Below are 72,089 nucleotides of genomic sequence, written 5' to 3' on the forward strand. Positions count from 1 at the left end.
TTTTTTAATTTTTAACTTTTACGATTTTAACTCATTGGCTGTAACCGGTCCTACTGTTGTGCAGAAGAGGATTTTGATCCGGTCGGCCGCAAGGGATGGAGAAATTAAAAAAAAAACATGTTAGGGCAAGTCTCAAATTTTAGTGGGCCTCAAATTTTTAGGCCCATAGGATATGGTAAAAAAAAAAAAAAATTTTTTTTTTTTTTGAGCTAGGGCAAGTTTTTCAGACTGCACAATCTGCTTCGACACTCCGCAGGACGCAGCCTCCGCTAGGTGACACCGTGACAAGATATGTTCATCCTCTCTCTCTCTTCTCTCTCCTTTTGCATGAATCGATCTTTTTGTTTTCCTCTCCCTAAGTCCACTCCAGTCTCACAACAGCAGCAACCATACCCCTTTTCCTCATAATTTTTTGCATTTTCACATTCAATCCTACGAAAATTAAGGATCCCTTCTGGGTTGACCTGAGGTAATAATTGACTTTTTCGATCTCTAAATTATGCTCATACTTTTGTTTTTTTATTTTATTTTTATATGAAGATACATGCCACCATTATTGATGTTATTTGAAGTTGGCTCAGCTAGAATTTCATTTAATAATACTGTCAAAGGCTCAAAGTACTTGCGCCATCAGAATGTACAAACACATGGAAAACAAGAGCGGGCTTTAACAAAACAAAAGTTCTATTAATTTGCACAGGTCTTCTGTAGCAATGATCAATCAATCACTGCTACTAAAGTTGATTCCTCATCCTGAAATCAAGAGAGGGGTAATTGGCTCCCAAAAAAGACACACAAAAATACACACAAAGCTCCCGTGAAAACTCCAGCCAGTAGATCATTCGACCAAACTGCTTGATTTTAGATTTTTTTAATATTATATTTATTGTATGATCGGCAATGCTTAGTTATTTCCGTTTGATTCTCCATCCGTTTTATGTTAATTGTGATTTATCAAAAAAAAAATAAAAAATGTGATATTCTTTCACGTGTTAGCAGGACACTCTTCTTAGCATCTCGTGAGGTTATTTGCCTTGAACATTTACTTTGATATAAAGTTGAATTTTGATTTTTCTGACTAAGTTGCGTTGAATATTTCCTTTTAATTTTTTGATGTAAATTGGATCATGCCCTTTTTAAAGCACCAAGACCGGGTTTTCTTTTGCGTGTTTTCAACATTAATATATTTTGTGTTCTTATCATCTCATATTAATTAAAATTTCGCATAACTTTTTTGTGCCTGTTAAAATTTTGCATAACTTTTTTGTGCCTGTTAAAATTTCGCACTCTTTAGTTGATAGATTTATTGTTATTAGTTACCTATCTTATGCACACTGTATAGGCTCACAGTTATTTATTGGCGGTGATGGATTTATAGTTATTAGTTAGTTGTATTATGTAAACTGCACAAGTGCACAATTATTTATTAGTGGTGATAAAAATTTATAGTTATATATAGGGCTGCAAATGAACCGAGCCGTTCATGAACAGCTTGGGTTCAGCTCGTTAAAAGCTCGGCTTGGGCTCGTTCATTTAGTAAACGAACCAAGCTTGAACAATGTTAAGCTCGTGAGCTCGTGAGTTGGCTCGTTTACATATATATATATATATATATATATATATGTTATATTTAAAAGTAGCCCATATATATAAATCTAGCCCAAATTCATAGATATTTTTATTGACTCAATTAGTATTTGGGCATTTGGAAGCCCATTTAATTAAGTAGCCCATTTAGATCTAAATTCAACTCAGCCATTAAGTAGCCCATTTAAATCTAAATTCATCTCAGCCATTGGATTCACCTTATAATATCTTAAGGGTAGATTAAAAAAAACCCTCAGAAATAGCCGCAACATGTTGAAACCATCTTCTCCAATCCCACTGACATATTGCAACGGAAATCCACCGTCCTACTTCGTCCTTCTACTTCTCAGGTGACTGTCTTATACTCCTAAGCAACATCAAGTTAGGTTTATCTATCTCTCTCCTCCCCCCCTCTCTCTAGCTTAATAATATTGTTATAGATCTGATAAATCATTTATGAAATTGAAGTTGGTGAAGGAGACTCAAGAATAGAGAAGAATGTTTAATATGTGAAGTACTGATGGTGGTGTTTTTCCAGATCCAAAAAGGTTCCCCGATTTGATAGATAGTATATACATATATGTATATATATTATATATACACAGCCACATACGAGCCCGAACCGAGCTGAGCTCAAGCTCGTCAAAAAATTACCGAGCAGAGCTCGAGCAACTCTCTGACTTAGACGAGCCGAGCCTGAGTAGCCCAAAGCTCGGCTCGGCTCATTTGCAACCCTAGTTATTAGTTAGTTGTCTTAAGCACACTGCACAGACGCACAATTATTTATTGGTGGTGATAGATTTATAGTCATTAGTTAGTTGTCTTATGCACACTCTATAGGCGCACAATTATTTGTTGGTGGTGATAAATTTATAGTTATTAGTTATTTGTCTTATGCATAATGCACAGACGCACAATTATATTAGCTAAAGAATTTGAAAATATCGTGTGAAAATTCCGCACTCATATAATTTTTTTTGCGCGTGTGAAACTTATGGGACTCACATTTGAAAGTTCGCCTAGGGCCTCTCAAAATATTTGAAATCTCAGGGCCGGCCCTGGATAGGGTTGTTAAAACCCTTATATATAACAATAATAGGGGGACGACTTCTCCACAAATAAACATACCTAAGACTCCTTTTCTGTCATGGAAACTTAGATATCAATTGTTAGAATTAAATCATACCAAATAAGTTGGAAAACCACAATCCAACGATATAAAACCATACTCCCAATTAGACAACCCACTCCATCAAGTATAAATAAACACATTGCAATTCTATTTTAGAAAACTTAATGCATAGGACCATAAAATAATTTTTATTATTTATATATAAAAATTTCCAACAATACTTTCTCAATTTTGTAAGGTGGTGAAATGAAAGAAGACAGGCATGTAGAGATGGGGAGATTAGTTTCGTCCATTTAAATGACCTAGAAAGATTAAAATAGTAAATTTATGATTCCAATAGGTTAATTTACAAGTCGGGTAATAAAGCCAATTTAAGCAGGTGATTGTAAGGGTGTCATTGTTAATTTTACCAAATCTGACGGCAATTGGACCGATTGGTTCACAAGCATCCAAATATAACTAGGTGTAATAGAGGAAAACCACAAGAAAGAAGTCAGCGTAATTTACTCAAATTATTTTTAAATAATAGGAGTAAAAGGAAAAAAATAATAGCATTAGTATAAAAACAAAAAAGAGAAAGGAATGAATAGTTTCACCTTTCATCTGATTCAATTGGTTGATTAATAAATAATAAAAAAAAAAGAGAAAGGAGGTTTACTGTGTTATTAAGTATTTTTTACTCAAGAAATAATTACATTATTATAAAGATAGAAAGAGAAAGGAATGAATAACATACTAATTATATTTTTTTATTTTTATACTAGTGTCATTATTACAATTGCGAGAAAATGAAGGACAAATTATTCTATTTTATAAGCAATAAAGGCATTTTGAAATATACTTATTATAAAAAATATTAAAAAAACACATAATTATTACACTTATTATTTCTTTCCTTTTGGTCCACTTTTATAAGGGTTAGAAAATGCAAAAGGCATTCCTTTCCTTTCCTCACATTTTTATGAAACAAACAGACCCTTTATTGACAACATTTCTTTCTTTTTCTTAAATTCTCTCTATGTACAGAGCAAATCAATGGCGATCAAGTCCTTCATTTACAACCCTGTCCAAACCCGCCACACTAGCATCGTTCTTCGATCAGCAATTGCGTCGAGACTCATCCTCATAACCCTAATCATCCTATGGAGGTCTCTCTTTAGCCCCTACGACACCTCCGCATCCATAAACCCTAATTGCCTATCTTCCAACACCACCACCAACCACCCCATTCGCTTCCCTCACATCGCCTCCTCAATCGAGGACGGTATCGTATGGGACAGTGTGTACTTTGTACGCATCGCACAATGTGGATATGAATACGAACGGTCTTACGCGTTCTTGCCTCTTCTTCCCATTTGCATTTCTTTGTTGTCTCGAACAGGTTGGTTAATTCACTTCTTTTAGCTATCAAGACTTAATATTTTGTTGTTAATTTGGTATTAATTGGTGGGTTTTGTAAAAAATTATGATTTTTGTTCCAGTTTTTGAGCCATTGATTCCACTTATTGGACATAGAGCTGTGCTGGGATTATCTGGCTATGTACTCAATAACACTGCGTTTGTTTTTGCTGCTCTTTGTCTTTACAGGTAAGTGTCTTGATAATTGTTTTCATATATATGTGTGTGTTTATGTATACACATGAACTTTGTTGGGAGCTCTGTAAAATTAAAGACTGAGTTATTGTTTCACTCAATAGTGAAGTAGAATGGCTTACAATGCAATAATACTGCAAATTTAGGAGAAAATTCAGATACGGGGACCCTATGATGAATGCATAAAGTATTTAACTCAACAAAGGCTTACTATTATGTTAGACCTTGTTTGACAATAATTTTTTTTGAAAGGTTGTTTAACAATAATTTGATTGCAATCTAAAATCAATTAAATATTATCAAGGCTGAAAATTTCATGAGGTAACTACTTGTTTTATAAATATGTATAGCAAAATCATAAACTCATGGAGGATATACTTTTACATGTTCATGTATATGTGTGTTTGTATATGGTGGTGGAGCCACCTTATGCCCAGTGGGGGCAGCTGCTCCTAGTCATTTTTTTTTTTTTTTATAAATTTTATATTCATATATTACTATAAATATAAAGTTGCTTCCATATATATATATTAGTTCCCTCGAAAGGAATGTGATATCACACTTCATTTTATTTTCTCATAAAATAAATGACACAATTACCTCTTAAAAGTGGAGCTTAACAACAGTATTCCTCAGGACAATGTGAACTACGAGAGTAGTTTTGAAGGACAATTGTTTCTTTCTAAAATGTAGTAATGCAAGAGTACTTTTGTGGAGTGAGAATATCATTTCCCCATCATAATATTTAAAGAATTTTAGTTTATTTTACTTTTGTTATAAATCAGCTCCCACTAGAATAAATTCCTAGTTCCTCCGTGTATATATGTTCACATGCTTTGAATTTCTAACTTCTTGTTTCTGACTCTCTCTCTTTTACAGGCTTTCGCTTATTATTTTGAAGGACCCAGATTCAGCCTTGCGAGCATCAATTTTATTTTGCTTCAATCCAGCTTCAACATTCTACTCATCAATGTATTCTTTACACCTCTCATTGCATTTTGTTGAATTGAAAAATGGTAATACTGAATATGAAATTCTTTTTTGAATATGCAGATATTCTGAGAGTCTGTATTCCCTGTTATCTATTGGAGGATTATATTATCTAATGTCTGGTAAAATTAATTTTGCAACTCTTTGTCTTGCTCTCTCTGGATCTGCAAGGTCAAATGGGGTGCTTAATGCGGGATATATTTGTTTTCAGACTATGCATCAGGCTTATGATGCTATCTTCCTCCAAAAGCATGCTTTTGTAAGTTTTTATTTTATTCAGTTAACAATGTTTTAATTACAAACTTACTTATCAAAAAAATGTTTTAATTACAAGCTTACAATTTATTATACTTTGTGTTTAACTGGAAACTATCCATTTCGAAGCCAAACAAGTGTTGCTATTCATCTCAGCAATAATCTGCAAATGCTTAATCTCATTTCTAAACACCTAGTGTGTGGCCTGCACAATATGCATGGAGGCTGAGATGTACATGATGGTTATGATACGGAACTGAATCTGGCCACTTACAAACTGAGAGTTCCACGTGGTTGGTATCCAGTAGCATCCCCTCTTCCCTTAGTTTGCCTTTTACTCCCATTAAATGTATAAGTTGGGGCAATTGATGTTAACTGAGATACTTTACCATTTTACATTAGAAATCATTATATATATTTTTTACAAGTAGAAATCATTATTTTTGCTTTATTGAAAGAAATCACTTTCCCTGCTTGATAATTTTTTCTACATCTACATTCACATGGAACTAGTATACTCGATTTTGAGGAGGCATTTAAAATTCGAGGAAGCGATATTATTTCGAATAAGTAAGATGCATGCAATCAGATGGCGAGAAGATGGGGATTTTGCGGGGATATAAAGATATGTATGCATTTTGGCACAAACTAATTATTGATACTTTTGAGAATTTAGATGTGATTGTTTCCTATCTAATACTCCCTCCGTCCCAATTCAGTTGTCCATCCTTCCTTTTTGGGTTGTCCCAAAGTACTTGTCCACTTGAAAAGTTCAAACAACACATTTCATATCTTTCCCTAAAATACCCTGGAAGTTTTAAAAAATTTCAAACTTGATTATATATATATATATATATATATATATATTCAATCTTAAAAGGAAAACTTAGTAATTCTACTCCCCAAAAGGGACATCTAATATGGGACAGAGGAAGTAGTAATTTAATTACATGTAGTAAGTTATACATGATAGTATATTATAGTAATTGTAGAAGAATCTTGTTGAAAAACAAAAGATTGAAGAGAGTATATAACATGGTTTGGCTATTGCAGCCTACATCTGCGGCACACAAAGCCCAAAGGGCTACATTTCTTTCATTTTATTCTCTCTTAATTTTGTTTACAATGATCACTTCTATTCATAGTTGAAAGAATACAAACATGTGATAAATATGAAAATTATATTGATAGAAATATGTTTTAAAATCAATCTCGTGAATCACTCCAATTAATATTCTATCAAAGGCTTAATCACTCCTATCAATATTCAATCAAGGGCTAAAATAGCTCCTATAACGAAGGATGCAGTCCCTGTTTGAACGCTTTTTATACAATCTTTACTTATCAAAAAAAAAAAAAAAAAAAAAAAAAAAAACTCCTATAATTACATTCTCCAATAAATCTATTAAGAGGCTAGAGCCCATTGATAGAAGATAATTAATTGAATACTACAAGTTTTTAGAATTTTTATGCAATCTTTACTTATCAAAAAAAAAAAACTCCTATAATTACATTCTCCAATAAATCTATTAGGAGGCTAGAGCCCATTGATAGAAGATAATTAATTGAATACTACAAGTTTTTAGAATTTTTTATTTTCTTAAGCGATGTAAAATTCACACTCAACTTTTTACCCTTATCCGCTTCGTTCATCTTCTTCTTTCTTACGGAATACCAAGTCTGGAGACAAAACATTTACTCCATGCCTCTCTCTCTCTTTGGTTCTATTAGAACTACATCCATATATCCAGTCTTAGTCAAAATCATCTTAAAACTTCTACAATTTGAAGAATATTTTGCAACGTCAAGTTTTCACCATTGCCAACACATGCATCCTTTAAAATTTTAGATATGGTATTCTTCTTCTTCTTCTTCTTCTTCTTCTTATTAATTTCCTTTGGCAGTTGGCAGTCAAGGTTCTTACTGCTGGAGCTTTGCGTTGTCTGTGTATTTTTGTTCCGTTTATTGCTTTTCAAGCATATGGATACTACAATATGTGTCTTGGACATTTTCCAGATGAACTGAGGGCTTGGTGCAAGGCAAGACTTCCTTTACTATACAACTATATTCAAAGTCATTATTGGTATGTTATTGGTAATTCTTTTATCAGTTAATTTCCTTTTTTAATCCGTTTCTATTATAAATACTGTGTTCTGATAGAGATATGATATTGTATTTGCAAATGTTCGTTCAATCTCAAGGTGGTTTAGATTAGTAGGAGATTGTGACGTCTGATATCCCGTGAATAATTACTCTGGGTCTACATTTGAGTATTACTTGCTTTGTTGACCTTGTTGAGTTTTTTTTATTAACTTTCACTGTTCATGGATGGAAAAGGGAACTAGATTCATGTACAAATCATGTTTTCTTCTAGTAGTTAGATTGTTTTATAAAAAATGAAAGTGTAGAAGATGTGGATTTGTTTTTCAAATATTGATAGTTTCTTTTTATTTCAGGGGAATGGGTTTATTGAGATATTTCCAACTAAAACAGTTGCCAAATTTCCTGCTCGCATCTCCCATACTGTCTTTAGTGCTTTGCTCAATCATCCATTATGTGAAGTTGCAGCCTGAAATTTTTTTCTCACTTGGTTTTCTAGCTTCTCCTGAGGATAAAACCTCTTCTGCTGTGCTTATTTCTTCGGGGGTGGATGCAAGATCAAACAGCACTTACTTTTCAGGGAAACTTTCTTCCAAAATACAGAGAGGTATGAATTTTGAACACAATTTGTCTTTTCACTTACCTGTTGATACTTATACACCCTGTTTGTCTGGAAGGCAAAAATATAATGTTGTACTGAAGCGCTTGGTGGGTAACCAATCATCACACTCTTCATTGATCGAACCACTTAGTTCATCATTTTTGCATGGATTTAATTCTTCACATTGCAAGTGGCTGAACTGTAAAGAATAATTTGGGCACTGGTTGAACTAGATTATTTTTATCCTGTACTTTTCAGTTTGTCATTTATTCCTTATAGTAGTGCATGTACCATGATGCTATCATGAATAACATTTTCATGTTGGAAGTATCCAAGTCTGCTGTCCATTATTTTATCACCTACTATAATGTTTCCTTTATTTTCTCCAGTGCAATCATTTCAATTTTCTTGATTTGAGATTACATACAAGAATACCATCTAAGAAATTAATTTTGTGGAAACATCAATTGATAGATATGAAAGTGACATTGAATTTGCTTAACTGGCGGATTCCCTGTGCAATGTTACTTCCGAGTTGTATCAGTTAGAATTCTTCTCTTCTGGTTTGATAGAAGATACTTGCGGATATTTTTATTTTCAGCGGTATATCTAATTTCAGGTTTGGGAGAAAATTTGATGGGTATGTAGGATCATGGCCTTTTTGTTTGATTTGGTATTTTATAAAGTGGTGAGTTTTTTAAATTTTGGAGCAATTCGGAGGGTCTATGTTGAAGTGGTTGATAGGTATCGACATAACATTATGTGTTTTTCCCCATACACCTAACCTATGTGATTTTTATTTCAGTCGAGTGCATGAGTTAGCTAGTGCCTATCCTTTCCTTTTTGTTTATAGTTTATTAGAGATGATAGGCAACACTAGGAAGTACAAAGTGTAAAACACCAATTAGTTGCCAAGAAAAACTTGGAATCTTATGACTGACTTTCTGATCGTATACCACCCTTCCCCTATCGACTTCCCCAAGCCAAATCTGTTATAATATGCCAAGTTTTCATTTATTTTAGGGTAAAATGCAATAAACCCCCCCGATTTATTGGCATTTTGCAACAACCCCACCCTGATTTATTGGCATTTTGCAACAAACCCTCTTGAACTACACCACCCCCACCCCAAACTATTAATTTGTTACAAGAAATCCCCTAAACTATTGATATGTTGCATTCTGGTAGGTGACTTGGTCAGAAATATTAAAAGATTAGTTTACCCTTAATTAAAACTACTTAGTTTTGAGAGTTATACCCTTAATTGATGACGTGGCAGTTGATAATTTCATAACCAATCAAAATGACAACAACCGCCAACTTTAATCTTCAAAAAAAAAAAAAAAAAACTTTTGGGAAAAGGATAACAGGCTTGTACACCCAAGCACAGCCTTATGCCCTCTGTCACTGTTCATCTTCTTCCATACACATAGTATCAGGGTGTGGTTGGGGTGTTTAAAAGGTGTTTGGGTTTAATAGTTACAATAAGGGGCATTAGTGTCTTTTCAAATTCACAAGGGTATTATGGTCATTAAAATTATAGTGTATGTCATGACTGTCACGTAGTCACTGTTCCGGCAAGATCCGACCGGAACAATAATGGACGGGGCTATCTGCAATAAAATGCATAGTTCAGGGGGTTAGTTGCAACTTTAGTAGTTCAAGGGGTTAGTTGCTGATTCCTCAATAGTTCAGGGTTTTTTATTTTTTTAACCCTTTATTTTATTCCAAGCTTTAAATATTTTTTTATTTATTATCTTGGAAATCAAATTAAGGACAAGAAAAAAAACCTGAAAACTATCTGCAAAGATGGAAGAAAAGGAAAAAGAAATGAAAACTAAGGAATCATAAGTTTTCTCTTTGATTCATACGCAAGGTTTGGGAATTGGAAGGCTTAGTTATTCAATGAAATGTCTTTAGGAAAGCTATGCCTTGGCATGATAAACTTTAGAGGAGGGTAGGGATCACAATATTTGGGGATTATAGGGATGACTGGACTTCTTTTCTGGAGTGGTGAACACTCCTTATGGAGCATTGTTTAAATGGAGAAAGCACAAGGCAAGGTGGAAAACATGAGGCACTGGATCATAAGCTTTTTAAGTTTTGAATTTTATATTTTTAAACATAGATTAATATATCAAAAAATAGTAAAAGCAGGGTAAAATAGCACATAAAAAGTAAGCACCAGAAAAGATATATCACGTGTAAATGTGCTCGGAAGATATTTAGGGCATTTTAGGTCTACTAAAATGGTTGATAAGAGAATAAGTGATAAACAAAAACCACATAACATGATATATAACTAATAACTACCCATAAAAGAAGTGATTGTGATACACAAAAACTATAACTTGTCCTCAACGGTTCATTACTTAAATTCAGAAAGACCTTTTTATAAAATTTACATAACAAGTTAACAACCTAACAAACTTAGCAAATAAGATCACTCTAAATCTTCCTTGTCTATATTGGCATCTTCCATCAACATATCTAGGAGAGGGTTGTTCCACCTTATAATCCCTCCACTTCCTGTAACTCCTCATCTTCTAGGATAGGGGATCATTCTAGCTTCCTTGCTATTGGCTTTACTTAATAAGTAAGGTTAAAACTCAAGGTTAGGAGGCAAATAAAAAATTAGTTTGGAGTCTGTAATTACTCCAGTTCCTCGATTAACAAGGACAATACTAGGTAATGACCCTTAAAAGTCTGTTATTATGCTTCTCTTTTAGTCAAGTGTCGCTCCATAGCAAACTAGAACATTCAATCATTGGTGGTCAAGCCTATTCCTCCTTTTTGTATAAAAATATAGATCTACCAATAACATAAAAAGATAATATATAAACATTACACATTGTTTACACATGCACATTGACACTCGTTTTAAAGAATTGGAGGACATAAGTAACTTATAACCGATACTATTACTGCCTAAAAGGTACTCCTGCTCCCTCGCAACAAGTAATACTACACACGAGACTGAGCACTCATATGGGAAACTTGATCAACTCTTGTCTTATCTTACCCTTAAGCACATCCACTAATCAGCTGAAAAAATAAAAAGAGCACATCCACTGATCAACTTTGTGCAGAAAAGGGGTGCCTGATCCCTTCCCATTTTGCAACTTAGTTCCCAAATGTAGATGTTTATATTAGCAAATAATGCACTTCTCTGGATGGAGTTGTTTTGTAATTTATGGTCTTTACATTGTGACTAGGATCAATGTCACGTGTTTTTCAATTATTCTTATTTCCTAGTTATTTGTATTTAGGACCAAAGACATGGAAGGACTTTGGGTTTGCTGATCTTTTAAAAAAATGGGATGGCATCCGACATCCGCACCTACATTTCTAGCAGGGTCATTCCCCCGTGAGAGTGCACTCCCTTGTGAGGATCAGGGCTTGCAGGACCCTGGTGGTCACGAACACTAACTCCAAGTTTAAGCTGTTCATATTTTGAAATGCATAATTCTTCCATTTTGTTTGGCTGCAACATACACAGAACAATCTCATTTGATTATTTGATTTGTAGCAGAAGATCAAGTTCTTAGACGGCGTAAAAAATCGACCAAAGGAGTGGATCCTATTACTTCTCCATTAGAAAATAATTCGTCATATAAGCCCAAGCACTCGTCAATTCTTCTTCTTCCATTTGTTCTGCACTTGGGATTCATGGCAGCCACAGCATTTTTTGTCATGCATGTGCAGGTACTTTCAGTTCACCATATTTTATGTTATGTAAAGCAGTTTGTGTGTAAAATTTGAATGGACTTCCTTAAATTGAAGTTGGAGTTCATTGAAATACACTAGTTTATGACACCGGATGGATTTGACAGGTTTCGACACGTTTCTTATCAGCCAGCCCTCCTCTCTATTGGTACGCGTCATACTTGGTGGTATCTCCTTGCAATGGCAAGAGATGGGGACATCTGATTTGGGCATACTGTGCTGCCTACATCCTTATAGGCAGTTTGCTCTTCTCAAACTTCTATCCTTTCACCTGAGATGCCTTTGGTAATATCTCTTTGCCGTTTTGCCTGAAAGTGCTTGTCAAATTCTTCACTCCGGTCCCTAGCAGCGGTTTTCAAACACTCACTTCTCCGTGCTGTTGGAACATTTTATGGTAGGTTGAGTTCACATGGCACTGGATGAGCACTAAAGTTCAACAAGATTTGGGATTTTTACCGCTAGAGATAGGAGTCTAGTTATTGCCCCAAAAATGTGCAGTTTTTTTTACGGGTGAGTAGCAAGAATTGCCATGCCCCTCCTATGTGAAGCACATAGCGCACTCCCCGCTTTTGTTGCTTGTCAATTTACAATTTCTGATGGATGTAGATTGTTTTTGTTTTTGCACTGCTGTCTGGTTTTATTTGTAAACTGCTTAGTGCTTATATAAAAATGGTTTTGGGTTGTCTGTGCAATTGACTTTTTTTTTTTTAGTTAGTTATTTATTTTTTTAAAAATTCGTTTTGAAACCTTGACATGTTGCTTGAAAGTTAAGACCAAAGTCACCAAGGCAATTTTTTTTATTTATTTATATTATTTTTCATTGTCAAGAAACTCTAGCACTCAAATCATTATGCATATGACAATGTAAAAATATAAGTGCTCAGACAAACGTATTTAAATAATAGCAAGAATTTAAAGGGTAAGGACATTTCCTTGTAATTTTGAGGTCACACAAGTTCTTCTGGTTAGCCAAAATGAAAGAAAAAAAACATTTGACTTTTTGAAGGCACTCGATTTTTTTTTTTTTTAAAAAGAAAATTTGAAGAAGCCACATGTAATTTTCTTTTTTCAAACTCATCATTAATAATTATGAAGAGGTATCCAGAACACAAGGCTTTCAAAAACATATTAGCGAAGCATTATTCAGTAGTCTAGTTGGTAGAACAACTTCTCGAATGGGTGAGTCCACGTTCGAGTCCTCCTTTCCCTAGTTTGCCAGGAAAAAAGAAATATATATATGAGAGGACTTAAAATTAGACTCATCTGAACTTTGCGAAAAATCAAGTTGGATTCAGATTCGCCGCGCAAATTACAATCAACTGACATAAACACTTGCCATTGGACTATTTAAAAGTGTTTTTATTTTAAAATGTTGCTTTTAAATGTGTTTGGTAACCATTACAAACATTGTTACTATTATCAATTTTAGCTCAGTAGAACCGCAAATTAGAGGATAATCTACAATAAACTCACATAATAGTAGGAGTGCGTCTGGGATTGCTATTAAATCATTTAAAAGCGCTTTTATTTTAAAATTTTGTTTCCAAATGTGTTTGATAACCATTAAAAACATTGTCACCTTTACCAATTTTACCTTAGTAGAACCTTTGGATGAAGCTAAATTTTTTTAGCTTTTAAAATTATGCTTTTAAGTATAGATTATATTTTGGGTAAGTGTTTTTCATCACATATGTTTTTCATTTCTTATAAAGACATTTCATTTTTTATAAAGACATTTCCATGCATTCTTTAATAAAATTATCTTATTAGTAAATATAGTAACATTTTATTGAAGGGCATTATTGCAAAATATATACCTATAAAGCGTAAGGTGCTTTTTCTTTTTCTAAACATTATTTATTTAATTTTTTAAATCATAATTTGATATTTAAAAATATATTTAATAGAGAATTTAAAGATGATATATCTGCATCTATATCTATATATTTTTAAAAGGGTTAAAATTATGAAACTCCCATGTACCATTCCAAAACAGCCTCGTAACCCCATACTAGAAAAACTATCTAAAAACTTCATTACTTTTTAAAAATCCATCATGTCACCCCCATTCCGTTTGTTTGCTGTTAAAAAGTAACTGAATGCCAACCTTTTAAATGATATATGATCAAAATGCCCTTTTAATCCCTTAATGACCAAGATGTTAGGGTTAAAATTATTAAACCCCCTTCTACTATCCAATTTGATCAATCACATAACCCGTGTGCTAACAAAAGTGGTGGTCATATTAACACCATCCTCAAACATTTTCTTAAAATGGTGTTTAAAAAAAAATATTTAGAATTATATATTAATCTCCATTGCTAAGTCTTGGGGTATTCAAAGGAATGAAAACTAAGACATTATGAGTGCGTGATGACAAGAATACCAACAACAATAATGATACTATATATGTTAATATTTTTAATTGTAAATGAAATTTTCAAAGATATTATATATGTTAATATTTTCAACTATAACTAAAAATTTTCATAACTACTATTTGTATAAAATACTAAAGTATTTCTTTATTTTAATCATTATTATCGTGTTTTGTTAAACTTTTTGAGATTTGTTTAAATAGATTTAAAAAAAAAAAAAAAAATCATCAAGGTAATAAAGAGATATCTTTATGAAAATCAAAATTCATGGCTCCACCCCTGAATGCAAAAGGTTTAATGGATTTGATTTGAAATTTAAAAGGGCATGTTGGTCATTAAGGGGTTAAATGGGCATTATGGTCATATATTATTTTCAAAGTTGGCACGTATTGGCAAACAAAAGGATTGGGGTTGATATGATGAATTTTTAAAAGGTAGTGGAGATTTTAAATATTTTTTTTAGTACATGGGGTTATATGACTGATTTTGGAAAAGTACAGTAGAGTTTTAACTCAATTTTGTCATTTCATAAATCAGTTAACAGTTCAGAATAGCGGTTGAAAAGCAAAAAACATCTGTTGATTCATTGTAATGGGAGATGCTACATTAGGCAAGTCAGAGAGGGAGGTTGACTGTATTCTTAAAGCTTGATGATCAGAATTTCACGGCGCCTTATTATCTATTAGAGAGCAGATTTCTTTGTCAACAACTGATCCTTGTCCATGGTTAAAGCCAACACCCAAGATCATGGTTCAAACTCAAAGGAGGGGATGACAGTTTTCTTACTCGAAGATAAGAGATGATCCTGGTTTATCAGGATCCATTTCAGCATGGGTGGAATTAATTATTACCAAGATCTTGCAGAGTCAGAGTAGCACAAATAATAATAAATCATTCAACTAAATGCATGCATGATTAATATTAGTGCTTCACAAAATCTCTCTAAGCATTTTGTGACAAAATCGAACAAATACTTGTCAAAGAAAATACTTAAGATCATAAAATTACAGGGGAAAAAAATTGGTTCATAAAGACCTAATTCTAAAAGGTTGTGGAATCAGACACAGCACATGGTGGAAATGAGAGCAAGTAAAAAGAACAGGGGATTTTCTACAATTGATATGTTCCCCCCTTACTTTTATAACCTTTGCCGTATAATTTTGAAAGGTCCAATTTTTCTTGGTATAGTTTCAACAACTGAGGAGCTTCCTCATAACAGGTCACAAACTTCTTGAGGAACAAACTCTCTATCGACACCAACAATGTATTTGTGCTAATGGGTTCCTTAACCAAACCTTTTGACAACAAAACTTGAAGTACCGAACACTGGGGAATTATCCTCTTACCCAAGCTGTATGACATTAATTTTGGACCACGGGCAATTAGGGAAGACTTCCAATCCATTGTGTTGACATAAAAATCCAGCACTGCCATTATCTTCTCCTCGGATACCATCATACACCACGGACATTCTGTAAAAGCCAAGATTGTTTCTTCCTCAGACCAACCCCACTTCTCATAAACCTCCATCTTCCTTTTCCATGTTGCTTTGCTCATTGAGGTCAATGCCTTAATGGCTATAACAAAATGGGCTTGTGAAGGGTAGAAACCCAATTTCTTAACATCCTCCACTACCTCATTCAATCTGTCAGGGTTTGTGTTGAGTGACATAAACGGAGTAGAAATTAAGTAGACAATGTTCGAATCTGTCACGCCGTGTTGCCTCAAAATTTCAATGTTAGAGAAAGTATTAGCACTGCTACTCTCTACAAGACTAGGATATCGTTTAAAGGCGGTGATAAACTTATGATGTGAATCAAATAAATTGATGAAGAAAGTGAAAGATGGGATGATATGGTTCGCCAAGATGAATGATATGACTTCACTTTCTATTTTAACCTAATACCAAATTTTAACACAAAATCAATGATTTGGGCTGGGCTTGACGTCTTTATGGACCAAACTGGACTAGTAGTTTAGGCCCACTGTCACTCATTTGGAATTGGGTGTACTTTATTGAGATGATACTTAATTTGATTTATTTTTATTGTTACTTCATTAGACCAAACTGGACTATTAGTTTAGGCCCAGCTAAGCATCTGCCAGGCCCAAGGCCTCGTTGTTGTACAACTTTCCAACTTTGTCTTGGTACATGCATACATATAGTCGTACGGCTAGAAATTAAATTTTCCATGTTGCTTTGTTCATTGAGGTCAATGCATTAATTGCTATAACAAACACGGCTTGTGAACTCACCTGATTGCTAATCTTGGGGTACTCTTGAACCACCATACACCACAATCTAATCCTTCTCTAGGGCTCGTGATGATGATGAGTTCACTTTGGCTGAAGCAAGCTCAAGGCAGTAGGGTTCTGGCTCCTATACTTTTCAACTTCTCATCAATCCAGTGCCAATTCTATTTGGCAACACTGACATCATTATGCGTATGACAATGTAAAATTGTAAGTGCTCAGACATATGTATTTAAATCATAACAAGAATTTGAAGCGTAAGGACATTTGTAGCAAGAATTTGAAGGGTAAGGACATTTCCTCGTAATTTTTTTCTGGTTGAACCAAAATGAGAAATGAGAAAGAAAAAAAAAAAAAACATATGACTTTTTCTGAAGTCACGCTATTTTTTTTTTTTTTTTTTTTGAAAAGAAAATTTCAAGAAGCCAAATGTAATTTTATTTTTTCAAACTCACCATTAATAATTATGAAGAGTCATAACACAAGGTTTTTCAAAAATATGTTAGAAGGGTATTATCCAGTAGTCTAGTTGGTATTCATAACACAAGGTTTTTCAAAAACATGTGAGAGAGGCATTATCCAGTAATCCAAATAGACCCTTAAAAAATTAAAAAAGACGAGATAGCCCTTCAAAAAAATATTAACTTTTATCCAAATAAAAAAAAAGAAAAAAGATTTAAAATCATAAAACCCTAGTATTTTCAAAATTTGATCATAAAACCCTGATATGTTTCAGAAAACCCCTATACTTTAAAAACCCCTATACTTTAAAAAAGTGATCACATTACCTCAATATCCATATCCGACCGGTTAACCGGGTTATGAAATTACTTATTTGACTTTACTATTTAATGTTATATTAAAAACTAATTTTTTTAAAATTACAAAAATACCCTTTAAAATAAAAAAAATTATGTTTGAGAGAGAGAGAGATTGGGGAGAGTTTTAGAGAGAGAAAGGGGGTGAAAAGAAGATTAAATGGTATTTTAATAATTTTTAAAAATAATTTTTTATTTTTAATTTAACATTAAATAGTAAGATTAAAGTTGTCATTTATAGCTCGATTAATGGATCAGACACGAGGGTCTGAATCATTAGCAGGGTTCTTACTCGAATTCGAGGTCATTCAAAGGCACTGAGGGCATTCTTGCAATCCCAATATAATTAATACATCATAGTGCATGTGGACATCATTAGATAGGTTGGGTTTGGACAAAATGGGAAATAAAAAGAAAATGAAAGAACAAGAGGAATCGGTTGATGTGTGTAGACCACACGTCGATCGGTTCCTGGGGCTTGAAAAAGTGAAAATGCCCTTTGCTCAAAATAAATGAGATACCGGTCAACATGAAATGCCCACGCGTCCACTGGTTCTGCCCAGTTTTGTGATTTTGGTTCCTTTAAGTGCCTTTGGCACTTGGCATCTGTGATACCCCCTAATTTCGGAACACGGGTTGGTCAAGTCCTTGCACAAAATCAGGGGACATCAAAACAATTAAAGTATTTCAAACAAGCATAGAGTACAAAATGAAATAAAAGAATAAATAATACGCTGAAGAAAAACTAATAAATAAAAATTAATTATTGATTCTCCAACAATTCAATCAATAATTAAGCACACACACAACAATCATCATATCAATCATTCACGAAATATAAATAAAATAAAACAATTAATCTAAGCACTCAATAAAACAAATCAATTAAAAATTAAAATAAACAAAATTAATTCAAATTAAATCAACTAAATCATTTAAAAATAAAATAAAAGTAATTAATTCCAATTAATAAATCCTATAAATCCTTTAAAATATCGGAGTATTACATTCTTCTCTTCTAACAAAAGGAATTCTATCCTCGGAATTCACGAATCCATGAAATGAAAACTTTGATTATTTAATTTCAAATTTCATTATTCCTTTTATCCGTGTGGAAATTAATCCATCCACACATATTCATAATTAGTAGACACATCTCGTAATTAGCTAATTCCATATTTATATAATTGATAAATATAAGTGAGGAGGCCTGAGATGACATGGGCCGGATATGACTTGCAAACGCGACATTCGGTCCGTACAGATGGGTCAGGCCCATAGAAAGACACTGCCATATGGGCCGAACACGAATAGCCCATCAAAGATAACCAGAACTCATAGAGGAATGGGCCTAGATCCAGCAGCCCATCAACATTTGTAAATATCTATAAATAGGAGAAGTAATGGATAGAGGAGAGGAGATATTTTTTGGTTGAAATGCAAGAATTCTAGAGAGAGAAAGAGAGGAGGAATTTCTTGCATCTTCAATTGGCGCCGTCTGTGGGAAAGCGGGAAGAGAAGGAGAAGCTGAAGCTGAAGCAGAAGCAGAGGCACCAGCTGCAACAGGCCCGGAGGTGGCAGGAGCTCTGACTGGGCGATGCAAGAGAGCACTCGGCCCAGAGACTCGGGTCCTTCTGATAAGAGGTTCCTCCTCAGGGTCAACTCCACCGTCAGGATGAGGCCTTTTGCCTCGTTCTTTGTCCCGAGCGCCCCCAGCGGCAGCAGGGGCAGTAGTGACTTGTGGAGACGCGCTCGGGTTGGTAGCAGGGATGCTGACAACAGGATCAATAGCCACTGTACTCGGGATGGTGTCAGAGATGGTGGCTGAGGAAGAGGCTGATGTAGGAGAGGAGGTTGCTCCAGCAGCAGAAGTGGCTGGGGGAGTATTTTTCCTCCTACCAAAGAATGGAATCTGAAGCCTGCTCATGGTATAGCCGAGGGATGAGAGCGCTAGAAGGTTGTCTGAAGTGAGGAGGTCTGAGCAAGAAGGAATATCGTTCAGAACGTATTTCTTCAAGTAATTACTCCTATCCCTGCAAACACTGTAGCTCAAGTCATCACAAGGTATACCTAAAGAGCGACATAAGAAAGTATAAAAGCGAGGAACGCATGTTTCGCAGGGACAATCATTTTTATGAGATTTGAATTTCTTATATGAGGAAACAGAACAGACGCCAAAGGCACTCGGGATTGGGTAATCCTCTGCAGCCGGCGAAGACCAGGCCCCACTGATGCCCACAATGTTATCCCTCCAACCCTTTTCAGATTTGATTGTATCCGTACATATGGACATCTTGTCGATCGGGTAGAGGTGGTAGAATGGCTCGTTAGTTCGGATCTTACTGACCTTATAACACAGAAGAAGATCTATGAGGTCAAGGTCCAGACTTCTGTCACGAATCAACAGTAGCATAACGGATATGATTCTAAAAAAATTGGGGTTTACCTGCAGGGGGGATATCCCCAGTCTATTGAAGACATAATTAAAGAAGGGGTGCAGAGAGAACCTAACGACATTCAGTTGAAGGTTTGAAAATAAAACTTCGCCGGGAAGAAGGCCGGCACCGGTCATAATATTAACATCCTTAGGGCAAACCCTAACTTGGATGTTGTCAGGAAGTCTAAGTCTCATACGAAGAACATCTAGATCTACAACCATGGTGGAAGTGATTGAAGGATCTAAAAGGGTAAAGAGAAGCCTGCCGAAAGTAAAAAAGAACAAAACTAACCTCTGAGGTAGAAAGCAACAAAGAGCACTGCAAGACCGCTAGAAGAATGACTCTTGAAGGATTTCACCTGGAGAAATTTAGTACTGTTCTAAAAAGACGAACGAGAGATTTGACTGATGATGAAGACGGTAAAAAGGCATGAAGTGGTATTCTAGAGCCTTATAAAGGCGAGGGGGACCCGAGGGCCGAAGCGTCAGGAAGGCGAGAAATTCATCGAGCCCCGGAACATTGATTCTGGATCTGACCGTCCGTTCCCCCATGTGGGTTTCTCGAGCCGTCAACGTCATGATGAGACGCCTTCAATAATTACCCCCTTATTAAACAAGGGGTAATTATGGGGGCAGTTGAGGAGGCCCGAGATGACATGGGCCGGATATGACTTGCAAACGCGACATCCGGTCCGTACAGATGGGTCAGGCCCATAGAAAGACACTGCCATATGGGCCGAACACGAATAACCCATCAAAGATGACCAGAACTCATAGAGGAATGGGCCTAGATCCAGCAGCCCATCAACATTTGTAAATATCTATAAATAGGAGAAGTAATGGATAGAGGAGAGGAGATATTTTTTGGTTGAAATGCAAGAATTCTAGAGAGAGAAAGAGAGGAGGAATTTCTTGCATCTTCAATAAGTACACGCTAGAAACTCTCACTGGACTAAAGCAGTCCCAACCGGATAGTGGGTATCTCATGTAAAACGCACACAAAGGTGGTCACGAGTCCTCCGTCTACCAGGGCCCACACATCCTTAAATCTAGCTACCCATCTTAATTGGCAATATACGCCTCCATCCTAACCACTGATCTGAGAGTCAAGCTCATATCGTAGTATATATCTATACATGTATAAAATCCATTCTATCCAACCATGTTATTTCAGTGGCATTCCATCCAACTATTCCGTTGACCTAACACGAATAAGTAGGACTTAACTCTATGGTTAATCCGTTCCCTTATAAATATATAGGTAGGACTTAACTTTTTCGGTTAATTCGTTCCTAGAATGCCACCGTCCCATACCGGTGCATTAAACCATACAATCCATAAATAAATAGGTAAGACTTAACTTTTTCATTAATCCGACCCTAAAATACCTCCATATTATATTAATGGTGCATAAATCTATAAAACCCACAATGCATACAACATATATAATTATACATCAAATAAACCAAAAGTAAGAATAATATAAATCCGATAAATACATGATTTTATTATATGCCAATACATGATTAAAATCACATAAATATAAATTGAAATTGCTTGAATAATATTAAGCAACTAAATCCTTCATCCACAACATGTAAGTTAATTAAAATTTCATATTTTTCAAGTCCTTAGCATATTAATATATATTATGCATTCTGAGATTTTAACCAGTCTATTTCAATCATTTAAATCACCTAATTTGATCTAAATAACCTTGGAACACCCCAATCCTCAAAACAGAACTTAAAAACCAATTCTGCAACTACATTCATCCTCCCTGAACAATACTGAGTGTAGAAGTAATAACTTCCCACTATTTAATTATCTACTCCATCTCGCAACTGTGTTTACTGTGTGAACGTAAACTATCAACTTTCGTAGTCTATGCCATTCAATCAGTTTTCTTAATAAAAATCGTTTCCTTATATACCGATTTAGCATACAATCCTGTCACCTTCCAAATCGGTGTCCTACCATTTGCTGACAAAACTAAATGATTTAACTATAGGACGCACTAACGGACCAAATTTAGAATACAAAAAATCCTAAACTGAAGCTCTAAGTAAATGAGTACATAATGCGGAAGTCACACAACGAAAAACATCCTAGGGATACTTGAACCTGGAGTGCTCTGATACCAACTGTGATACCCCTAATTTCGGAACACGGGTTGATCAAGTCCTTGCACAAAATCAGGGGACATCAAAACAATTAAAGTATTTCAAACAAGCATAGTGTACAAAATGAAATAAAAGAATAAATAATACGCTGAAGAAAAACTAATAAATAAAAATTAATTATTGATTCTCCAACAATTCAATCAATAATTAAGCACACACATAACAATCATCATATCAATAATTCACGAAATATAAATAAAATAAAACAATTAATCTAAGCACTCAATAAAACAAATCAATTAAAAATTAAAATAAACAAAATTAATTCAAATTAAATCAACTAAATCATTTAAAAATAAAATAAAAGTAATTAATTCCAATTAATAAATCCTATAAATCCTTTAAAATATCAGGGTATTACAGCATCCCTTTTTGGCTCATTTGTGACATTAAAAATGATTTTAAACCGGTTCTAAAACTTGTATACGGTGAGGAAAACGTCACATTCATGAAAACATGGATCATTTAATGAAAACGTCTCCCTTTTTAATTTGAAATTCCTTTGTCAACCAATTAATAATCATTCTTGAAAAAAAATCCTTTAAAGACGACCATCATCATGCATGCTCAAAATAATCACAAGTCGTTAGATTACATTACCAAAACAATAAATTTACATTCATATAAAAAGGATTACAAAAATATACGTGTTTATGCCCAAAACTTTACCAATATAACATCAGTTACAAAAGTTTATAAAAGATGATTCTAATGTCATCAACCACGCTTGTGAAGGTCCGTCATCAACCATGTTTTAGTCATGACCTGAAAAATATTAAAGGAAGGGGTGAGCAGAGAGGCTCGGTAGAAGTTGCTTAAGGCGTCAACTTTAGACTCCTTTCAGCCACATATCACATAAGGGAAATAAAAGATAGTCGAGATAATGTATTGGGGATTTTAAGGAATCTAAACCACGTTTCAATCCAATCAATGACATAAATACAACTTACACACAATGTATGCAAATGCAATGAAATGTGTAACCATTTCAAAGCTTGGTCTTGAACCGACCCCAATCCCCACCTACGCTAACCAACTTACCGAGTTGAGATTGACAAAATCCATGCGTCCCCTCTAGGTCGAGTTAGCATCAGGCTCACGATACCCGGTACATTTTGTAACTCAGTCCCCAAATGTAGATGTGTATATTAGCAAATAATGAACTTCTCTGGATGGAGTTGTTATGTAATTTATGGTCTTTACATTATGTAATACCCCTAATTTTAAAAAGGATATTCCTGATATTTAATGGTATTTAATTTATTATTTAAGTGCATTTTATTTGATTATGTATCATTATTTTTTTTTATTAGGTGCTTAATTGTTTTCTTTTGTGGTGATTTAATTTATTTAAATGATATTTATTTTTAGTTATTTGATTGGAATTACTTGTTAATGTTTTAATTATTTAATTGGCATAAATGGTTTAAGTGTAATTGGTTTAATTATTCTATGTGTGTCTTATTTGGTTTAATTGGGTTTATTAATTATTATTTTGTTCAATTAGATTATTTGTTAAGTATTTAATGGTGAATAGGGTAATTAGGTAAATACATCTATCTAGGGTTTTAATTACAGTATAAATTAGGGTTTTATATTATAGCCGTCGTAGGTTTCTACGTTAATTGGATGGGCCGGTTAGGATTGTGAGTTGGACTTAAATGAACCTAGGGTTTAGGAAAACTCTATAAGTATAAGGTAGACGTCTGTGTAGGGTTTTTTTAAACAAAGCACACGTTTTGTGGAAGTGGAGAAGGAAAAACGCAGTTTTTCACATTCTGCCAAGGTTTGATCAAAGCTCCGATCCTGCTTTGTCCGTGGTCCGATCGAGCTGAATTTTGGAAGAGAGGTTCACAACTCAGTGACGCACAATCTGAACGGTGCAGATCAGAGTTTGACCTTGGGAACAGTGATTCGTACTCGTGAACAGTAACTGGGTCGCACAGGTTTTTTCCATTCTGCCCAGATTTCATCAAACATCCGATTCTGCTTCGTCCGTGGTCCGATCGAGCTGAATTTTGGAGGAGAGGTTCACAACTCAGTGACGCACAATCTGAACGGTGGAGATCAGATTTTAAGTTCGGGAATAGTGTTTTGTACCCGTGAACAGTAACCGGGTTTTAGAAGTCGCACAGGTTTTTTTTTTTTCCATTCTGCCCAGATTTCATCAAACATCCGATCCTGCTTCGTCCGTGGTCCGATCGAGCTGAAATTTGGAGGATAGGTTCATGACTCAGTGCTACACAATCTGAACGGTGGAGATCAGATTTTGAGTTCGGGAATAGTGTTTCGTACCCATGAACAGTAACCGGGTTTTGGAACTCGCCGGGATTTTTTAAGAAGACGACGTTGAAACTTTGAACAAAAGTTTCTGAGGCAAGATTCTATCCTTACTCTTTCCTTTAGGCTTCATACTCTTTGCACTCTTAAATGATTTCAGGATTAATGAAGATTTAACCAAACTAAAATGATATCTGTTTTGCTATGAAACTGGTAGTTACAGTAGTGTTGTATGCTTGTTCAACCTAGACTAAGCATGTTTGTGGATGCATTGTGGTTCTGTGGTTCACATTTTTCCTTACCACTGCTAGTATAAATTATTGAAAGGATGGGTCTAGATGATAGCTATCTTAACTTCTGTAATAGCAACTATTGGAACTTAAATACTAGGAGGATTTGAGTTTAACACTAGATCGGTTTTGTGGAACACTATAATTTGAGCATGTCTACATACATACTGTGAATATTGTTTTGATGCTTACATTATCACAGTTAATATCAACTGTGGAGGTTAGGATTTTGTGATACATACCCTACATATCTGTATGTCATTTGTAAGGTGTTAAATGGAAGTTTTAATTAATTCTGTCTTTATATCAGACTAAAGGGAACAACTTAAATTGGGCATGTATATGTTGTTGTTGTGACCCTGTTTATCAATGCTTATTTTATCACTGCTAACATTGAATGTTGGATGTTGGAATTTAGTTGATATATACTTGATTTATTGGTATTATTGACTACTGGAGGATTGGAAAGTAGGCACCGGTATGGGACGGTGGCATACTAAGGATGGGTTTGGTTTCTAAAACAATACCATTACCCACCTACTTGGAATAAGGATGGGATTAACTAAAAGTTAAGTCCCGTGGATTTGTATTGTCATGGCAACTACTTGTTGAGCGGCAATACCAGGGATTTTGGATGGATTTTATATATGTACTGTTATGGTGCCTCGGTATGAGCTTGAGCCTCAGGACCGATGGCTAGGGAGCGTATATGCATCGGGATGTGTAGCTGGCTACGATGGTTGGAGGTGTACCCTGTTTAGGTATAGGTACATATGCCCACTTCGTGTGCGTTTTAGCATGTTACCTCTATTCAGGTTGAGACCGGCCTGTAGTCCAGTGAGAGTCCTTTAGTGTGACTATATATATATTTACGGACTATCAGCTATTGTTGAATTGTTTAGGATGTACATGCGTATCGGGCCTCTGTTTGGATTGTAGTAGTATAGAACTTGCGCGTGGGCCTGACCCATTTCTATGTTTTCAGGTACACGACATTTCCAGGCTTAGACGTGTTTGTGCTGAGCAGAGGTCTCTATTCACTCTTCCGACGATGTAGGGCTCTCTCTATAGTTTTATTTCTGGACGTTTATTACAGTTGTTCTATCTTCTGTTTGGATGTTTAATAGGGGTCCACTAGAGATGGATTCCCAAGTTGTAAACTGATGGAGTTTTGGAGTTTGGGTTTGATGGATTTTAATAATTATAATATTTTGCGGATTCTATTTTTAGTTCCTTCCAGCTTTAATTTCATTTCTTAATTTATTTTGTATTCCGTGTTCATTATAAAATATTAATTGTTTGATATTCCCTCGGGTTTGGGCCTGGACCTGATCAACCCGTGTCTCGGATCCGAGGGGTATCACACATTATAACTAGGATCGATATCATATGTTTTTTAATTATTGTTATTTCCTAGTTATTTATATTTAAGACCAAAGACATGGAAGGACTTTGGGTATGCCGATCTTTCAGAAAAATAGGATAGCAGCTCCTGTTGGGATTTGTATGCCTTGACATAGCGAATTCCTATTTGGATTGAAGTGACATATGTTTCTAACATATCTGAAATATTTATACTTTATATAATTGGTGAATTCAATGCATTATATTTCGATTCATTATGGAATTCATAATGTCCACTTGATTACAAGAGATTTTTATTTATATGTGATGGCAATCAATACATGAACATAAATAGTAATTATAAATAGTTCATAGTTGGTAATTATCGATGGACTCATAATTAACTAAGACTTGAACTGGATCTGCGTTAGGTTGAGATATATTGTGAGAGCCGTCGTATGCAATTGCTCCCTATCACTATTGAAAGTACAAAGAATTTTCCCCTTTTACAGAGAGAGAATTTCTTCACTCCCAATACTTTCTAACCCCTTTTCCCTCTCGATTTCCCTTATTTATAGACGGTTACAACCTCCTCTGGCTTGGGCCTTATCTGCTCCCCTTTGCCTGGACTTAACTTCCCTCATTTTAACATGGGCTTCTGTAATGACTTTATGGACCTGGGCCCATCCTGCGCGAACTTACTCCATCCCGTTTGTCCACACCCGACCCGTCCTCTGCAATGCGGATCACACCAAGCCCGGGTCATTTTGGTGTCCTCATTTGCCCCCAATAATCTCTTTCCTCATTAATGAGGGTGAGATTATTGAAAAGACACGATCTTGTTCTGACGACTCGGAACAATGACACGAGGAATCGAACGGCTGGCACAAAAACCCAAGCTTCGAGATCTGCAGCGCCACTTTTTGCCTTGACCTTTTGAGTTCCATGTCGCCTTTACTTTTCCTTTTTATAAGTTCCGGTCTTTCAACCTTCACCCTTCCTCTTACCTCTCGCTTCTACTATTTGCTGCTTTCCTGCACATTCCGGCAATCCTTTTCAATTTCTCCGGCAAGTCCTTCCTTTTCAATTTTTAGCTAGTGTGCCGTTGCTGAGTTCATCACAAACTTTCAAGGTCAGTTTTTTTTTTTTTTTAAATCTCTCCTTAAAAGACGTCTTTACTGCTTAGGACTCTTCCCCTTATCTATGGCTCCCCCCAACCTGAACGCCATTCGATCCAAGAATTACATTCCTCGCGACGTTTCTCTTAGAGTCTATCCAATAAACTTAGACTAGATATCTGGTGAGGGTCTTCTTCCTGGGGAAGTTTTATTCTTCGCCGTTCACTTGAACGTCATTAGGTTCCCCTTACACCCGTTCTTTTGTTATGCTTTCAACAAATTGGGGCTCTGCCCCCTACAAGTTAACCCAAACTTTCTTAGGTTAATTTCAGTCCTCCTATTCTTGAATCGTGATAGGGGTCTCAATCTTGACATTATTGACCTTCTCCTCTGTTATCAGATTAATAAGATTTCACAAAATGACTTGTACTATCACTTCTTCCCTATTGACAAACGGTCGATCTGCACTGATAAGAGCTCATTTGAAAAAGGTTAGAGACGAAATTTAATCGTGGTTGGTGGGAATTGGCAGACTCCGCTCGGCCAATCCTTCTCTATCCTTTATTCCTTTGGAGCATGTTCTGTCTCTGGCTACAAAAAGCTGAAAACACATCCTACTGAATGCCACTGTGAAAGTTGTTTTCCCCGTTTTTGCACTTTTCTTTGTAGATGCCTTTAAATCCCTCATGATGAACTAGTTTATAGCGTCTACAGGGCTAGGCTAGACACCTTACAAGAAAGTGTGTTGAACAATGTCCCTTCAGCTATTGATTTGCTTATATCTGATAATCTCTCTGACATCTCTCTTTTAGGGTCTACAATAGAGAACATTCAGATCCCATCGTTCAGCAGGAGGAGGCGTCCTGCTCCCACCCCTTCTAACGCTCCTACTATCACATCATCATCATCTACACCTGCTTCCACATCGTCTTTCCTTGCTATCTCTGCCCCAGAGCAAGTTGCGATTGCTCCAGCTGTGATTCAAGTCTCAAACCGTTCTGCTGATGCGCCCTCTGAGCTCACCCATGCTGAGAACCCTATTGTGGGCCATACTGCTGAAATCCGTCCTGCTGCTCCCGTCATTATGCCTTCAAACATCTCGTCCGATACTTCCTCAGAGAGCACTCAGGATGCTGGGAATTCTGAAGACAATGGAGGGCCAGCTAATGCTGGTCTGTCAGAAAAGAGTTTAGGAAAAAGGCTAATGCCTGAGGGCGGTCATGATTAGAGTGATATCCTACCGACCCGAAGGATCAGGATGGCTTCCTTCAAGGTTACTGAACCATTGCCCCCTGCCCAGTTCTTCATTCCTGAAGGTGAATCGGCCAGAACCTCTAGTCCGATTCCATCCGTTCTTCCATGGCGACCTTTGGTCAGCCGTGAAGATGGATCAACCATTGGCCCCACTGACTCAATATACAAGGAACCCCTCACCTCCTTTGCTTTCTACAAGGGTTTCTGGACCCCCAAAGACCTTGAAATCCAGAACAAGCTATCCTTTGGTGAGATGTTCCAACGGTTCCCAACCGCTGCTATGGAGGTGACTTTTCTTTTCACTGAAATGTGTTTCTTTTCTGTTATGACTCCTTAGTAGCTAGTCTGACCTGAATTTCTTTTTCTTCATGCAGACTTTATTCGGGATGTTCACTTTTCAAAAAACCATTGAAACTCTGAACAAAAAGCTTAAATCCCTCTCTGTGGGCCTTAAAAGGTCTGTTGAAGCAGAGAATTTTCTTGAGGCTAAAGTTGCTGAGCTAGAGTCTAAGCTGAGCGAGTCAGAGAAAGGAGTTGCTGACTTAAAGGCAAAGAGAGACGGTCTGGCAAACGAGAGGGATTCCCTCAGAGTTGAACGGGATTCCCTGAGGACCGAACGGGATTCTCTTCATGATGAGGTTGATATCTTGAAAACTGAGAAGAGTGTGGCTCTGACAGAAAGGGACTTTCTCAAAGCTGAAAAGGGAGACCTTCAGCGCTCATTCATTGCTGAACGGTTGTCTCATGCGAACTCTCAGGAAAAGCTCTTAAACAAACGGTCTTCCTTGATGAACATGATCGGTAAAGTTGAAGGGGGTATGAAAGCTCTCTTTGCTCGCTTTACTAGGACCAGTGCCATCCAGTATGCTGAAGGGTACAGAGACGGTTTTATTGGCCGTTCTCCCCCTGAAGGTGAATCAAACTCTTGTGCTGGTCCAGATGAATTATATGCTTCTCTAGACATCCACCCCACAAATAATTATCAAACCCACCCTGCGACCCGGCTGAGAATATTTTTATTGAGTGTATAGAGGTCGCATCCTCAAGAATTATCCCACTCTTTCATCCCCTGAACATTCTTCCCCTTTCTACCATTGTGCCCTCCTCCTCAGTTACTGCTGACAGACCTATGCCTGTCGAGAGAGTGATTCATCTTGACTCCCCTTCTAAGGATGATAGGGCAAATGAGAATGGAGAAGACCTCAATGGTCCAGAGGATGATGGTGGCGAGAATGACAGGTTACAGCCTGGAGAAGATCATCAAAACTGACACCCAGTAGCAGTTTTTTTTTTTTTCTTTTTCTTTTTTTTTTTTAAAAAAAAATCTTCATGTATCGTGCTATGTACCTTGGGGCCTTTTTGGTAATGAATGATAATGCTTTTGCTCAGCACCACTTCCCTCCTTCGAGTTTTCTATTTTCAGCTTTGCAGTGTATTTTTACAAGTACTTAACGTTCGGCTTTGTCACCATTCTGTCCTTTTCTTACTTATTTTTGAACAAGTGTTTGGCGTTCGGCTTTAAGTGCCAGCTGCCACTAACTTTGCTGAATGCCTGGCGCTCGGCTTGAACGCCTCTTGCCACTTGGCTTTATTTTTGAGCAAGTGTTTGGCGTTCGGCTTTAGCTGGCTACCACTAACTTTGCTGAATGCCTGGCGCTCGGCTTGAACGCCTCTTACCACTTGGCTTTATTTTTGAGCAAGTGTTTGGCGTTCGGATTTAGCCAGCTGCCACTAACTTTGCTGAATGCCTGGCGCTCGGCTTGAACGCCTCTTGCCACTTGGCTTTATTTTTTAGCAAGTGTTTGGCGTTCGGCTTTAAGTGCCAGCTGCCACTAACTTTGCTGAATGTCTGGCGCTTGGCTTGAACGTCTCTTGCCACTTGGCTTTATTTTTGAGCAAGTGTTTGGCGTTCGGCTTTAGCCAGCTGCCACTAACTTTGCTGAATGCCTGGCGTTCGGCTTGAACGTCTCTTGCCACTTGGCTTTATTTTTGAGCAAGTGTTTGGCGTTCGGCTTTAGCCAGCTGCCACTAACTTTGCTGAATGGGAAGAGTGTCAATTAAATTTTTAACAAAGAAGAGACTTTTTATAAAGCTTGAAAATTTCGTACACTTGCAAGCATGCAATTTAGAGTATGCATATTGCTTGAAATTAAACTCTACTTTTACTGGTGGTACCTTTTTAGAGACGTAGCATTCCATGGCTTATTAACCACCCTTCCTGTCATAGTTTCTAGGACGTATGCCCCCTTCCTTATGACCTCTGCTATTCTGTATGGACCTTCCCATGGGGAGAACATCTTTTTGACTATTTCCACCTTCCTTTTCAGAACCAGATCGCTAATAGCGAAATCCCTGTGCGTCACCTTCTTGTTATGGCTATTCACAAGCGTCTATTGATAAGAGGCAAGCCTCACTGCAGCCGCATCCCTTTTTTCCTCCAGCAAATTAAGATTAAACCTCAGCATTTTATCATTCTGCTCTTGATCTCACACCAAGCTCCTTACAGTTGGAACCAAGTGCTCCACTGGTATCACCGCCTCGGTTCCATATGCCATAGCGAATGGGCGTCCAGTTGGCCATCTTGGGGTTGTTCTGTAAGCCCACAAGATGTTCGGAAGCTCATCTAACCATTTGCCTTTTTCATTCTCCAGCTTTTTCTTAATACAAGCAAATATTGTCCTGTTTGTGATTTCGGCTTGACCATTAGCCTGGGGATGACTGACTGCTGCTAACTTCTGGTTAATTCCATATTCTTCAAGCAGCTCTTTCACTTGCTTACTGTCTAGGTTGGTTCCATTGTCCATCACGATTGACCTTGGTACGCCAAAACGATAGATAATATTATTCCAGATGAAGCGTCTTACTTGAGTTTGGGTGACACTAGGGTACGGCTTTGCTTCTACCCATTTGGTAAAGTAATCAGTTGCTAGCAGAACGTACTTATTCTGCGATCTTGCAGTCGGCAAAGGGCCAACCACGTCCATCCCCTACTACGCGAAAGGCTATGGGGTGGCCATTACGTGCAGGTCTTCAGGTGGTTGATGTATCAATGACCCAAACCTCTGGCATTTATCGCATCTTCTAAAGAATTCTTCTGCATCTCATGCCATGTTTGGCTAGAAGTACCCCTGTGTTATTGCTTTGTGTGCTAAAGATCTTCCTCCTGAATGATTTTCGCATACTCTCTCGTGAATGGTTCGTATAATCTGTCTAGCTTCTGCTGGGGTAACACACTTCACATATGGACCCGAGAAGGAGCGTCTATACAACTGATCACGCACAATGGCATACTTTGCCGCGTTGGACCTAATTTTTCTTGCCTCGTCCTTACGCTCGGGGAGTGCATCATTACGTATGAAAGCCATGATTGGATCAATCCAGCTCGGCTCATATGGTATAACATTAACATGTTGAGTGGTCGGATTAGGCAGCTCTTCAAAAATGGAAGGTTGGATCAGTATGTCGACCGGGATGACCCTAGCCAAAGTATCTCCAGAACTGGATGCACTACAAGCCAAGCGGTCGGCATCTTCGTTATACTCTTTCGGCAATTAGATAAACCTGATCTGATCAAAGCCTTTCGCCTCACGCAGAACCGCAGTTCGGTATGCTTCCATGGTCTTACCCTTGGCCCCATAGTCCCCATTGACTTGTCGAATGACTAGTTGTGAATCACTATAAGCAATCAGATACTTGATCTTCAGTTCTTAAGCCAACTTCAGCCCAGCTATCAACGCCTCGTATTCTGCTTCATTGTTGGTTGCGTTGAACTCTAGTCTTATTGCTTGGCTCAGCGTAGTTCCTTTTGGTGTTCGCAATTGAATTCCAATCCCGGCCCCCATTTGATTCGAGGAGCTGTCTACAAAGAGCTTCCACCAGGAACAACTATAATCCTCCACCACATCTTTAGCATCACATTCAAGTAGGAAATCCGCCACCACTTGACCTTTGATTGCCGTCCTGGGCTCGTATGCAATATCAAATGAACTCAATTCAATGGCCCACTTGGTCATTCTCCCCGATAGGTCCGGTTTTTGCAGGATTATTCTCAAAGGGAAAGTTGTTAAAACAACGATTGGATGAGATTCAAAGTAATGTCTAAGCTTCCTTTTTGCGTTGACCAGTGACAAGATCATTCGTTCGGCCCTAGAGTACCTTCTTTCCGGTTCAGACATTGTTTTGCTAACATAAAACACCGGGAACTGCTTGCCCTCTTTGCAACGGATCAGAACGGCACTAGTTGCTATACTGGATACCCCAAGATACAGAAAGAGTTTCTCATTCGGCTCTGGAGCAGACAAAACCGGAGGATTACGCATGTACTCCTTCAGGCTGGTTAGCGCCTATTGTTGCTTATCCTCCCAGGTTTGCCTTCCGTGCCCTCGAATTGTATTAAAGAAAGGTTTACAGCGGTCCGAAAGCTTGGAAATAAATCGGCTCAGTGCAGCTATCCGACCTGTGAGTGCTTGCACCTCCTTAATTGTCTTTGGCTTTGCATTTCTGATCAAGGCTTCTGCCTGCGCTGGGCTGGTCTCAATTCCTCTATGATTGACCACATGTCCCAGAAATTGACCGGAGCTTACGCCGAATGAGCATTTGGCCGGATTAAGCTTCATCCCATGCTGGCACAACACATCGAACACATCTTGCAGGTGCGCTAAATGATCGCTCTTCTTCTTACTCTTGACCACCATATCATCAATACAAGCCTCGACAGTGCTTCCCATTTGGCCCTTAAAAATCTTGCTGATCAGCCTCTGATAAGTAGCTCCAGCGTTTTTTAATCCGAACGGCATGACTTTGTAGTAATAAGTCCCTCGTTTAGTAACAAACGAGGTTTTCTCTTCATCAATTGGATCCATGGGAATTTGATTATAACCGGAATAAGCATCCAGGAAGGTTAACCGCTCATATCCTGTGGTGGCATCTACTATTTGATCAATCTTGGGCAATGGGAAACTATCCTTTGGGCAGGCTTTATTCAGATTAGTGAAGTCGATACACACTTTCCATTTCCCATTCTTCTTCTGCACTACAACAACGTTAGAGAGCCAGGCCGGGTACTGAACTTCTCTGAAGAATCCGGCTTCAAACAGCCGATCAACCTCCTTAGCTATAATCTTATTTCGTTCTGGAGCAAATCTTCTCTGCTTCTGCTTCACTGGCTTTGTATTCGGATCCACATTGAGGGAATGACAGGATACAGCAGGATTTATCCCTGGCATATCTGAATGGCTCCATGCGAATACATCCGCATTCCGAGTCAAGAAATCAGTCAACTCGAGTTTCTCTTCTTCAGTGAGTCTGGTTCCCACCATTGTTGTTCGGTCTGGTTTCTCATGGTCAATCTTCACTTCATGAAGGGGTTCTGTGGTCAGAACTGGTGGCTCCTCCTCCCCATCCTTGCTGGGAGGAGGGTTCTGTAATTGCTATTTTGGACTGGCAGAATGGATGGGATTTTTTCCTTTTCCAGCAGATTTCAAAGTTACTGAATAACATTCTTTAGCCGCAACTTGGTCCCCGTGTATGTCTATCACCTTGGTCCCATCCGGACCCAAACATCACATCACTTGATGCAAGGTTGACGGGACGCCCTGAACTCTGTGAATCCATCCTCTGTCCATCGGAGGTTGTAGGATGGATGAATTTCCCCGACCATAAAACTTTCAATCAAAACTCGCTCAGCAGCTTGTACTGTCAATTCTACCATTCCAATGGGTTCCACTCGCTTCCCATCAAATCCAAGTAACAGATTTCCTGTGGGTTTGAGTTTTTCAGGTTCGATCTCTAGTCGGTCGAACATCACCCTAGGCATGACATTCGCACTACTTCCTGGATCAATCAGGACTCTCCGAACCAGGCATTCTGCAACCGTCAGACTGACGACTAGTGGATCTTCATGAGGAATCTGAACGCGTAGCAGGTCCGTTTTATCAAACTTTATCGATGTGGACGCGTTCTGCTGGTGCAAAGCATGCACACTGCCAATTCTTCTTTTCAGCTGGGCCTGGCGTAACCTCGTTCTGAGAAACTCTTTTGACTCCGTCGTTTATTCAGGCCGGCCATGAATTGCATTTATAATCCGGACAGGCTGAGAGTTGTGTTGGTTCGGCCTCTGGTTCCACTTGATTTGCTCAGTCGGGTGGTTCTGCTCTTGCGCCGGACCTTGAACATAGCTTGCAAATTCCCCCTTTGCGATTAGCATCTCTACCTGCCTCCTTAGGTTCCTGCATTCGTTAGTCTGATGTCCAAAATCACTATGGAAAGCACAATGTTTAGTCTGATCACTCTGTTCAAGAGGTTGCCTGATTGGCAGAGGATGACGAAACTTATCTTTGTTCTCTTGGTATAGCCTTGCTAAGGTGACTCTGAGTGGAGTGACTGATTCTTCTTCCCTGGGCTTCTTCTCCGCCTTCCATGAGGGGTGACATTGTGGTTGGGCTTGTTTTTGCCGGATCTTGGCTTTGGACTTCTCCTCAGTCGAAATAATTGACGTCTTCCTCGAATTAGCTGCTTCTTCCTCCTTAAGATGAACGAAACCGTCAGCTCTCTCGTTTAGCTTGTCCATTGTCTTTGGCGTATTAACCACTAAGCTGGTGTGGAACGGCGTCCCCCGGTTCATTGCGAGTTTAAATGCTTGGACTGCTGTGGACGGCTGACACTCCATTACCATGCTTTTAACGAGGTTGAACTGGGTGAGAAAAGCTTGGAGACGTTCATCCTCATGCTGCTTCATTGTGAAAAGGCTTGATACATCCTTAGCCGGACGTTTATTCCCGTAGTACTGGCTTATGAACTTATCGCATAAGTCCTGGAAACTGGCGATTGAGCCCTGAGCCAGATTTTTGAACCAATTGAGAGCTGGTCCAGCCAAGCTCGTAGGGAAACATTTGCACATCAAAGGATCATTATTAGTATTCAAAGCCATTTTCAACTGAATATGGTATATGTGATTGACCGGATTGGTTGTTCCATTAAACAGAATGAAAACTGGCATGGAAAACTTCTTTGAATTCGGTGCGTTCATAATTTCATCAGTGAACGGAGACGCGACCGTCCTTGCTGATGAACGCAATACTTCGTTTTCCCTTGAAAACCGTGACAGAAATCCTCGATCGGCAGATCTCCTTTCTGAGCTATGGTAATCAACTGTTGCTAATGAAGGTCGGTATGGTGGATCGAACAACCTGTCCTCCGCAAACTCACTCCGCCACGGTGACGCAATCCTATGTTCATATACCGGTGCTTCCTCCCTCATAATCCGTTCGTGATGCGGTTCCAGATGAACAGATCCTTTTCGATCCTCTACTCGACGGACATTCGAAGGCAGATTGCCGATTATAACTTTATCACGACGTGGACCAACACGATTGACATTTTCTGGATCACCTTGACGATTAGCTTGGGATGGTAAAGCTCCCTCTCCTTCAGGAGGTGGCCTCGGAATTGCAGGAGCCTCATGACGCTCCATTCCAGCTCGTAGCTCTGCATTTTCTTTCCTCAAAGCATCGATCATGTTCATCAGCTCATCGAGCTTCGTCTGCTGGCCGTTCTCCAAAGGATTCGAGTTCGCATCTCCGATCATCATTCCAGATCGGAGCAAAGTCATCAACTGCAGACTTCTTGACCAAATCAGAGTTCCACTAACGCGCGCACACCAGATTTGAACTTACACTTGCTGAATTCAGTCTGCTACTGGCCGGATTCAGTAATCACAACAGATCGCAATTACGCAGTTCGCCTGATCAAGCACGGATCTGATCTGCTTGGATCGGACGCCAATTTTTTGAAATTAACCGGAGCCTGGACTCGTCAAGACAAATCGTATTATCACCAATGTTGATTCAGCTTTCGCAGATTAATCGTCTTCCTCGCAGAGTGCGTTGAATCGATCCGATCTCGAATAACATCAATCAATCCTTCCTGTTCTTCCCACAGACGGCGCCAATTGAAAGTACAGAGAATTTTCCCCTTTTACAGAGAGAGAATTTCTTCACTCCCAATACTTTCTAACCTTTTTTCCCTCTCGATTTCCCTTATTTATAGACGGTTACAACCTCTTCTGGCTTGGGCCTTATCTGCTCCCCTTTGCTTGGACTCAACTTCCATCATTTTAACATGGGCTTCTATAATGACTTTATGGACTTGCGCCCATCCCGCGTGAACTTGCTCCATCCCGTTTGTCCACACCCGACCCGTCCTCTGCAATGCGGATCACACCAAGCCCGGGTCATTTTGGTGTCCTCAACTATCATGACCGGCATTTGACTTTTAAGCATGAGAGAAGTGTAAACTCTTTTATTAATTAGTAATTACTTTGATTAGTTCAGCGAATTCTTCGAAATCCATAGACCGACATTTTGGGTAATTATGTAATTAATAGTTAGAGGGTTACATTTTTAATATTTGCATAATTGCTATTTATATTTATTTTGTATTGATTATGGTTGATCACAAAGTAAATTCGAAGGCCTTTGTGTGTTTTTAGACAAAATGATTTATTATATATATATTTATTTAAATTATTATTTTTGTCAAACAAATGTTTTATTGTGATGAAGTCGGAAATAATCAAAGGTACCAAAATAAATATATTAATTTAGTAGTTGGATTGATGGCTTTATTTATCCGATAACTAATTATGCATAGAGGGGTCAAAATGCAACATTGACTTAGAAGTTATTTATTATTTAATTGGAATTCAATTAATTTCTTATAGTAGAGTAGAAATTAATTTATGAATTAATTGAATTAGGTCCATGGTATAATGGATCGGGCCAATTATTAATTCATTATAGTCAAGAAAAGAATAAGCCCAAAGGATTCTCACTCATAGCCCAACTTGATATTGAAGGTTCATTAGATTTGAGATATCACGTGAATTTTAGAGATTGAGTAAAATATATTGTCTTTAATTATTATTTTTATTTTGCCTATATATACATGGGGTCCATGTATATTTTAGATTACGCCTTTGTGCAATAATTTTTAGAAGACAATAAAAGTTTTTCTCTCTCTAAGATTTTAGGGTTAGTACTGTTCTTATTTGATGGAGGCTTCCATAAGTTAAGCTTTCCAAGGTCATTCGTGGAGGCTTATGGGTGATTCTTAAAGGCAAGATCATTACCAAGAAGATGGAGATACAAGAGGAGGCATCTAGCTAAGGGATCTACAATAAGTGAGAACATTCACTTTAGAGGAGAGATCTATGAGTTACTCAAACCTTTATGTAAGTTTTCTATCTCTAAATAAATGGATCATCATATTCTTCATGCATAAAACTTATCTCTACACATGAATCATGATCTTTATTTGAAAAACCCTCATAAAGCTTTAAAAATTGCCATTTCCCCAAATAGTGGTTATCAGAGCTAGATTTGATTCATGTTTAGAGATAATATTTTTTATTAAAGAAAATCATCATTTATGGATCCAAATTTATATATATGCATATATATATATTAATATATAATGATGATGTATGTATATTTGTGATTTGATGATGATGATGTATGTTTGGATGGATGAAGTTTATAGGTTAATTGAATGTAATTTTATCTTTAGATGAATGTAATTAATGTTTTGATTTAGTCATTTGAAAATTCAATGATGTAATTTATTTTTTCCATTGTCTTTGAAGTGTAAAATTTATTTAAAGTCATGTAATCTTCATCAAAGGTTGTTATGAAGTTCTAAGAAGGTCCAAGATGGTTTAAATAATGCACTTCTCTGGATGGAGTTGTTTTGTAATTTATGGTCTTCACATTGTGACTAGGATCAATGTCACGTGTTTTTCAATTATTCTTTTTTAAAAAATGGGATGGCAGCCCTAACAACATCTCTATCAGGGTAATTCCCCCGTGAGGGTGCACTCCCTTGCGAGGATCAGGGCTCGCAGGACCCTGGTGGTCACGAAAACTAACTCCAAGTTTAAGCTGTTCATATTTTGAAATGCATAATTCTTCCATTTTGTTTGGCTGCAACATACACAGAACAATCTCATTTGATTATTTGATTTGTAGCAGAAGACCAAGGTCTTAGACGGCGTAAAAAATCGACCAAAGGAGTGGATCCTGTTACTTCTCCATTAGAAAATAATTCGTCATATAAGCCCAAGCACTCAGCCAATTCTTCTTCTTCCATTTGTTCTGCACTTGGGATGCGATTCATAGCAGCCACGGCATTTTTTGTCATGCATGTGCAGGTCAGACTTTCAGTTCACCATATATTATGTTATGTAAAGCAGTTTGTGTGTAAAATTTGAATGGACTTCCTTAAATTGAAGTTAGAGTTCATTGAAATACACTAATTTATGACACCGGATGGATTTGACAGGTTTCGACACGTTTCTTATCAGCCAGCCCTCCTCTCTATTGGTACGCGTCATACTTGGGGGTATCTTCTTGCAATGGCAAGAGATGGGGACATCTGATTTGGGCATACTGTGCAGCCTACATCCTTATAGGCAGTTTGCTCTTCTCAAACTTCTATCCTTTCACCTGAGATGCCTTAGTAATATCTCTTTTCCGTTTTGCCAGAAGGTGCTTGTCAAATTCTTCACTCCGGTCCCTAGCAGTGGTTTTCAAAAACTCACTTCTCTGTGCTGTTGGAACATTTTATAGTAGGTTGAGCTCACACGGCACTGGATGAGCAGTAAAGTTCAACAAGATTTGCGTTTTTTACCGCTAAAGATATGAGTCTAGTTATTGCCCAAAAAATGTGCAGTTTTTTTACAGGTGAGTAGCAAGAATTGTCATCCCCCTCCTACGTGAAACATAGAGCACAAACCCCGCTTTTGTTGCTTGTCAATTTACAATTTCTGATGGATGTAGATTGTTTTTGCTTTTGCACTACTGTCTGATTTTATTTGTAAACTGCTTAGAGCGTATATAAAATTGAGTTTCGGTTGTCTGTGCAATTGACTCTTTTTTTTTTTTAAGTTAGTTATTTCTTTATTTTTTTAAAATTCATTTTGAAACCTTGACATGTTACTTGAAAGTTAAGACCAAAGTCACTTAGGCAGAGGTTTTTTTTATTACTATTATTTTTCATTGGCAATAAACTCTAGCACTCGGATCAGTATGCATATGACAATGTAAAAATGTAAGTGCTCAGACAAACGTATTTAAATCATAGCAAGAATTTGAAGGGTAAGGACATTTCCTTGTAATTCTTAAGTCACAGGACTTTTTCTGGTTACCCAAAAAACATAAAAAAAAACATTTGACTTTTTCTGAAGTCACATGATATATTTTTAAAAAATAAAATTTGAAGAAGCCACATGTAATTTTCCGTTTTCAAACTCACCATTAATAATTATGAAGAGGTATTCATAACACAAGGTTTTTTAAAAATATATGAGCGGGCATTATCCAGTAGTTTAGTTGGTAGAGCGCCTAACTTTCTGAATGGGTGAGTTCGAGTCCCCCTTCACCTAGTTCGCCAGGAAAAAACAATAAAAAACATATGAGAAGACTTAAAATTAGTCATTTGAACTCCACTAAAAATCAAGTTGGATATAGATTCACCCGTGCAAATTTGTTTTAAAATGTGTTTGGTAACCATTAAAAGCATTGTTACTATTATCAATGTCTTTGTTCTAATGGGATCCTTAATCAAACAACAAAACTTGAAGTACCGAACACCTGGGAATTATCCTCTTACCCAAGCTGTATGACATTAATATTGGACGTCGGGCAATTAGGGAAGACTTCCAACCCATTGTGTTGACATAAAAATTCAGCTCCGCCATTATCTTTTCCACGGATACCATCATACAAATCGGACGTTTTGTAAAAGCCAAGATTGTTTCTTCCTCAGACCAACCCCACTTCTCATAAGCCTCCATCTTCCTTTTACATGTTGCTTTGCTCATTGAGGTCAATGCCTTAATCGCTGTAACAAAGTGGGCTTGTGAAGGGTTGAAACCCAATTTCTTAACATCCTCCGCTACCTCATTTAATCTTTTAAGTTTTTAAGGTGAGTGAGACAGGCTGAGCAGCAAGTAAGAACACAATATTCGAATCTGGCACGCCGTATTCTCTCAAAATTTCAATGTTAGAGAATGTATTAGCACTTTTATAGCACTGTACAATCCAAGGAAATCGTTTAAAGGTGGTGATAAACTTATCATTTGAATGAAATAAATTCATGAACAAATTGAAAGATGGGATTATGTGGTTCTCCAAGCTATATGTCAATACAGTTGGGTTAGCAGATACTATCTTCGCGACCTCATAGCTCGAAATTCCAGTGGAGTAGAAGAAGTCGAATTTGGGCAAAAAGTTTTTCTCAGGATCCAAAAAGAGAAGTTCTGGGCGTTTTCTGACGACATTTGAGATCTGGGTGATACTGAGTCCATGGTTCTTGAAGAAGTTGAGAGCTGAATCTGGTTTGTCTAGGGTTTTAAAATTGATTTTTTTGGAAGCTCAAATAGCAGTTTCTGGAGACAACCCACATGAATTGATGAGGTAATTAACTGTAAATGAGTGCTGATTTGTGGAAGTTGAGATGGACTTGAGAGATGAAGAAAATGGATGGGTTTGAAGAGCACAGTTTATGGATTGTTGAATCTAAAAAACAAGAGCATCTAAAACGAACTACAAGTGTTTTACTGTATATAAATATATCATTGGAGCTGAAATGCGAACTCACCTTGATTGCTAATCTTGGGTACTCTTATAACCACCATACACCACAAACTAATCCTTCTCTAGGGCTCAAGGCAGTAGGGTTCTGGCTCCTATACTTTTCAACTTCTCACCAATCCAGCCGCGGATAGCACGCCACGTATAGGAGCAGATCTTTATGTTATTTTCTTTACACTCACCCATTAAAGTTAGCCCATTTTTAAACCCTCACACTCGTTAAAAATTTGATCCAAATATACCCTTAAAAAATAATCAAAAAAACGATACAGTCCTTCAATAAAATATTAACTTTTATCTATTATATATATATATATATATATATATTTAAATGATACAATTATCCTTCAACATTTTTAACCACATCAAATTATAACAAAGAGCAATGCTATGGACAAGCTACTCACCTCTCATTCGTCATGTGATTTGTAATTAATGAATTGGGTAAAGTACAATTACACCTCTTGAGAATTAATGAATTGAGTAAAGTACAGTTACACCTCTTGAGGTTTGACAAAAGGACACTTAACTGTTTTTTGAAAAAAGATACCCCTTAAAGGTTCAAAAATGAACAAAGACACCCTTTACATGAAAAATTGACCAAATTACCCTTTGATAGTTTAGGAGACTTTTTTAACTTTACAATTTAATAAATTGGACCAATTTACCCTCATGAACAATTTATGCATAAAAAAAAAGTAAAAAAAAAACTTTACATTGTTCACTTTTTTTTTTTGTTATTTACTTTATAAATGTCCCAACTTCTTAAAAATATAGACGTCTAAAATGATTTTTTGATCCAATACATATATTTCAAATAAATTATATTTTGTTATTACTAATTTTCTTTTTCTTTTTTATTTTTAAATTAAGATGCTTAATTCTTTCATATAAAAAAATTAAACCAATCTCTTTTCCTTAAAATAAAAAATATGGTACCAGTATAACTTTATGCATCTTAAATTATTTATCAAATATTATGCATTTTCCAACATAAAAGAAAATACTACATTTCTTCTTAACTCAAATGCATTCTCATGATTAAAATTATAAATTTTTCCTCATGCTTATGATTTTGATGCTTTGATCTACATCCAAAACGTTACAAAGAATTAACTTTTGCTTATCAATTTTTTTCTATCCTCAGTTTTTTACCGGGGATAAAAAAAATCAAAACTATAACTTGTTTTTGTTTTTCCACACCTTTTTTACTGGGGATAGAAGTAATATATTTGAATTAATAATATTAACTTTATGATTTGAAACCCTACACCATTCATGAAGAAGAAGAAGAAGAAAAAAGAGGAAAAGCAATCCACAACCCAAATCTTTAAATTAATAGAAAAATAAAATGGCAGACAGAGGAACAGTAGAAGCGATAATGAGCCTACATCACACTATCAATCATATTAATATATCTGATTCTATGGATGTTTAGCAAAAACTCAGAAGCACTTTTCAATTTAGATGAATTTAAACACAAAAAATCTCATGGGGTTATCTCTCTAGTTCTACTTAACTACATATATGTCTATCTAATAAATATTAGGTTTTCTAAGAAGAAAAAATACAAGGGACATGGTATTTTATTTTTGGGTTAATGTGACCCCAAAAATCGATAGAGTGAAAAAACAGAAAGAAACCCATTGAAATTGAGACCCAATACTAGGCACCCAATGAACCCAGAAGACAAATTTTTAGAGAATCAAATCCAACCGTGTTTCAACATCACATAAACAGAGGAATGAGAAAACAGAGTGATTTTAACAACCCCAGAAAATCAACTATGATTCTTACCTCGAATTTGATACTGAAGCTTGGACAAAAGAGAAGAAGAAGATAATAAAGGAGAAGAAATATGGCATATCATAACAATTTCTCAATTTGAAATATATGTATGGATCAAAAAATCATTTTAGACGTCTACATTTTTAAGAAGTTGGGACATTTATAAATTAACAAAAAATGCATAAATTGTTCATGAGAGTATATTGGTCCAATTTATTTAATTGTAAAGTTAAAAAAGTCTCCTAAATGGTTAAAGGGTAATTTGGTCAATTTCTCATGTAAATGGGCGTCTTTGTCCATTTTTGAACCTTCAAGGGGTGTCTTTGTCCAAAAAACGGATAAGTTTCCTCTGAGTGTCCTTTTACCAAACCTCAGGGGGTGTGTCTGTACTTTACCCTAATGAATTTATTAATGATATGTGTCCTATTTTTATGAAACACTAAAGATACATATTTTGTTAACAAAAATACCCTTTTAATCCTTCGTATCATTCTCACTTGAACCATATATATAGTGCTTATTCTCATTGGCAAGAAACTCTAGCACTCGCATCATTATGCATATGACAATGTAAAAATATAAGTGCTCAGACATACATATTTAAATCATAGCAAGAATTTGAAGGGTAAGGACATTTCCTTGTAATTTTGAAGTCACACGACTTTTTCTGGTTAGCCAAAATGAGAAATGAGAAAGAAAAAAAAAATACATGACTTTTTCTGAAGTCACCCTAATTTTTTTAAAAAAAGAAAATTTGAAGAAGCCACATGTAATTTTCTTTTTTCAAACTCACCATTTATAATTATGAAGAGGTACCCATAACACAAGGTTTTTCAAAAACATGTGAGAGAGATATTATCCAATAGTCTAGTCGGTATCCATACATAACACAAGGTTTTTCAAAAACATTTGAGAGGGGCATTATCCAGTAATCAAAACAGACCTTTAAAAAATAGAAAAAGACATAATAGCCTTTCAATAAAATATTAACTTTTATAAAAAAAAAATATATTTAAAATCATAAAACCCTACTATTTTCAAATTTTGATTATAAAACTCCAACATGTTTTTGAAAACCCATTACCTCAATATCCGTATCCGACCCGTTAACCGGGTTATGAAATAACTTCTTTGACTTAACTATTTAATGTTATATTAAAAACTAAAAGTTATTTTTTAAAATTACAAAAATACCCTTTAAAATTAAAAAAAAAAAAATGTTTGAGAGAGAGATCGGGGAGAGTTTTAGAGAGAGAAAGGGGGTGAAAAAAAGATTAAAAGGTATTTTTATAATTTTAAAAAATAATTTTTTATTTTTAATTTAACATTAAATAGTAAGATTAAATTTGTCATTTATAGCCCGGTTAATGGGTCGGACACGGGGGTCCGAATCATTAGTTTATTGGTGTGAAATATCCAAAGAAAAATAGATCAAAGAGTAAGGATTGGAATAAAAATAAGAAAGGGAAGGAATATGTAAAAGTTAAAGGACAACATATAAAACTAGAACAATACTTGTTGTTTTAAAATGTAAAACATTTTAGAGAGGTGTTGACAGATTATACAATCCAAGAAGGGTTTCAAATTAGAAAGACCAAAAATGAGAGTTCAAGGATAACTTGTGTTTGCAAAGCCAAAGGTTGTCCATGGAGGATCCATGCCTCCCCACTGCCTTGTAAGACTTACATGATAAAAACATACAATGACAATCATTCTTGCGTGAAGAGTGATAAAAATCCATTAGCCAATTCTACATCGATTGCAAAGAAGTTTTTTAACAAACTCAAACAAAACCTACAAATGACAGTTGAAAGTCTGAGAACTACACTGCATGAGAAATATAGCATTAGGGCAAAGAAACAACAATGCTATAGGGAAAAAAGAAAGCCATTAGATGTGATTGAGGGTAACCATAGGAAGTCATACAGTTTGCTGCCCTTCTATAGGAATGAAATTAGGAGGACAAACCTTGGCAGTTTGGTCACAATTGATTATTATGATGCTGAATTCAATGGAGTCAATAGATTCAGAAAGATTTTCATTGCTTTTGATGCTTTGAGGTCTGGGTTTATAAAAGGCTGCAGGCCATTCATTAAGTTGGATGGCTGTTTTTTAAATGGCCCATATGGTGAAGTGCTTTTGTCAGCTGTGGCCTTGGATGGCAATAATGGTCTATTCCCCATTGCCTATGCTATGGTAAAAAGTGAAGGAAATGAGACATTGACTTTTTTCTTAGATAATTTGAAGGATATTCTTGGTGCAGATGCACAAGCCAGACATTGGACAATTATGTCTGATATGCAAAAGGTATAATTTTTTTCTTTAACTTGTTCATTACTAAATTGTTCATTATTACTTTTAATTTATTTTATTTTGCATTTCAGGGTCTTGAGGTAGCAATTTCAAACTCGTTTCATGAGGCAAGCCATAGGATATGTTGTAGGCACTTGTTTAATAATTTTAGAAAGGATAATCCTGACATGTTGTTGAAATTTTTTTTTTTTTTTTTTTGGAAGGCTGCTAGATCATGCAATCAACTTGAATTTAATGATGCAATGAATCACATGAATGAGATTTCTACAGAAGCTTATGATTGGCTAATGGACAGGCCTTTGTAAATGTGGTCTAGGGTGGGGTATAGTGAGACATCAAAGAGTGACCATATCACAAATAATTTGACTGAATCCTTCAACAACTAGGTTGGGCGTTATAGGTCTAAGCCAATCTTGAATATGCTTGAGTGGATTAGGATTAAATTAATGGTGAGAATCCAGAAAAGGTATCACAAAGCTTTAGCTTGGAAGAGAAATTTGACACTAAATGTCTTGAAAAAAATTAAACAAATCCACTCAAGAATCAAGAGGGTGTAGAGTTTGTCCTGCTGGGAGGAAGGAGTATGAAGTTCATGAAGTAGTGGGAGTAAGTGTGGTTAATTTAAACTTGAGGACTTGCTCATGCAGAGCATGACAGATATCAGGGATACCTTATAGGCATGCAGTTGGTGCTATTTTATGGAATAGGCAAGACCCTGAGCTTTTTTGTGATCCTTGTTACACCTAGGACACATATCTACTTACCCATAATGGGATGATTCATCATTTGGTGGATAAGAAGTTGTGGCCAAAAACTCCATCAATTGCCTTAAACCCTTCTAAACCAAGAAGATTGCCCGGAAGACTAAGAAAAAATAGAAGAAGGGAATAAGGTGAACCTGCCCCTGCAAGTGCAAGTGCAGTACCTAAGAGAACATCAGTTATAACATATAAATATTGCCTACAAACTGGTCATAATAGGAGGACTTGTGTAATACCCCTAATTTTAAAAGGACAGTTCTGGAATTTAATTATTGTATTTAATTGCATTTTTATTAAGTTAATTGTTTTAATTGCCTGTTTATTTGTTTTTATCTGTTTAATTGCTCATTTTAGTGTATTAATTGTTTTTGTTTTAATTGGTAAATTAAAATGTATTTTTGGTTTGTTTTAGTCACTGAATTGTATTGTTAAGTTTTTATTATTTACGTGCCTATGTGGGTCTGCATTTAAATGTTATTTGTGATTGTATTATTAGGGTTTATTTTGCACGCCGACATAGTTAGGGAGTGGATTTTAGGGTTTTGTTTTTCTTGGTTGTAAACGTATTAGAATTAGGTTAAAGGGTTCTATAAATATATATCTTATGTGGGTTTAGGGTTTTAGAAAAACAAATACATAAACCTTTGTTCACGTACCTAGAAACAGAGAGCAACAGAGTGTGAGATCTTTGAGGGTTTCATAGAGAGGTTCAAGGAGAAGGGAACGGGGTTGCTTCTGGATTGAACCAAGAGTGCTGGAGGTGTAGAACTGTAGTCGACAACGTTGACGGAGAACTCAGAGACGGTGGTTTACAGTTTCAAAATCTGAAATTGCATGCAAATCTCTGTTCTTCTCTTTCCCTTTAATTAGTGTTCTGTACATGCCTAGTTAGACTCCAGGGTTTTATTAAAGGCTAAAACGGATTGAAACAAACATAATTACATGTCTTCCATGTATATATGAATTTATTTGATCTCATTGTATTAACTGTTTTTCATAATCATTGAAATTCTGTAATCTGTTCCTTCTATGTTTACAATGAAGCATTGTTCTAAGTGAGCTTAGTATTGTAATTGGATGCCTCGTAATTAATCTAGGACTGAGTTTGAACTCTAAAACTTGTCCATAGAACAATATTTAATTGCACAAAATTAATTGGAATTAAATCTGTAAAAACTTGCTTAAAAATTTCTAACAGAGGTTCTGTGTTCGTGGCTTTAAAAATTAGATCCTATACATGTTGGGATTGGATCTAAAAGATTTAAGATGAATCTAGGACTGAGTTGGAGCTTAGAACAAGGATTAAAAACATCACAGAGGGTTCTGTAAATCATCGGAATTGAAGCAGTTGAAGCTAAAACGGACGAGGGCTGCTAAGAGGAAGGAGAGAAGGCTCCAAACCTCTTAGAGCCAGCTCCCAAAGGGGAGAGCCGGCTCTAGGTGTCATGGAGCCAGTTCTAAGATCCTAGAGCCGGCTCTAGGTTGAAAAATAGAGTAGGCTCCCATTTTAAGAGCCTGCTCTACCTTGAAATGCACTGTAACGTGGGTTTTTTTTAAACTGTTTGGTTTTTTGAGTTTCTGCACTTAATTTAAATTGTTTAAATGATGTGTGGGACTGTATAAGGCTGGAATTGTGATGGAAAAATATAAATTCACAATTGGATTGAGGAATAGAGCAAGCAAAACCCAAGAGGAAATTTGTAACTTGCTCACTGTTATGCTAATTTTATTTATTGGAATTTGGCAAGAGTTTTATATAAAATCTAATTATATATAATCATATATTTTTCTTACAGTGTTGTAAGTATGGTGACTTAATTAAACTCAACTATACTTAGATTGTGTTTATTGGTACTTAAACTGTTATGGAATTTTATCAATTCATGGACAATGTCGGAGGATATGCTAGGTTTATATTCTGAAGCTTAGCAAGATTGTTATATATGGTTTAACTATAAATATAAATCATATTTCCATAGTATTATAAGTATTGGGAATTAACTAAAATTTCCTATGCTTAGCTTGGATGTAATTGATACTTAAAATCCTATTAGCGGTATCAATTCCTGGACTGTGTTGGTAAATGTGATCGCTTAAATTTATTGTAGCAGTTTACATTACTGAATTTGGATTTTGGGCTCTATAATGAATGCCTAACATTTATGTACATGCATTAAATTTATCTTGTGCATATTCTGGAGTGTGGTTGATGACTATTTAATATTGTTTTGTCAACTGTATTCACTGGAGGATTGTATGTATAGGTATGGGACGGTGACATACTAGGTATGGACTAGTTCAAACACTAAGTTCTACCTAACTTGGATTAAGGTATGGATTAATCATAAAGGTTAAGTCCATCACCTACATGTGTCATATCAATTGTGAATTGAATGACCTACTATGGTTTCAGGATGGATTTGTTATACATATATCAGACCATTACACAGATGGATGGTATTTTGTATTAGGAGGAGTACGGACTTTATATATATATTATATGGTGCTGTGGTATGAGCTTGAGTCTCATGACCACGGTTAGGGCGCATATATCGCCTAAGATGGATAACTGGACATAGGTGTTGTTCCCTGGTAGGTCTGGGTACTCATGCCCACACTTGGGTGCGGATTTGCGTGTTGCCTTCTATTCAGGCTGAGACAGACCTACTAGACTAGTGAGCGTCCTATAGTGTGTACTATATATACATCTATGGACTACTCTAGATATTGTTGAGTCTTCCTAGGATATATCTGCGTATCGAATTACTGCTTGGATCGTAGTAGAATAGGACTTGCATGTGGGCCTGACTCACTCCTTTATTTTTCAGGTGTTCATCAGTTCCAGGGTTAAAGCTTGGATGAGCAGAGCAGATACAGACTTCCACTCTACCGATGATGTAGGATTTCTTTCCAAATGTTCGATTTGGATTTTATCTTCAGTTTTTAATTTCATCTCAGTTTGGAGTTTCAGTAGAGGTCCACTAGAGATGGATTCCCGAGTTGTATAGATTGGAGAAGTTTGAATAAGTTGGTTTTTAATTAGTTTAAGTTGAGGATTTCTTTTTAATTTAGTATTCTTTCAGTTTTTAACTTTTATTTGTTATTCACTTTGTATTCTGTGTTCGATTTAAAATACTTTAATTGTTTGATATCCCTTGGGTTTGGGCTCGGACCTGATCAACCCGTATCTCGGACCCGAGGGGTATCATAACTTGCCAAAGAGCTCAAACAGCAAGAGAAAGAGTTGTAGCAGCAAGAGAGAGGGTTGGAAGTGCAAGAGGAAGAGCTCAAACAGCAATAGTGAATGTTTCAGTCAATTTTAAACTTGCTATGTTCTGAAAATTTTATTTTATTACTGATTTATATACCTTCTAGTTGTTAATTTAGAGAAAATATAAGGTCTCAAACTCAAGGATCAGAAGGAACAAGAACTTTTGGTGTTACACAACAAGTATAAATCTTTACTTATGTTCACTATAACAATTTTTCAATTCTATGATTACCCAATACTGTACTTAACTATTTTTTTTTTGTTTAAATTTTTTCCAGTCCCAAACTGCGAGCAGAGGTGGAAGAAATGTACGTGCAAGAGGAGTTTCTCAACCAAATGTTAGTGGCATGGGTGGTGGTTCTCAACCAAATATGAGTGGCATGGGTGGTGGTTCTCAACCATATGTCAGTGGCATGGGTGGTGCTTCTCAACCATATATCAGTGGCATGGGTGGTGCTTCTCAACCAACTGTGAGTGGCATGGGTGGTATTTCTCAACCAAATACGAATATTAGAAGTTGTTCACAACCAATTCAGAGTGGCAGCATCCGAGACACGAGTTGATCAGGCCAGGCCAAACTTGAGGGAATATCAAACAATTAATATTTTAAAACGAACACAGATTACAAAATAGATTTAAGAAGGTAAAATAATAAAGCTAAAACGAATCCCAATATAAAATCCTCAACTGATAAAAATTAAATAAATCCAACTTCCGAAACCTCCATGAATACAACTCGGGAATCCATCTCTAGTGGACCCCTAATAATAGTCCAAACTGAAAAGAAAACTACTAAAAGAATATCCATAGTAAACCATGGAGAGAAGTCCTACGTCGTCCGAAGAGTGAGTGATGGTCTCTGCTCAGCACGATCAAGCCTACGACTGGACCGGTTGAACACCTAAAATGTCAGGCCCACAAACAAGTTTTATCCTACTACTATCCAAGTAGAGACTCGATACACATATACATTCTAACCAACTCAACAATAGCTAATAGTCGGTACATATGTATATTCACACTACAGGACTCTCACTGGACTATGGAGAGGGTCTCAACCTGAATAGAAGGTAACATGCGAAAACGCACCCATAGGTGGGCATGAGTACCTAGACCTAACAGGGTACACCTCAACCTCTCATATCCAGTTACACATCCTACTGCATATACGCTCCCTAACCGAAGACTATGAGACTCAAGCTCATATCGCGGTATTATAAAAATATATTTAAAGTCCTCTCATATCCATTCAAATCAGTCCAGTTAGTCATTCAGCTTGTTTAGCTTCTTTGACTTAACTTGGATAACAAGTAATCCATTTAGTTATTCAGTTTGTGCAGCTTCTTTGACTTAATTATAAGTTGGATTGATTTCATAATCCATTCCCTTATTCCGTATAGGTAGGATGTAGTATTTTGAAACTAATCCGTCCCTAGTATGTCACCGTCCCATACCGGTGCATACAATCCATCCATCCAATAGTTGATAATACACATAATGAATATAAATGCCAACTAATCCACAACATAAACCGACAAAACATAAATAAATGTTTACATTCATTAATTTCATACAAGGCATAACAGAATTTCGTAAACTAACATGTTTGTCTTATACCACTGTTACATGATTCTCTCATAACTTATAGCACAGTGAACAAGTATAAACATCCTTTAATCCATGATAAGCATAATCTAAACATATGTTTGAACATGCTTGCTTTATACCGCTACACAATTATCCAAGAATTGATATGACATTTAACATATGTATACCTCCATTTATCCTTTATAAGCATATAACAATTCTGTAATCTGACATGCCTATATTTTACCACTGGAACATGGCACCTCAATTAATTTAATGGCAAACACAATACACCAAGACAACTTATCATGCTTATACATCCAGTCCAGTAATTGATGCACAAGTACTAAGATTTAGTCATCAATTAATATTAATAAGCGTAATTAAAATAAGATAAACTTTAATATGCTCATTTTACACAATTGTTACATGATTAAAATTGGATAATCATTCTCGAAAAAATTATTTAAAACGACACAAGCTATTTTAATCACTCGCATCCACTGATAGTTTACATAATTGTTAAGAAACATTCATTGCTCAACCTGTAAACCCTAAGTGGTTTATCCTTCATTCCCACATCCTCAATAATACATAAGATTAAGATATAGAAAGCATACTTGGGGCTAACTCTAGCCCCAAGAGGATGTCTAGCCACTCATGGTGATGTTGCTCCAACCCTCGAGGGCTAACTCCATGGTTGAAATCTGCTCCTTGTTGATAAAGAACTCCAATGGTGTCTCTAGCCTCCTCCTCTAAGCTTGCTCTCCAAGAGACGATATGAAAATGATATTGGCTCCCCTTTGTAAAAAGCAATCCTTATCCTTATATAGGTAGGTCACATGACACCCAAAATGAGCTGGGGTCGTGCACACAATATTCCCTAATGATTAGATAAATGACAACTTTTAATGAGATGGAAATTTAACTTTTTTGCACTGGAGGAAGTTCGATCGATCGAACCTTGGACTTGGATTGATCGAACTGGCTGAGATCCATCGAACTTAGGCTAGATCAATCTAACTGGTTGAGCTTTTTGGGAAAAGACAAATCCGAGATATTTTGGGAGATATTTTTGGGAAAAGGATAAAAGTGGTTAGTGGGTGGTACAGCTGTGGATAAGATCAATCATTTGAATAAGGACAAAAGTGTTCGATCGATCGAACGGTGGTGTTGGATCGATCGAACTTTTGAACTTTATGCTCTTGGGCCAAGGCTTGGATCTATCTTGAAGTGCTGAGATCAATCATTGTTCGATCGATCGAACCTTGAAGTTAGATCGATCGAACTTTGCTGCTTCCCACATTTGGCTTCATTTGCTTTCTTCTTTCTCCACTTTGCTCCTTTCTTTGTTTAATCCCAGAATTGTTTCAATTAAACTCTTATTTGGCTGAGTTAGCTTATTTTCGGGATAAGTGCCTGAAAATGGAAATAATACGAAATTAATTTAAAACGGTAAAGTAAGATAGATAAAGGTGTTAGAATGTCTAAGTTTAAGGGGCTTAAATACGCACTTTTCAGCGCTCATCACTCCCAATTAGACCACCTAATTGGAAAATACAACCCAATCCATCGAGTATCAATAAACACATTGCAATTCTATTTTAGAAAACTTTGTGCATAGGACCATAAAATAATTTTTATTATTTATATATAAAAATTTCCAACAATACTTTCTCAATTTTGTAAGGTGGTGAAATGAAAGAAGACAGGCATGTAGAGACGGGGAGATTAGTTTCGTCCATTTAAATGACCTAGAAAGCTTAAAATAGTAATTTTATGATTCCAATAGGTTAATTTACAAGTCAGGTAATAAAGTCAATATAAGCAGGTGATTGTAAGGATGTCATTGTTAATTTTACCAAATCTGACGACAATTTGACCGATTCGTTCACAAGCGTCCAAATATAATTATGTGTAATAGGGGAAAACCACAAGAAAGATGTCAGCGTAATTTATTCAAATTATTTTTAAATAATAGAAGTAAAAGGAAAAAAAATAATAACATTAGTACAAAAACAAAAAAGAGAAAGGAATGAATAGTTTCATCTTTCATCTGATTCAATTGGTTGATTAAAAAAAAAAGAAAAAGAAAAGAGAAATAATATTAAGTATTTTTTACTCAAGAAATAATAACATTATTATAAAGATAGAAAGAGAAAGGAATGAATAACATACTAATTATATTTTTTTATTTTTATACTAGAGTCATTATTACAATTGCGAGAAAATGAAGGACAAATTATTCTATTTTATAAGCGATAAAGGCATTTTGAAATATACTTATTATAAAAAATATTAAAAAAACACATAGTTATTACACTTATTATTTCTTTCCTTTCGGTCCACTTCTATAAGGGTTAGAAAATGCAAATGGCATTCCTTTCCTATCCTCACATTTTTATGAAACAAACAGACCCTTCATTGGCAACATTTCTCTCTTTCTTAAATTCTCTCTATGTACAGAGCAAATCAATGGCGATCAAGTCCTTCATTTACAACCCTGTCCAAACCCACCACACTAGCATCGTTCTTCGATCAGCAATCGCGTCGAGACTCATCCTCATAACCCTAATCATCCTATGGAGGTCTCTCTTTAGCCCCTACGACACCTCCGCATCCGTAAACCCTAATTGCCTATTTTCCAACACCACCACCAACCACCCCATTCGCCTCCCTCACATCGCCTCCTCAATCGAGGACAGTATCGTATGGGACAGTGTGTACTTCGTACGCATCGCGCAATGTGGATATGAATACGAACAGTCCTACGCGTTCTTGCCTCTTCTTCCCATTTGCATTTCTTTGTTGTCTCGAACAGGTTGGTTAATTCACTTCTTTTAGCTATCAAGACTTAATATTTTGTTGTTAATTTGGTATTAATTGGTGGGTTTTGTAAAAAATTATGATTTTTGTTCCAGTTTTTGAGCCATTGATTCCACTTATTGGACATAGAGCTGTGCTGGGATTATCTGGCTATGTACTCAATAACACTGCGTTTGTTTTTGCTGCTCTTTGTCTTTACAGGTAAGTGTCTTGATAATTGTTTTCATATATATGTGTGTGTTTATGTATACACACGAACTTTGTTGGGAGGTCTGTAAAATTAAAGACTGAGTTATTGTTTCACTCAATAGTGAAGTAGAATGGCTTACGATGCAATAATACTGCAAATTTAGGAGAAAATTCAGATACGGGGACCCTATGATGAATGCATAAAGTATTTAACTCAACAAAGGCTTACTATTATGTTAGACCTTGTTTAACAATAAATTTTTTTGAAAGGTTGTTTAACAATAATTTGATTGCAATCTAAAATCAATTAAATATTATCAAGGCTGAAAATTTCATGAGGTAACTACTTGTTTTATAAATATGTATAGCAAAATCATAAACTCATGGAGGATATACTTTTACATGTTCATGTATATGTGTGTTTGTTTATGGTGGTGGAGCCACCTTATGCCCAGTGGGGGCAGCTGCTCCTAGTCATTTTTTTTTTTTTTCTAAATTTTATATTCATATATTACTATAAATATAAAGTTGCTTCTATATATATATATATATATATATATATTAGTTCCCTCGAAAGGAATGTGATATCACACTTCATTTTATTTTCTCATAAAATAAATGACACAATTACCTCTTAAAAGTGGAGCTTAACAACAGTATCTACGAGAGTAGTTTTGAAGGACAATTGTTTCTTTCTAAAATGTAGTAGTGCAAGAGTACTTTTGTGGAGTGAGAATATCATTTCCCCATCATAATTTTTAAAGAATTTTAGTTTATTTTACTTTGTTCTAAATCAGCTCCCACTAGAATAAATTCCTAGTTCCTCCATGTATATATGTTCACATGCTTGGAATTTCTAACTTCTTGTTTCTGACTCTCTCTCTTTTACAGGCTATCGCTTATTATTTTGAAGGACCCAGATTCAGCCTTGCGAGCATCAATTTTATTTTGCTTCAATCCAGCTTCAATATTCTACTCATCAATGTATTCTTTACACCTCTCTCATTGCATTTTTGTTGAATTGAAAAATGGTAATACTGAATATGAAATTCTTTTTTGAATATGCAGATATTCTGAGAGTCTGTATTCCCTGTTATCTATTGGAGGATTATATTATCTAATGTCTGGTAAAATTAATTTTGCAACTCTTTTGCTTGCTCTCTCTGGATCTGCAAGGTCAAATGGGGTGCTTAATGCGGGATATATTTGTTTTCAGACTATGCATCAGGCTTATGATGCTATCTTCCTCCGAAAGCATGCTTTTGTAAGTTTTTATTTTATTCAGCTAACAACGTTTTAATTACAAACTTACTTATCAAAAAAATGTTTTAATTACAAGCTTACAATTTAGTATACTATGTGTTTAACTGGAAACTATCCATTTCGAAGCCAAAGAAGTGTTGCTATTCATCTCAGCAATAATCTGCAAATGCTTAATCTCATTTCTAAAAACCTAGAGTGTGGCCTGCACAATATGCATGGAGGCTGAGATGTACATGATGGTTATGATATGGAACTGAATCTGGCCACTTACAAACTGAGAGTTCCACGTGGTTGGTATCCAGTAGCATCCCCTCTTCCCTTAGTTTGCCTTTTACTCCCATTAAATGTATAAGTTGGGGCAATTGATGTTATCTGAGATACTTTACCATTTTACATTAGAAATCATTATATATATTTTTTACAAGTAGAAATCATTATTTTTGCTTTATTGAAAGAAATCACTTTCCCTGCTTGATAATTTATTCTACATCTACATTCACATGGAACTAGTATATTCGATTTTGAGGAGGCATTTAAAATTCGAGGAAGCGATATTATTTCCAATAAGTAAGATGCATGCAATCAGATGGCGAGAAGATGGGGATTTTGCGGGGATATAGAGATATGTATGTATTTTGGCACAAACTAATTATTGATACTTTTGAGAATTTAGATGTAATTGTTTCCTATCTAATACTCCCTCCGTCCCAATTCAGTTGTCCATCCTTCCTTTTTGGGTTGTCCCAAAGTACTTGTCCACTTGAAAAGTTTTTTTTTTGATAAGTAAAAATAATATAAGAAAAGGCGTTCAAAAGGGGAACATGTCCCAATTACAAGAGTGGGACCAGGACTAAGGCCCCAACGAATCCAAGAAAGTAATTAAATCTTCCGAAGAAGAACAAAAACTTCTCTTCACATAATTGAAAAGAGAGCGAAGAATGTAAAGTTTGACCATTGCCGTAGGCGACTCTTTCCCTTCGAACATTCTGCAATTTCTCTCCTTCCAGATGCACCACCATACACAATGAGGTACAATTCTTCAGAAATCGCGGACATCTCTTCTCACCCGACATCCTCTCCAAACATGAATTAATTCCTTAGTAGATTGTGGCATAACCCAACACATGCCAAACAACCCAACAATAAGATTCCAACAATCGGTCGCTAGAGGGCAATGCAAAAGGAGGTGATCAACGGACTCTTCAGTATTCTTGCATAGACAACACCGATAAACAATATAATTACCCCTTTTTCCCAAGTTATCAACTGTCAAAATCTTTTCCCTCATAGCAGTCCAAACAAAGAAAGCCACTCTAGTTGGAGCCATAGACCGCCAAATGGTTTTCCATGGGAATTCTCGATTAACAAAATTAGACAAACATAAGAACAATGATCTAACTTCAAAACGACCGTGGGAAGAAGGAACCCAAATCAAAACATCATTATCTCTACCAAAGCCCTCCTGCCGATACAAGAGATCCAGAAAAACACATACCTCGTCCATCTCCCAGTCCTGAAGAGAGCGCCGAAAATGCACATCCCACGTAATCCCACTGCTATCAAGCCGATAACAATCAACTACGTAGGCGTGTTTATCAACAGCAATACTGAATAATCTAGGAAATGTACGAGAAAGTGGCTGATCCCCACACCAAAGATCATCCCAAAACCGAATACGACGACCATCACGGAGTTTAAATCTAATATGGGCAGAAAAAGCATCCCATCCCTTCCGAATAGCTTTCCACATCCCGACTCCTCCCGCGAGGGTAACTGGACGCGTAGACCAACCTCCAGCCTTGTCCCCAAACCGACAAGATACTAGCCTGCGCCATGGACGATGTCTTTCCCTCCCGTATCTCCATAACCATTTACCCAAGAGAGCTTGATTGAAAGGAACTAAACGTCTTATTCCAAGTCCACCCAATTTCACAGGCTTACAAACATCCTCCCATTTGACAAGGTGGTACTTGAATTCATTGCCCTTTCCTCCCCATAGGAAATCCCGTTGAATTTTTTCAATCCTATCTGCAACGGAACAAGGAATTTGGAACATAGAAAGCAAATAAGTGGGAAGGCTCGATAACGTGCTTTTGATAAGAGTAACTTTACCCCCCTTTGACAAGTATTGCTTCTTCCAACCTGCCAATCTCTTCGCATACCTATCAATCACGAAATCCCAACTCCCCACTAACCTCGCAGAAACCCCTAGGGGTAAGCCCAAATAAGGAATAGGGAAAGAACTCATTAGCAAAGAGTAAATGAGAAATCTCCATCTAATGGTCTAAATCTCTGCCCACCTTGAAACCTTTTATAAAACCAAGGTCTTCTGCCCTTCGCATAAGTCTGCTTAAGCCTTCCATAACAGCAAGAAAAAGGAAAGATTACAAAGGGTCACCTTGTCTTATACCCTGAGAGCAACCAAAGAAACTAGCGGGAGAACCATTCACAAGAACTGAAAACTTGATAGACGAAAGACAAGTCTCAATCTACTTCCTCCATTTACTTCCAAACCCCATTCTTTGTAACAAATAGAGTAGGAAATTCCATTTCACATGATCATATGCTTTCTCAATATCAAGTTTGCATAAAACTCCAGGAATACCACTCCGCAATCTGGAATCTACACATTCTCTAGCAATAAGAACTGAATCAAGAATTTGCCTACCGCTAACAAAGGCATTCTGGGAATCCGAGATGATCACATTTCATATCTTTCCCTAAAATACCCTGGAAGTTTTAAAAAATTTCAAACTTGATTATATATATATATATATTCAAACTTAAAAGGAAAACTTAGTAATTCTACTCCCCAAAAGGTACATCTAATATGGGACAGAGGAAGTAGTAATAATTAATTACATGTAGTAAGTTATACATGATAGTATATTATAGTAATTGTAGAAGAATCTTGTTGAAAAACAAAAGATTGAAGAGAGTATATAACATGGTTTGGCTACTGCAGCCTACATCCGCGGCACACAAAGCCCAAGGGGCTACATTTCTTTCATTTTATTCTCTCTTAATTTTGTTTACAATGATCACTTCTATTTATAGTTAAAAGAATACAAACATGTGATAAATATAAAATTTATATTGATAGAAAGATTTTTTAAAATCAATCTTGTGAATCACTCCAATTAATATTCTATCAAAGGCTTAATCACTCCTATCAATATTCAATCAAGGGCTAAAATAGCTCTTATAACGAAGGATGCAGTCCCTGTTTGAACGCTTTTTATACAATCTTTACTTATCAAAAAAAAAAAAAAAAACTCCTATAATTACATTCTCCAATAAATCTATTAGGAGGCTAGAGCCCATTGATAGAAGATAATTAATTGAATACTACAAGTTTTTAGAAATTTTATTTTCTTAAGCGATGTAAAATTCACACTCAACTTTTCTACCCTTACAAATCACTTTTTTATTTCTTTATTTATTTTTTAAATAAATGAAATGATATTACTACCCTCAAAAGTGGAGTGTGGGAATACTTTTGTGATTACTGTGCTATGTGAGAGTGTTTTCAAGGCTAATTATATCATTTTTTTTTTAAAGTACATGGAATGCAAATATACAAAAGTGAAGTGTGAAAATTATTTCCCCTTATTTTCTTAAAAAAAAGTTGTGAATATTTAGTCTTTTTATGTAAATTAAGTGCCATTGCTTGGCGCACTGGTAAATGCTCGGGCTATCAAGTGTGAGAACGTGTATCCAAATCCTAATAGCAATCAGGTTGTTCAAAATGCAAATAATGCCAAAGGTTTCGTTGTCTCTCTTTCCCAGCACGTTCAATTAATGGGACCATTCTGGGTATAACCGTCTCACTCTTAGTCTTTTTGTGTAAATTAGACTGAAGCCACTCTTTAGTCTTTAGTGCCAGATACAAACTCTAATTATGATAGACAGCTAGAGATGCAAAGTTACTGTGATCTCAATCACATGATCTCTATTCCTCTTCAATTTATTCTTTCTTTCTTTTTCTTTTTATTCTTTTTGGTTGACTTTGTTTTATTGTCCTGTTAGACAAGGAAAATATGTCAAATTATTAGGGAGATTGGACAGATCCATCATACACAGTAATTGCATAATAGGTATATAAGTACTGAACTTTCTGAAGTTAATTGTATTATTCAATTCACTTATATGAAAGAAACTGTATTGTTCGATTGTACTGGGCACTGGATCAACAATACGGGTTTGCTACATGAATCCCCTTTTATTTTATGCTCTCTTTAGTGCCATATTATTGGTTAAACCTCTTATAAAAAAAAAAAAAAATTATTGGTTAAACCTGCCATTGGTCAACATGTCCTTTTGCTCTTTAACCAACATCCTTATCATTATTCTCCTCACCCTTGAGAACCTTTCCACCTAACCATATCACTCTTCAGTTGTGCATACATTGGTATAACTAATATAAACTAACTTTTCTTGTGTTGTCCTATTGCTTCCTTTTCCTTCTCTAAAATGCATTTGATTTCTTCCTCAACAATTTTCATTTCAGCATCGAACATGTTACTTGAATGAACTACTAGCTGGTTTTGTAGCTACCTTACGACTTTGGTCTTGAATTCAGAGTTATATGCTGACCATAAAAATATTCTGGTGGCACTTATCCGCTTCGTCCATCTTCTTCTTTCTTATGGAATACCAAGTCTGGAGACAAAACATTTACTCCTTGTCTCTCTCTCTCTCTGGTTCTATTAGAACTACATCTATATATCCAGTCTTAGTCAAAATCATCTTAAAACTTCTACAATTTGAAGAATATTTTGCAATGTCAAGTTTTCACCATTGCCAACGCATGCATCCTTTAAAATTTTAGATATGGTATTCTTCTTCTTCTTCTTCTTCTTATTAATATCCTTTGGCAGTTGGCAGTCAAGGTTATTACTGCTGGAGCTTTGCGTTGTCTGTGTACTTTTGTTCCGTTTATTGCTTTTCAAGCATATGGATACTACAATATGTGTCTTGGACATTTTCCAGATGAACTGAGGGCTTGGTGCAAGGCAAGACTTCCTTTACTATACAACTATATTCAAAGTCATTATTGGTATGTTATTGGTAATTCTTTTATTAGTTAATTTCCTTTTTCAATCCGTTTCTATTATAAATACTGTGTTCTGATAGAGATATGATATTGTATTTGCAAATGTTCGTTCAATCTAGGTGGTTTAGACTAGTAGGAGATTGTGACGTCTGATATCCCGTGAATAATTACTCTGGGTCTACATTCGAGTATTACTTGCTTTGTTGACCTTGTTGAGTTTTTTTTATTAACTTTCACTGTTCATGGATGGAAAAGGGAACTAGATTTATGTACAAATCATGTTTTCTTCTAGTAGTTAGATTGTTTTATAAAAAATGAAAGTGTAGAAGATGTGGATTTGTTTTTCAAATATTGATAGTCTCTTTTTATTTCAGGGGAGTGGGTTTATTGAGATATTTCCAACTAAAACAGTTGCCAAATTTCCTGCTCGCATCTCCCATACTGTCTTTAGCGCTTTGCTCAATCATCCATTATGTGAAGTTGCAGCCTGAAATTTTTTTCTCACTTGGTTTCCTAGCTTCTCCTGAGGATAAAACCTCTTCTGCTGTGCTTATTTCTTCGGGGGTGGATGCAAGATCAAACAGCACTTACTTTTCGAGAAAACTTTCTTCCAAAATACAGAGAGGTATGAATTTTGAACACAAATTGTCTTTTCACTTACCTGTTGATACTTATACACCCTGTTTGTCTGGAAGGCAAAAATATAATGTTGTACTGAAGCGCTTGGTGGGTAACCAATCATCACACTCTTCATTGATCGAACCACTTAGTTCATCATTTTTGCATGGATTTAATTCTTCACATTGCAAGTGGCTGAGCTGTAAAGAATAATTTGGGCACTGGTTGAACTAGATTATTTTTATCCTGTACTTTTCAGTTTGTCATTTATTCCTTATAGTAGCGCATGTACCATGATGCTATCATGAATGACATTTTCATGTTGGAAGTATCCAAGTCTGCTGCCCATTATTTTATCACCTACTATAATGTTTCCTTTATTTTCTCCAGTGCAATCATTTCAATTTTTTTGATTTGAGATTACATACAAGAATACCATCTAAGAAATTGATTTTGTGGAAACATCAATTGATAGATATGAAAGTCACATTGAATTTGCTTAACTGGCGGATTTTCTGTGCAATGTTGCTTCCAAGTTGTATCAGTTAGAAATCTTCTCTTCTGGTTTGATAGAAGATACTTGGGGATACTTTTATTTTCAGCGATATATCTAATTTCAGGTTTGGGAGAAAATTTGATGGGTATGTAGGATCATGGCCTTTTTGTTTGATTTGGTATTTTTATAAAGAGGTGAGTTTTTTAAATTTTGGAGCAATTCGGAGGGTCTATGTTGAAGTGGTTGATAGGTATCGACATAACATTATGTGTTTTTCCCCATACACCTAACCTATGTGATTTTTATTTCAGTCGAGTGCATGAGTTAGCTAGTGCCTATCCTTTCCTTTTTGTTTATAGTTTATTAGAGATGATAGGCAACACTAGGAAGTACAAAGTGTAAAACACCAATTAGTTACCGAGAAAAACTTGGAATCTTATGACTGACTTTCTGATCGTATACCACCCTTCCCCTATCGACTCCCCCAAGCCAAATCTGTTATAATATTCCAAGTTTTCATTTATTTTAGGGTAAAATGCAATAAACCCCCCCTGATTTATTGTCATTTTGCAACAAACCCCCTTGAACTACAACACCCCCCCACCCAAAACTATTAATTTGTTACAAGAAATCCCCTAAACTATTGATATGTTGCATTCTGGTAGGTGACTTGGTCGGAAATATTAAAAGATTAGTTTACCCTTAATTAAAACTACTTAGTTTTGAGAGTTATACCCCTAATTGATGACGTGGCAGTTGATAATTTCATAACCCAGTCAAAATGACAACAACGCCAACCTTAATCTTCAAAAAAAAAAAAAAAAAAACTTACTTTTGGTTAAAGGATAACAGGCTTGTCCCCCCAAGCACAGCCTTATGCCCTCTGTCACTGTTCATCTTCTTCCATACACATGGTATCAGGGTGTGGATGGGGTGTTTAAAAGGTGTTTGGGTTTAATAGTTACAATAATTGGCATTAGTGTCTTTTCAAGTTCACAAGGGTATTATGGTCATTAAAATTATAGCGTATGTCATGTGACCGTCATGTAGTCACTGTTCCGGCAAGATCTGACCGGAACAATAATAGATGGGGCTATCTGCAATAAAATGCATAGTTTAGGGGGTTAGTTGCAACTTTAGTAGTTCAAGGGGTTAGTTGCTGATTCCTCGATAGTTCAGGGTTTTTTTTTTTTTTTTTTTTTCTGTACCCTTTATTTTATTCCAAGTTTTCAATATTTTTTTATTTATTATCTTGGAAATCAAATTAAGGACAAGAAAAAAAAAAACTGAAAACTATCCTCAAAGATGGAAGAAAAGGAAAAAGAAATGAAAACTAAGGAATCATAAGTTTCTCTTTGATTCATACGCAAGGTTTGGGAATTGGAAGGCTTAGTTATTCAATGAAATGTCTTTAGGAAAGCTATGCCTTGGCATGATAAACTTTAAGGAGGGTAGGGATCACAATATTTGGGGATTGTAGGGATGACTGGACTTCTTTTCTGGAGTGGTGAACACTCCTTATGGAGCATTGTTTAAATGGAGAAAGCACAAGGCAAGGTGGAAAACATGAGGCACTGGATCATAAGCTTTTTAAGTTTTGAATTTTATATTTTTAAACATATATTAATATATCAAAAAATAGTAAAAGCAGGGTAAAATAGCACATAAAAAGTAAGCTCCAGAAAAGATATATCACGTGTAAATGTACTCGAAGATATTTAGGGCATTTTAGGTCTACTAAAATGGTTGATGAGATGATATATTATCTCACATAAGTGATAAACAAAAACCACATAACATGATATATAACTAATAACTATCCATAAAAGAAGTGATTGTGATACACAAAAACTATAACTTGTCCTCAACGGTTCATTACTTAAATTCAGAAAGACCTTTTAATAAAATTTACATAACAAGTTAACAACCTAACAAACTTAGCAATAAGATCACTCTAAATCTTCCTTGTCTATATTGGCATCTTCCATCAACATATCTAGGAGAGGGTTGTTCCACCTTATAATCCCTCCACTTCCTGTAACTCCTCATCTTCTAGGATAGGGGATCATTCTAGCTTCCTTGCTATTGGCTTTACTTAATAAGTAGGGTTAAAACTTAAGGTTAGGAGGCAAATAAAAAATTAGTTTGGAGTCTGTAATTACTCCAGTTCCTCGATTAACAAGGACAATACTAGGTAATGACCCTTAAAAGTCTGTTATTATGCTTCTCTTTTAGTCAAGTGTTGCTCCGTAACAAACTAGAACATTCAATCATTGGTGGTCAAGCCTATTCCTCCTTTTTGTATCAAAATATAGATCTAGCAATAACATAAAAAGATAATATATAAACATTACACATTGTTTACACATGCACATTAACACTCCTTTTAAAGAATTGGAGGACATAAGTAACTTATAACTGATACTATTACTGCCTAAAAGGTACTCCTGCTCCCTCGCAACAAGTAATACTACAAGTGAGACTGAGCACTCATAGGAAACTCGATCAACTCTTGTCTTATCTTACCCTTAAGCACATCCACTAATCAGCTGAAAAAATGAAAAGAGCACATCCACTGATCAGCTTTGTGCAGAAAAGGGGTGCCTGATCCCTTCCCATTTTGCAACTTAGTTCCCAAATGTAGATGTTTATATTAGCAAATAATGCACTTCTCTGGATGGAGTTGTTTTGTAATTTATGGTCTTTACATTGTGACTAGGATCAATGTCACGTGTTTTTCAATTATTCTTATTTCCTAGTTATTTGTATTTAGGACCAAAGACATGGAAGGACTTTGGTTTTGCTGATCTTTTAAAAAAATGGGATGTCATCCAACATCCCCAACTACATTTCTAGCAGGGTCATTCCCCCGTGAGGGTGCACTCTCTTGCGAGGATCAGGGCTCGCAGGACCCTGGTGGTCACGAACACTAACTCCAAGTTTAAGCTGTTCATATTTTGAAATGCATAATTCTTCCATTTTGTTTGGCTGCAACATACACAGAACAATCTCATTTGATTATTTGATTTGTAGCAGAAGATCAAGTTCTTAGACGGCGTAAAAAATCGACCAAAGGAGCGGATCCTATTACTTCTCCATTAGAAAATAATTTGTCATATAAGCCCAAGCACTCGTCAATTCTTCTTCTTCCATTTGTTCTGCACTTGGGATTCATGGCAGTCACGGCATTTTTTGTCATGCATGTGCAGGTCAGACTTTCAGTTCACCATATATTATGTTATGTAAAGCAGTTTGTGTGTAAAATTTGAATGGACTTATTAATTTGAAGTTGGTTTTCATTGAAATACACTAGTTTATGAGACTGGATGGATTTGACAGGTTTCGACTCGTTTCTTATCAGCCAGCCCTCCTCTCTATTGGTACGCGTCATACTTGGTGGTATTTCCTTGCAATGGCAAGAGATGGGGACATCTGATTTGGGCATACTGTGCTGCCTACATCCTTATAGGCAGTTTGCTCTTCTCAAACTTCTATCCTTTCACCTGAGATGCCTTTGGTAATATCTCTTCGCCGTTTTGCCTGAAAGTGCTTGTCAAATTCTTCACTCCGGTCCCTAGCAGCGGTTTTCAAAAACTTACTTCTCCCTGCTGTTGGAACATTTTATGGTAGGTTGAGCTCACATGGCACTGGATGAGCAGTAACGTTCAACAAGATTTGCAATTTTTACCGCTAGAGATAGGAGTCTAGTTGTTGCCCCAAAAATGTGCAGTTTTTTAACAGGTGAGTAGCAAGAATTGTCATCCCCCTCCTATGTGAAGCACATAGCGCACTCCCCGCTTTTGTTGCTTGTCAATTTACAATTTCTGATGGATGTAGATTGTTTTTGTTTTTGCACTGCTGTCTGATTTTATTTGTAAACTGCTTAGTGCTTATATAAAAATGGTTTTGGGTTGTCTGTGCGATTGACCTTTTTTTTTTAGTTAGTTATTTATTTTTTTTAAAAATTCGTTTTGCAACCTTGACATGTTGCTTGAAAGTTAAGACCAAAGTCACCAAGGCAAATGTTTTTTTTATTATATTATTTATTATTATTATTGGCAAGAAACTCTAGCACTTGGTAAGAATTTGAAGTTTAGGACATTTCCTTGTAATTCTGAGGTCACAGGAGTTATTCTGGTTAGCCAAAATGAAAGGAAAAAAAAAAAAAAAACGTTTAACATTTTGAAATCACTTGATTTTTTTTTTTTTTTTAAAAAAAAGAAAATTCGAAGAAGCCACCACGTGTAATTTTCTTTTTTCAAACTCATCATTAATAATTATGAAGAGGTATCCATAACACAAGGCTTTCAAAAACATTATCCAGTAGTCTAGTTGGTAGAGTTTCTAACTTCTCGAATGGGTGAGTCCGTGATCGAGTCCCCTCTTTCCCTTAGTTTGCCAGGAAAAAAGAAACATAAATATATGAGATGACTTAAAATTAGACTCATCTGAATTTTGCGAAAAATCAAGTTGGATTTAGATTCACCGCGCAAATTAGAGGTTGATCTAAAATCAACTCACATAAACATTTGCCATTGGACTATTTAAAAGCGTTTTTATTTTAAAATTTTGCTTTTAAAAGTGTTTGGTAACCATTAAAAGCATTGTTACTATTATCAATTTTAGCTCAGTAGAACCGCAAATTAGAAGATAATCTACAATAAACTCACATAATGGTAGGTGAGCGTTTGGGATTGCTATTAAATCATTTAAAAGCGCTTTTATTTTAAAATTTTGTTTTCAAATGTGTTTGATAACCATTAAAAATATTGTTACATTACCAATTTTACCTTAGTAGAAACTTTGGATGAAGCTAAATTTTTTTAGCTTTTAAAATTATGCTTTTAAGTATAGATTATATTTTGGGTAAGTATTTTTCATCACATATATTTGTCATTTCTTATAAAGACATTTCATTTTTTATAAAGACATTTCCATGCATTCTTATATAAAATTATGTTATTAGTAAATATAGTAACATTTTATTAAAGGGCATTATTGCAAAATATATACCTATAAAGTGTAAGGTGCTTTTTCTATTTCTAAACATTATTTATTTAAGTTTTTAAATCATAATTTGATATTTAAAAATATATTTAATAGAGAATTTAAAGATGATATATCTGCATCTATATCTATATATTTTTAAAAGGGTTAAAATTATGAAACTCCCATGTACCATTCCAAAAGAGCCTCGTAACCCCATACTAGAAAAACTATCTAAAAACTTCATTACTTTTTAAAAATCCATCATGTCACCCCCTTTCCGTTTGTTTGCTGTTAAAAAGTAATTGAATGCCAACCTTTTAAATGATATATGATCAAAATGCCCTTTTAATCCCTTAATGACCAAGATGTTAGGGTTAAAATTATTAAACCCCCTTCTACTATCCAATTTGATCAATCACATAACCCGTATGCTAACAAAAGTGGTGGTCTTATTAACCCCATCCTCAAACATTTTCTTAAAATGGTGTTTATAAAAAAATATTTAGAATTATATATTAATCTCCATTGCTAAGTCTTGGGGTATTCAAAGGAATGAAAACTAAGACGTTATGAGTGCGTGATGACAAGAATACCATAACACAAGGCTTGAAATCACTTGATTTTTTTTTTTTTTTTTTTTTTTTTTGAAAAAAGAAAATTCGAAGAAGCCACCACGTGTAATTTTCTTTTTTCAAACTCATCATTAATAATTATGAAGAGGTATCCATAACACAAGGCTTTCAAAAACATTATCTAGTAGTCTAGTTGGTAGAGTTTCCAACTTCTCGAATGGGTGAGTCCGTGATCGAGTCCCCTCTGTCCCTTAGTTTGCCAGGAAAAAAGAAACATATATATATGAGAGGACTTAAAATAGGACTCATCTGAACTTTGCGAAAAATCAAGTTGGATTCAGATTCACCGCGCAAATTAGAGGATGATCTAAAATCAACTCACATAAACACTTGCCATTGGACTATTTAAAAGCGTTTTTATTTTAAAATTTTGCTTTTAAAAGTGTTTGGTAACCATTAAAAGCATTGTTACTATTATCAATTTTAGCTCAGTAGAACCGCAAATTAGAAGATAATCTACAATAAACTCACATAATGGTAGGTGAGCGTTTGGGATTGCTATTAAATCATTTAAAAGCGCTTTTATTTTAAAATTTTGTTTTCAAATGTGTTTGATAACCATTAAAAACATTGTTACCATTACCAATTTTACCTTAGTAGAACCTTCGGATGAAGCTAAATCTTTTTAGCTTTTAAAATTATGCTTTTAAGTATAGATTATATTTTGGGTAAGTATTTTTCATCACATATATTTGTCATTTCTTATAAAGACATTTCATTTTTTATAAAGACATTTCCGTGCATTCTTATATAAAATTATGTTATTAGTAAATATAGTAACATTTTATTAAAGGGCATTATTGCAAAATATATACCTATAAAGTGTAAGGTGCTTTTTCTATTTCTAAACATTATTTATTTAAGTTTTTAAATCATAATTTGATATTTAAAAATATATTTAATAGAGAATTTAAAGATGATATATCTGCATCTATATCTATATATTTTTAAAAGGGTTAAAATTATGAAACTCCCATGTACCATTCCAAAACAGCCTCGTAACCCCATACTAGAAAAACTATCTAAAAACTTCGTTACTTTTTAAAAATCCATCATGTCACCCCCATTCCGTTTGTTTGCTGTTAAAAAGTAACTGAATGCCAACCTTTTAAATGATATATGATCAAAATGCCCTTTTAATCCCTTAATGACCAAGATGTTAGGGTTAAAATTATTAAACCCCCTTCTACTATCCAATTTGATCAATCACATGACCCGTATGCTAACAAAAGTGGTGGTCTTATTAACCGCATCCTCAAACATTTTCTTAAAATGGTGTTTATAAAAAAATATTTAGAATTATATATTAATCTCCATTGCTAAGTCTTGGGGTATTCAAAGGAATGAAAACTAAGACGTTATGAGTGCGTGATGACAAGAATACCATAACACAAGGCTTGAAATCGCTTGATTTTTTTTTTTTTTTTTTGAAAAAAGAAAATTCGAAGAAGCCACCACGTGTAATTTCCTTTTTTTAAACTCATCATTAATAATTATGAAGAGGTATCCATAACACAAGGCTTTCAAAAACATTATCCAGTAGTCTAGTTGGTAGAGTTTCCAACTTCTCGAATGGGTGAGTCCGTGATCGAGTCCCCTCTTTCCCTTAGTTTGCCAGGAAAAAAGAAACATATATATATGAGAGGACTTAAAATAGGACTCATCTGAACTTTGCGAAAAATCAAGTTGGATTCAGATTCACCGCGCAAATTAGAGGATGATCTAAAATCAACTCACATAAACACTTGCCATTGGACTATTTAAAAGCGTTTTTATTTTAAAATTTTGCTTTTAAAAGTGTTTGGTAACCATTAAAAGCATTGTTACTATTATCAATTTTAGCTCAGTAGAACCGCAAATTAGAAGATAATCTACAATAAACTCACATAATGGTAGGTGAGCGTTTGGGATTGCTATTAAATCATTTAAAAGCGCTTTTATTTTAAAATTTTGTTTTCAAATGTGTTTGATAACCATTAAAAACATTGTTACCATTACCAATTTTACCTTAGTAGAACCTTCGGATGAAGCTAAATCTTTTTAGCTTTTAAAATTATGCTTTTAAGTATAGATTATATTTTGGGTAAGTATTTTTCATCACATATATTTGTCATTTCTTATAAAGACATTTCATTTTTTATAAAGACATTTCCATGCATTCTTATATAAAATTATGTTATTAGTAAATATAGTAACATTTTATTAAAGGGCATTATTGCAAAATATATACCTATAAAGTGTAAGGTGCTTTTTCTATTTCTAAACATTATTTATTTAAGTTTTTAAATCATAATTTGATATTTAAAAATATATTTAATAGAGAATTTAAAGATGATATATCTGCATCTATATCTATATATTTTTAAAAGGGTTAAAATTATGAAACTCCCATGTACCATTCCAAAACAGCCTCGTAACCCCATACTAGAAAAACTATCTAAAAACTTCATTACTTTTTAAAAATCCATCATGTCACCCCCATTCCGTTTGTTTGCTGTTAAAAAGTAACTGAATGCCAACCTTTTAAATGATATATGATCAAAATGCCCTTTTAATCCCTTAATGACCAAGATGTTAGGGTTAAAATTATTAAACCCCCTTCTACTATCCAATTTGATCAATCACATAACCCGTATGCTAACAAAAGTGGTGGTCTTATTAACCCCATCCTCAAACATTTTCTTAAAATGGTGTTTATAAAAAAATATTTAGAATTATATATTAATCTCCATTGCTAAGTCTTGGGGTATTCAAAGGAATGAAAACTAAGACGTTATGAGTGCGTGATGACAAGAATACCATAACACAAGGCTTGAAATCACTTGATTTTTTTTTTTTTTTTTTTTTTTTTTTTTTTTTTTTGAAAAAAGAAAATTCGAAGAAGCCACCACGTGTAATTTTCTTTTTTCAAACTCATCATTAATAATTATGAAGAGGTATCCATAACACAAGGCTTTCAAAAACATTATCCAGTAGTCTAGTTGGTAGAGTTTCCAACTTCTCGAATGGGTGAGTCCGTGATCGAGTCCCCTCTGTCCCTTAGTTTGCCAGGAAAAAAGAAACATATATATATGAGAGGACTTAAAATAGGACTCATCTGAACTTTGCGAAAAATCAAGTTGGATTCAGATTCACCGCGCAAATTAGAGGATGATCTAAAATCAACTCACATAAACGCTTGCCATTGGACTATTTAAAAGCGTTTTTATTTTAAAATTTTGCTTTTAAAAGTGTTTGGTAACCATTAAAAGCATTGTTACTATTATCAATTTTAGCTCAGTAGAACCGCAAATTAGAAGATAATCTACAATAAACTCACATAATGGTAGGTGAGCGTTTGGGATTGCTATTAAATCATTTAAAAGCGCTTTTATTTTAAAATTTTGTTTTCAAATGTGTTTGATAACCATTAAAAACATTGTTACCATTACCAATTTTACCTTAGTAGAACCTTCGGATGAAGCTAAATCTTTTTAGCTTTTAAAATTATGCTTTTAAGTATAGATTATATTTTGGGTAAGTATTTTTCATCACATATATTTGTCATTTCTTATAAAGACATTTCATTTTTTATAAAGACATTTCCGTGCATTCTTATATAAAATTATGTTATTAGTAAATATAGTAACATTTTATTAAAGGGCATTATTGCAAAATATATACCTATAAAGTGTAAGGTGCTTTTTCTATTTCTAAACATTATTTATTTAAGTTTTTAAATCATAATTTGATATTTAAAAATATATTTAATAGAGAATTTAAAGATGATATATCTGCATCTATATCTATATATTTTTAAAAGGGTTAAAATTATGAAACTCCCATGTACCATTCCAAAACAGTCTCGTAACCCCATACTAGAAAAACTATCTAAAAACTTCATTACTTTTTAAAAATCCATCATGTCACCCCCATTCCGTTTGTTTGCTGTTAAAAAGTAACTGAATGCCAACCTTTTAAATGATATATGATCAAAATGCCCTTTTAATCCCTTAATGACCAAGATGTTAGGGTTAAAATTATTAAACCCCCTTCTACTATCCAATTTGATCAATCACATGACCCGTATGCTAACAAAAGTGGTGGTCTTATTAACCGCATCCTCAAACATTTTCTTAAAATGGTGTTTATAAAAAAATATTTAGAATTATATATTAATCACCATTGCTAAGTCTTGGGGTATTCAAAGGAATGAAAACTAAGACGTTATGAGTGCGTGATGACAAGAATACCATAACACAAGGCTTGAAATCACTTGATTTTTTTTTTTTTTTTTTTTTTTTTGAAAAAAGAAAATTCGAAGAAGCCACCACGTGTAATTTTCTTTTTTCAAACTCATCATTAATAATTATGAAGAGGTATCCATAACACAAGGCTTTCAAAAACATTATCCAGTAGTCTAGTTGGTAGAGTTTCCAACTTCTCGAATGGGTGAGTCCGTGATCGAGTCCCCTCTTTCCCTTAGTTTGCCAGGAAAAAAGAAACATATATATATGAGAGGACTTAAAATAGGACTCATCTGAACTTTGCGAAAAATCAAGTTGGATTCAGATTCACCGCGCAAATTAGAGGATGATCTAAAATCAACTCACATAAACACTTGCCATTGGACTATTTAAAAGCGTTTTTATTTTAAAATTTTGCTTTTAAAAGTGTTTGGTAACCATTAAAAGCATTGTTACTATTATCAATTTTAGCTCCGTAGAACCGCAAATTAGAAGATAATCTACAATAAACTCACATAATGGTAGGTGAGCGTTTGGGATTGCTATTAAATCATTTAAAAGCGCTTTTATTTTAAAATTTTGTTTTCAAATGTGTTTGATAACCATTAAAAACATTGTTACCATTACCAATTTTACCTTAGTAGAACCTTCGGATGAAGCTAAATCTTTTTAGCTTTTAAAATTATGCTTTTAAGTATAGATTATATTTTGGGTAAGTATTTTTCATCACATATATTTGTCATTTCTTATAAAGACATTTCATTTTTTATAAAGACATTTCCATGCATTCTTATATAAAATTATGTTATTAGTAAATATAGTAACATTTTATTAAAGGGCATTATTGCAAAATATATGCCTATAAAGTGTAAGGTGCTTTTTCTATTTCCAAACATTATTTATTTAAGTTTTTAAATTATAATTTGATATTTAAAAATATATTTAATACAGAATTTAAAGATGATATATCTGCATCTATATCTATATATTTTTAAAAGGGTTAAAATTATGAAACTCCCATGTACCATTCCAAAACAGCCTCGTAACCCCATACTAGAAAAACTATCTAAAAACTTCATTACTTTTTA

The 72,089-nt window shown here is 35.5% G+C and overlaps 4 protein-coding genes across 16 annotated transcripts; 2 read left to right on the forward strand and 2 right to left on the reverse strand.

Annotated features, from left to right (window-relative positions):
- Positions 1-224: 224 nt before the first annotated feature.
- On the forward strand, positions 225-12,676 carry LOC132271444 (uncharacterized). Of its 10 annotated transcripts, XM_059772826.1 has the most exons (10): positions 1,644-1,937; positions 3,746-4,100; positions 4,201-4,306; positions 5,192-5,284; positions 5,366-5,561; positions 7,462-7,640; positions 8,014-8,264; positions 11,788-11,963; positions 12,092-12,269; positions 12,383-12,676. In XM_059772826.1, exons 2-9 carry the CDS (start codon positions 3,755-3,757, stop codon positions 12,257-12,259), a joined length of 1,515 nt encoding a protein of 504 aa, XP_059628809.1. In that variant the 5' UTR covers positions 1,644-1,937; positions 3,746-3,754; the 3' UTR covers positions 12,260-12,269; positions 12,383-12,676. The 10 variants fall into 10 exon arrangements, 8 of the variants coding, with proteins under 8 accessions (XP_059628808.1, XP_059628813.1, XP_059628812.1 ...); XM_059772825.1 differs by lacking the exon at positions 1,644-1,937 and adding an exon at positions 225-469 and having other exon boundaries at positions 12,092-12,676; XR_009469714.1 differs by lacking the exons at positions 12,092-12,269; positions 12,383-12,676 and adding an exon at positions 11,528-11,673 and having other exon boundaries at positions 1,635-1,937; positions 11,791-11,928.
- A 2,796-nt stretch (positions 12,677-15,472) lies between these two features.
- On the reverse strand, positions 15,473-16,654 carry LOC132270105 (uncharacterized). Its single transcript, XM_059771310.1, has 2 exons — positions 16,619-16,654; positions 15,473-16,261 (listed from the first exon to the last, which is right to left on the reverse strand). Exons 1-2 carry the CDS (start codon positions 16,652-16,654, stop codon positions 15,473-15,475), a joined length of 825 nt encoding a protein of 274 aa, XP_059627293.1.
- Positions 16,655-31,455: 14,801 nt separating this feature from the next.
- LOC132270106 (uncharacterized) lies at positions 31,456-32,658 on the reverse strand. Its single transcript, XM_059771311.1, has 3 exons — positions 32,057-32,658; positions 31,901-32,014; positions 31,456-31,816 (listed from the first exon to the last, which is right to left on the reverse strand). Exons 1-3 carry the CDS (start codon positions 32,656-32,658, stop codon positions 31,456-31,458), a joined length of 1,077 nt encoding a protein of 358 aa, XP_059627294.1.
- Positions 32,659-53,074: 20,416 nt separating this feature from the next.
- Positions 53,075-65,070, forward strand: LOC132271445 (uncharacterized). Of its 4 annotated transcripts, XM_059772832.1 has the most exons (9): positions 53,075-53,527; positions 53,628-53,733; positions 54,613-54,705; positions 54,790-54,985; positions 59,865-60,043; positions 60,415-60,665; positions 64,188-64,363; positions 64,494-64,671; positions 64,785-65,070. In XM_059772832.1, the coding sequence occupies exons 1-8, from the start codon at positions 53,080-53,082 to the stop codon at positions 64,659-64,661; spliced, it is 1,617 nt and encodes a 538-aa protein (XP_059628815.1). In that variant the 5' UTR covers positions 53,075-53,079; the 3' UTR covers positions 64,662-64,671; positions 64,785-65,070. The 4 variants fall into 4 exon arrangements, with proteins under 4 accessions (XP_059628815.1, XP_059628814.1, XP_059628817.1 ...); XM_059772831.1 differs by having other exon boundaries at positions 64,494-65,070; XM_059772834.1 differs by having other exon boundaries at positions 64,191-64,363; positions 64,494-65,070.
- Positions 65,071-72,089: the final 7,019 nt, after the last annotated feature.

Source organism: Cornus florida, unplaced genomic scaffold (genome assembly GCF_030987335.1).
Source record: "Cornus florida cultivar Cherokee Brave unplaced genomic scaffold, ASM3098733v1 CherokeeBrave_3.0.0_Hap2_Chr08, whole genome shotgun sequence".
NCBI classification, from domain to species: Eukaryota; Viridiplantae; Streptophyta; class Magnoliopsida; order Cornales; family Cornaceae; genus Cornus; species Cornus florida.

Bases quoted from the DNA above. Each gene is read 5' to 3' on its own strand.
- LOC132271444 (XM_059772825.1), top strand. From the start codon at position 3,755: ATGGCGATCAAGTCCTTCATTTACAACCCTGTCCAAACCCGCCACACT. The intron at 5,285-5,365 runs GTATTCTTTACA...TTGAATATGCAG, and splicing joins TCAACATTCTACTCATCAAT to ATATTCTGAGAGTCTGTATT. The intron at 7,641-8,013 runs GTATGTTATTGG...TTTTTATTTCAG, and splicing joins TATATTCAAAGTCATTATTG to GGGAATGGGTTTATTGAGAT.
- LOC132270105 (XM_059771310.1), bottom strand. From the start codon at position 16,654: ATGGTGGTTCAAGAGTACCCCAAGATTAGCAATCAG. The intron at 16,262-16,618 runs GTGAGTTCACAA...ATTTGGTATTAG, and splicing joins ACCCCAAGATTAGCAATCAG to GTTAAAATAGAAAGTGAAGT.
- LOC132270106 (XM_059771311.1), bottom strand. From the start codon at position 32,658: ATGCGTAATCCTCCGGTTTTGTCTGCTCCAGAGCCGAATGAGAAACTC. The intron at 32,015-32,056 runs GTTGGCTTAAGA...GATTGCTTATAG, and splicing joins GCGTTGATAGCTGGGCTGAA to TGATTCACAACTAGTCATTC. The intron at 31,817-31,900 runs GTTTATCTAATT...TACTTTGGCTAG, and splicing joins AAAGGCTTTGATCAGATCAG to GGTCATCCCGGTCGACATAC.
- LOC132271445 (XM_059772831.1), top strand. From the start codon at position 53,080: ATGGCATTCCTTTCCTATCCTCACATTTTTATGAAACAAACAGACCCT. The intron at 53,734-54,612 runs GTAAGTGTCTTG...TCTCTTTTACAG, and splicing joins GCTGCTCTTTGTCTTTACAG to GCTATCGCTTATTATTTTGA. The intron at 60,666-64,187 runs GTATGAATTTTG...TTTGATTTGTAG, and splicing joins TTCTTCCAAAATACAGAGAG to CAGAAGATCAAGTTCTTAGA.